At 37.3% G+C, this 71,364-nt stretch overlaps 1 protein-coding gene across 2 annotated transcripts; it reads left to right on the forward strand.

The window, feature by feature from the left end:
- The first annotated feature begins 39,306 nt into the window (after window positions 1-39,306).
- LOC135216847 (NPC intracellular cholesterol transporter 1 homolog 1b-like) lies at window positions 39,307-56,726 on the forward strand. Of its 2 annotated transcripts, none has more exons than XM_064252356.1 (3): window positions 39,307-39,461; window positions 50,133-52,810; window positions 53,499-56,726. In XM_064252356.1, the coding sequence occupies exons 2-3, from the start codon at window positions 50,171-50,173 to the stop codon at window positions 53,892-53,894; spliced, it is 3,036 nt and encodes a 1,011-aa protein (XP_064108426.1). In that variant the 5' UTR covers window positions 39,307-39,461; window positions 50,133-50,170; the 3' UTR covers window positions 53,895-56,726. The 2 variants fall into 2 exon arrangements, with proteins under 2 accessions (XP_064108426.1, XP_064108427.1); XM_064252357.1 differs by lacking the exon at window positions 39,307-39,461 and adding an exon at window positions 39,479-39,615.
- Window positions 56,727-71,364: the final 14,638 nt, after the last annotated feature.

A 71,364-nucleotide genomic window follows, 5' to 3' on the forward strand; every position in this document is an offset into this window, starting at 1 on the left:
AGGCTAAAAATTAAAACTTTCAACTCAACGATGATTTAAATCTGATAACAGAAGTGACGATATTCACTTTAATAGGACAATTTTGCTTTCTTACCGAAACCTACTCTCTCTCTCTCTCTCTCTCTCTCTCTCTCTCTCTCTCTCTCTCTCTCGCACACACACACACAATAAAAACACATACCAAAACACAATTTATAATTCTATGGTGTAAATCGCACATTCATTCACAATTTTATATATATATATATATATATATATATATATATATATATATATATATATATATATATATATATATATATATCTAAATATATATATATATAATATATATATATATATATATATATATATTAAGAAACTTTAGCATACTTTAATACGTCAGTGCACCAAGAATGTAAAAATAAAAATTCACGGATAAAAACCTTCTTGTCACAGCGATTTCAAAATGCCTTTGCAATGACTGCAACCACGTCAGTAACAGCGTGCCGGAAACAAGAGCTTTTTCTCCTCTTTTTCGGTCAACTCAGAATCTGTTACGTACAACACCCGTTATATAACGTGCTGCATTCATGCCACAGTAACAGTTATCGTGCGTTCCGGTAATGTGACATAACCAGAAGAGTGAATATTGATGCACGGTGGTTAGTTACGTGGTGCCGAAATCGACGTCCGGTTACTAGACCGATGACGCTGGAATGCACCCAACCCCTGATACGAGGAGTTTTTAGTTATTCTTCTTCTTCTTCTTCTTCTTCTTCTTCTTCTTCTTTTCGTGCAAAGGACTCTGGTGGACATATTCTTCGTCGATGCCTATATATAGATCATCTCTGTTACGCTTCCTAAAGCAGAGATAATTAAAGAAAATACCTTTCGCTACGTAAGAATCAGAAGATTAAAGGAGATACATTTAAAAGCGTAAGGCATCATTTTATTCAAGTTTCTTTTACTTGTATCGTTATGTATGTGTACACAATTACCTCTGTTGATAAATCATTCAGCTTTTATTTGTTATACTTCATAGTTTTTTTTTCCCTCCTGTTGAAGTTTGATTAGAAAGTTAAAAATTTTTGGGTGTGTTCTGTACGAATGTAGGTATGTTTTAAATAATAATAATAATAATAATAATAATAATAATAATAATAATAATAATAATATATTATTATTATTATTATTATTATTATTATTATTATTATTATTATTATTATTATTATTATATTTTATTCTTTTTTATCCTAGCTGTCAGATCTACGCCGACAATAAAAAGTACAAAATACGCAACCCTCTCAGTAAAAAAAAAAATAATAATAATAAAATAATATAATATATAATAATAATAATAATAAATTATATATCATATTATTATTATTATTATTCTTTATTATTATATTATTAATTATTATTATTATTATTATTATTATTATTATTATTACAAGATAATGTGAGTCCAGAATTCATTCATATTCCTTGCGTGATTGCATATTGAATTCCCTAGCAAAAATAATAATAATAATAATAATAATAATAATAATAATAATAATAATAATAATAATAACAATAATAATGATAATAATAATATCACTTAGCAGAAAATTCCTTCTTTGCTGACCCAACCCAATAGAAATAACGCCAGGGCTACCCTTCCCCTACCACGCGAAGGCGCAAGTTTTCAGACATGAGAGAGAGAGATCTCGTGTTACGCTCAGGGCTGTTACGTAAGGATTTCACTTCACAAGGCAAGACAGACAGACACACATTCACGTTCCTCACTGCATAATTCCGTGACTGACTCACATTTGCACCGCTGGCCGGATCGTTGAGCCTTTGTTGCCAAGACTAGCGAGAGTGTGTGTGTGTGTTTGTAGTAGTAGTATGTATGTATGCATATTATTATATATATATATATATATATATATATATATAAATATATAAAGTTATAAAAGGCCCATTAAAACACTCTGGTTTAAAGCTAATGACTATATTTTGGTGAAATGACTGCCACCTTTATCAAGTAGTGAATGACGGAAGAAGTTACGTGGGTCTATATATATATATATATATATATATATATTATATATATATATCATATATATACTATATATATATATATATATATATATATATATATATAATATATATATATATGTTTGTATGTATAACTGAATCACGAAGGAAAAATAAACAACGGAGTTTCTGCTGAATAAAGGACGTTCAGTCGGAAGATCTTGCAGAACTCCGTTGTTTATTTTTCCTTCGTGGCTTATACTTTTATTTATATATGTATATATATATATATATATATATATATATATATATATATATATATATATATATACTATATATATATATAATATATATATATATATATATATATATATATATATATATATATATATATTATTAGGTTACTAAAAATGGAAGAATACTCCTAAGGACACAACATAAAAGTCCGTAGATATACAAAACAAGCTTCCGTATCACAATCATATGTCAAAAAGGGGAGAAAGAGAGATTATAGAGAGAAATGAATAACATCAACAAATAGGAATATTGTCAAACATTACTTGCAATGTCAGTCAGAAAAGCTGCCCTTGAAATCAATGTTAGTCATAGACTTTAATACGTCAGTAAGTGAACAAATCCAATGTCATTCTTTGAGCGTTCAAATACTGTGAATCATTTTTATTGTTTGACTAACCAGTTCTGATAAACTTTGAGCTTTTTTTTTTCAATTGATTCTCCGAGTAATCAAATAAGATTTTGAAATAGTGTTTTCATCGTTAAGATCTACTGAAATCATTTATTTGAATAAAGTATGAATTATGTCTCCGAATGCTTAAAATCATCTTCGGACTTTTTTCGGTGAAGAATATTTTTAAGAGGAATGAGGAAATCCGCATGGTTCGGTTAGGCAGAGTTTGTAGTGGGGTGAAAGTGAATAAAAAGGTTATCAAAGAAAGACTTAGCAAAGAGCTATGATTATCAATAAAAGAACTCTTTAACAATGATAGAAAAACCACCTGCATCTGTTAAAAGCGATTGTGTTTCTACCCCATCAATAATTCCAGGCAAATCTTAATACAGTCATGAAAACAATGATATCGAAGAAATTTCAACGAGAATAAAATATAGAAAGAAAAATAGTAAAAAATATTGAGGGAAAAATTGTAGGAATGCGACCAAAAAAATGAAAAAACCTTGACGAAAATTACCATTCGTTTCTAGCGTGAAAACCGATCTCAAAATGCAGTAGGAGGAAAGCATCAAAGGAGGGAATTGTAGACAACGAAATTGGTCGACTTCGGCAATATGAAATTGTCAACAGTCGCCGAGTGTTACCTTCGCTTATTCCAGTCACTAGATTATACGCCACCTCACGATTTAGGTCAAGAGACCAGGAAGCGAAGCCACTTTCTGTTTCTGGGAATCTTCGGCTCATGACAGCTTGGCGTTTCACGGTTGAAGTCGTCAGTGGGAAGAGAATGGTGAATGCAATTGATTTCACGTTATTAGAACTTTTGCTGGATCAAATGACGATTTCAATTTAGCTGATATGTTTGAGTAAGGTTGGTGATTAACCAAATTCTGTGTGTATGCACGGGCGTACGTGCATACACATAGACGTATGTATGTATGTATGTATGTATGTATGTATATATATATATATATATATATATATATATATATATATATATATATATATATATATATAAGTGTGTGTGTATGTATATATTTGTGTGTATAACATTAAAACATTTTCTAGGAAGTGGGAGAGGAAGGGGAAGAAATAAACTGATATGTTAGAATTAAGCAGTAGCCACTGATCTCAGAAACACGTCATTATGGGAGTAGAGTTAGGAAAGTAGGCTATTTATAGCTTTACTATGGAAATGGTTTAATTTCCAGGGGAGAAAATAGTAAATAAAGTTAGATTGAAGATTTGCACCTGGACTGATTGGAGATATGCTTTCTGAAAGGCACCAGTCAATGACAAATCTTAGTGGAGGTGTGGGAAAATACGAGATTGGCCTTAAGGCGAAAACTTCATACCAACAAGAACAAAATTCTTTCCCTGTTTCTTCAGGTTAAAATAAAAAAGGGGGGAAATTGTATGATTTAAAATAAAACGAAACTGAAGCACACGTACGTAATGCCGAGAGCGGCAACACTCCTTTTGTTTATTTAATAGTACTCGTTTGGAAGAGTAGACGATATATGATACTGCCGCATTGCGTGGCTTGTTATGAAAGAACTTTTAAGTCACCGAACTACAACCACAAGAAAAAAAAAGTCATTATATATCTCGTGGTCTTATCCGAAGCTCTGAGATTTCGTATTGTCTCTCGTGATTAGGATATGATTTTCGACCACAATTCGGTTACCGAAAGCAGTCCAACCTGATCAGTTCCGCATATTTTGAGCGAGATATTTAGGCAGTTTTAAGCAGGAATTATTCATATGCTTTAAGTTTCGGGTTTGTGTCTCTTCTCACCCAAAGTCTTTCAAGGTTTCGTGTCATTTCTCACCCGAAATCTTTATGGGTTCGTGTCATTTCCCACCCTAAAACCCTTAGGGTTTCGTCATTTCCCACCCAAAACCCTCGAGGTATCGTGTCATTTCTCACCCAAACCCCTCAAGATATCGCGTCATTTCCGACCCAAAACCCTTATGAGTTCGTGTCATTTTCCGCCCTAAAACCCTAAGGGTTTTGTGTCATTTCCCACCTAAAACCCTTAAGGGTTCGTGTCATCTCCCATCCTAAACCCTTAGAACTGCAAAACTGACGTTTGATCTGCATCAGACAAATCACCACCCAAGTTATCATCTCTAGACATTTGAAAGTGATAAGATTATAAATACAAGAATATATCAATCGCAGCCACATCGGGATACTGGAATTGATTTTCACTGAGATCAGATCGGGTTGCATCCCTGAACATTCTTCTCTCGTGAAATATGTGTGGCTGACTGTTCACCGAATATCTCACGTACATGTTAGATTTACCACCTAGTCCAATATGTAATACGAGGCCTTTTGACCCTCGCCTCTCTGAGAGTTTCGTCTCATTCTTATTCTACAAACCGTATATTTGAAGTGAGTGGTATGTTGATGGCCATTTACTCTTACGATACGTGCTAGTCTTTTGTTTTGTTTATTTTTCCCAGGGCACCTTATAAAAGGTGCATGCGCATGTAGTCTTACTTCTGAATGCTGATGGGTACATGAATACCTTGGATGAATATTGTAAGTGGCTTTTTTATCATTATTTTTCAAGGACGCCGCTTAAAAGGCACTTACGCAAGTAGTCTTAAATGTGAATATCGACAGGTGCATTAACACCACGGATAAACCTTTCAAGCATCTTGCTAGCCAGTTACTTAAGGACAACTACTGTCGTTGATGAATGTTTTATTTATTCTCAATAGATTTTGGCTCTTTGTTTTATCTCTCTCACAACCAGTTTAGATCCTGTTGCCTCGCTTCTATTGGTCCTAAACCTGTGATGCCCACACCCTCTGTTTTTTTTTTTTTTTTTTTTTTTTTTTTTTTTACCGAGGGCTACACGTGTCGACGAAGATAGCAGTCTACGCTAGAATTATGCAGTGCTACCTGGGACCTTTTTCCTTTTGCATGAGATGCCCGAAAACTAAGATTCCAGTATTTGGCCTTTTTTCAAAGCTGTTGCAAAACGTGCAAAAACGTCTATGAGAATGCGTGTAAAGGTAAGCACACACAAGCCGTTGGTCCCGTTGCTGAATAACCACTGGTTCCATGCAACGTCAAAACACCATACAAACAAACCAGTTGGGGTAGGTTGGTTTGGAATAGAGATAAGTTGGTCTTCTGTTAAAGGTGGCCCTCAAGTGTTAAATGCAGTGTTGAAGGATGAAATAATCTGGTTGAAGATTGGAAGTCAGCCTAGTCTACAGAATCTGTCTTAAATTATTCTTCCTTCATTCAACAAAAATATGTTTGTTAATCTGGTTGAAGATTGGAATTCAGCCTGGTCTACAGAATCTGTCTTAGCTTATCCTTCCTTCATTCCACCCATATGTTTTTATGATTTATTTGCTAGAAAATTCTTTTCTTTTGTTTTGTTGAAAACTTAGAATGACGAAATCTGCAGACTTATGTCTTTTCTATTCAGGAGGTCTTCGTCTTTTGTTTTCATTCTGCAATGTAATGAATCGCAGGGCGTCAAGCAAACGGCCATGTCTGAATCATCTCTGAATCCCCTTTCTCGCCTCACGAACGTTTTTCAGCGCTTACTATTTATGCTACTTTTCCATTGAGTTAAAAGACAAGTGGCAATCCCATTCGCAGTTGGTCACTTAACACTTAACATCTTTGTTCGTGAATAATCCCTGGCTGTCACAGTCCTATCTTGCTCCTCCTTTCCCTAGGGATAATAAACTCCAATCGTTCAGAAATTAAGCAAAAATTATCGGAATCCCCCTAATGAACACTGCCATTAGGGAAATTAATTCACATCTCTATATATAAGCCAAGTACGGGAGATTCTATAAACAAAATACGTTACCAGGGAGATATCTTGAGAGAACAAGTTAAATCCCATGTTCTTGCATTTTAATAACAACAAATATTTCAATATTTATTAAGCGAAACAACGAAGGACAGTTTTCTATTTAAGCGAGAAATACAAATTACACCGAAAAATGTTATTCGACCAGACACCGCCCCTACGGTATCAAGTTATCAAGGAGATAACGGTATCCCGAAGCTATAGAAAGATGATGATCTGAATTACAGAAAAGTGGAAACATGACGGGCAATAAGCCAATGAAATACGAGAGGCGATCTCTCAATTGGAAAGAAAGGCGTCGTGAGTACAAAGGCTTTTGTGTTCGTTGATTCAAAAGGTGCCAAGGCGGTTCAGCATTGCCCTCCGGGGACAAAAGGCAGTGCCATAATTGCGGCACTCACTTACGTACACCAAAAGAATCTGACCCTGAGTTCAAACCTTCATATCGTTTTACGCGGGAGGGAAAATGGGGAACAGGAGAAAGCAAAAGACAATAAACAATGACAGATAATGAAATAAAGGAAAACGAGAGAACTTTAAAGGATGCCTCGATCTAGAAACGTAGAAGGGTTAAAAGACGAGAGAGAGAGAGAGAGAGAGAGAGAGAGAGAGAGAGAGAGAGAGAGAGAGAGAGTGCGTAAAAAAGTTGGACTCTTCACTTGGATGAGATGGGGGCACTTTTCGACATTTTTCAACGAATATAAGAGTTATAATAGTAGGTAAGTGAGAGACCGTTTGCATATTGTACCATAAAAGGACGTAATGTGAGTTCAAAGCAGTAATTGCATATGTTGTTAATTCTCATTTTTATTTGTTTGTACATATTCATTTCCCTATTTTCCCGAAAGCCAATGTCTTTAGAAAATAGGAAAGCGGGAAAAAATCATTGACAAACATCATATAAAGAATGTTGAGGGCTTGAGATAAGTTCCACTCGTATGACACTTTTTGTTTAACCCAAGGTCCATAAAGATCAACCTTGGTTTAACCAATATTCCACTTAATCATATGAAATCAGCTGACAAAAAATAAAATCTTGGTGTGAAAACCATTGCATCTATAGTCCAGCGTAGACTTTTCTACAAGACGTAAGGTAACACATTTCATATGATAATAATAATAATAATAATAATAATAATAATAATATATAATAATAATAATAATCATAATAATAATAATAAGATAATAAAATAATAAATAATCAACCCATCTTGATCGTTCATGGACGACATCAAGCTGTATGGTAAGAGCATCAAGGAAATAGATACCGTAATCCAGACTGTAAGGATTGTATCTGGGGACATCAGGATGGAGTTTGGAATAGAAAAATGCGCCTTAGTCAACATACAAAAAGGCAAAGTAACGAGAACTGAAGGGATAAAGCTACCAGATGGGAGCAACATCAAACACATAGATGAGACAGGATACAAATACCTGGGAATAATGGAAGGAGGAGATATAAAACACCAAGAGATGAAGGACACGATCAGGAAAGAATATATGCAGAGACTCAAGGCGATACTCAAGTCAAAACTCAACGCCGGAAATATGATAAAACCCATAAACACATGGACAGTGCCAGTAATCAGATACAGCGCAGGAATAGTGGAATGGACGAAGGCAGAACTCCGCAGCATAGATCAGAAAACCAGGAAACATATGACAATACACAAAGCACTACACCCAAGAGCAAATACGGACAGACTATACATAACACGAAAGGAAGGAGGGAGAGGACTACTAAATATAGAGGACTGCGTCAACATCGAAAACAGAGCACTGGGGCAATATCTGAAAACCAGTGAAGACGAGTGGCTAAAGAGTGCATGGGAAGAAGGACTAATAAAAGTAGACGAAGACCCAGAAATATACAGAGACAGGAGAAAGACAGACAGAAAAGAGGACTGGCACAACAAACCAATGCACGGACAACACATGAGACAGACTAAAGAACTAGCCAGCGATGACAATTGGCAATGGCTACAGAGGGGAGAGCTAAAGAAGGAAACTGAAGGAATGATAACAGCAGCACAAGATCAGGCCCTAAGAACCAGATATGTTCATAGAACGATAGACGGAAATAACATCTCTCCCATATGTAGGAAGTGCAATACGAAAAATGAAACCATAAACCACATAGCAAGTGAATGCCCGGCACTTGCACAGAACCAGTACAAAAAGAGACATGATTCCGTGGCAAAAGCCCTCCACTGGAGCCTGTGCAAGAAACATCAGCTACCTTGCAGTAATAAGTGGTACGAGCACCAACCTGAAGGAGTGATAGAAAACGATCAGGCAAAGATCCTCTGGGATTATGGTATCAGAACGGATAGGGTGATACGTGCAAACAGACCAGACGTGACGTTGATTGACAAAGTCAAGAAGAAAGTATCACTCATTGATGTCGCAATACCATGGGACACCAGAGTTGAAGAGAAAGAGAGGGAAAAAATGGATAAGTATCAAGATCTGAAAATAGAAATAAGAAGGATATGGGATATGCCAGTGGAAATCGTACCCATAATCATAGGAGTACTAGGCACGATCCCAAGATCCCTGAAAAGGAATCTAGAAAAACTAGAGGCTGAAGTAGCTCCAGGACTCATGCAGAAGAGTGTGATCCTAGAAACGGCACACATAGTAAGAAAAGTGATGGACTCCTAAGGAGGCAGGATGCAACCCGGAACCCCACACTATAAATACCACCCAGTCGAATTGGAGGACTGTGATAGAGCAAAAAAAAAAAAATAATAATAATAATAATAATAATAACAATAATAATGATGATGATGTGCATATGGAAATATTTTTTTCTCCTTACGTGGAGATAAAAATGAAAGACATCAAATGATGTGTCCTTCCTTTGTCCTGTTGTCAGTCGGTGTATTTGAGCGTGAATTCTTGCACTGTATTTGCCGAAGCATGATAATACTGCTGCGTGCTCTAAAAGACGAATCCGAAGGCTGTGCAAGAGTATATTAATCAGCAGTACATACAATAGCTGTTTACAACTCACATACACATGCATGGTGTAAATATCATGAAAATGGAATAGTTTTGCCTCTCAGTACCATGTAATGACATTGCTGACAAAAAACAGAGGATATTAAATATACAAGTTATAAATATTAAAAAAATATGCAGGTCTTACATTGTATTGTTCTTCTCTTCATCTCCATTATTTGATTCCCAGAGTAATAAACCAACACCTTATTCGCTTCTAGTTGTACTATCAAAAATGTAACTGCTGATTCTCTGTTACTCTCTTAGCCATTTAATAAGTTAACATGGCATGCCTTCTACTTACTGGCATGTCAGATCTCTCTGCATAATTTTGGCAGTTACGCCGGAAAGGGGTAGTGCCGTCAGCGCACCTCACACGGTGCACTGTAGGCATTACGTAAGGTTTAAGCAGCGTTCCTTCTGGCCCCTAGCTGCAACTGCCATTTTTATTCCCATTGCTACTCCTCCATTCATATTCTCTTTCGCCCATCTGGCTTTCAACCTTTTCCTAACAATTGTTTCATCTTTGCTCTCAATGTTAATTGACCTTATAGGTTCAAACACTTGGCCTATGGTTTAGATTTTATATTCCACTCCATTCCTCCAGATACGTAACCCTCTTGATTAGAACTTCTCTGAATTCCTCTGAATACATTCATCTTCAAGCCAGTTATTCCCAATAGATGTCACCCCTCTCATCTTTCACGCCCACTTGGAAGTCTCGGTCATTTTGCGTCAATCAAGAAAATTGGAACTTTATTATATATGAATATACTATTAAGAAATAAAATTCAAAATGTGTAATCTGTACAATTCACCATGTTAATAAAATGTAATATCCGTGGTTAGCTAGCTAACTGCCCTCACTTTTCTTTCACCTATCTTACCTATCATCTAAACAAAAATTTAAAAAAAAAAATAAAAAAAAAACATCAACAAAAACAACAACAACAACAACACCCATCCAGCAAAACTGTCAACCGGTCCTAATTTTTCCTCCTCTGATAATTCTGTCCTGAAGACTAAAACCAGAAAAGATATCAAAGTCATTTTGAAAGACAAATTGTTAAACCATTTCACCAAGGATATTTGTAACATTGAAAGCAGTGTATTCTAGATGAAAATGTATGTAGTTCTAGATTTGTTGTAATCTTTTGTAAATGATTTATTGAATAAAAACTTAAAGGAAAAAAAAAGGTCTGTAGGCTTCTTAAATTCATCTACTGCCTTTCTTTTCTGTTAGTCTGTCGGTTATCGCTATTCATTTTCAACCACTTTAGCAACGAGGATATTATAACTTTAGTTATTTATAGTTTTTATGACTTAACATTCTCTCTCTAACGTTTTTATCATCGAATGTATTCATTACTTTCAGTTATCACTGGTGCTCGTGACCTCACATTCTCTGTTACATAGTGACAATGTAATCTTGTCGTCAGAAGGATTTTGTAGTGGCCATTAGCTATTCTCTCTCTCTCTCTCTCTCTCTCTCTCTCTCTCTCTCTCTCTCTCTCTCTCTCTCTTGAAAAACCTATTTTCTTGTAAAGACGAAGATCTAGTGACCATTTTCTCATGCAATCATAAAGGCTGTGAATAACCGCCACGGGATGTTGACAGGAGATAATGGCAAGTCCAACATGAGTCAGTTCGGTCATATGAGAGGGACACGTAACACTCCCTTTGTCACCTACTACAGGATGTTACTCTCTCCCTCTCTCTCTTTCTCTCTCTCTCTCTCACACACACACACATACACACTGGTACACAGTAATTTAGTGTGCACAGGATTTACAACAACGCTTTCTTCTGACGTTTTATTTATTTCTAAAATCTTTCAAAGGAAATCTCTCTCTCTCTCTCTCTCTCTCTCTCTCTCTCTCTCTATATATATATATATATATATATATATATATATATATATAATATATATATATATATATACATATATATATATCACTCACACACTGGTACACAGTAATTTGGTGCACACAGGATTTACAACAGCACTTTTTACTGTCGTTTTATTTATTATTTCTAAAATCTTTCAAAGGAAAGTCTCTCTCTCTCTCTCTCTCTCTCTCTCTCTCTCTCTCTCTCTCTCTCTCTCTCTCTCACACACACACACTCATACACATACACGCACACTAACACATTAACGCAAAGTAATGGTACACATAGGGCTTACAAAAACTTTTTTTTTTATGACGAATCATTCTATTACTTTCAAAACAAAATTCTCTGTGCTCATGTGATCTTGTATATTTCTGCTAGTCACTCACGGATATAAATAGAACAAATGCTGTAGTCTCGTGTAATCATTTTGCATATGTACCTACTTGTTACTTTATCAGCAGTCTAAGAATATAGCTCTGAGATCACTTCTATCGAGGAATTCTTTGTTAACTGATTCTAAAATTACGCAGATTGGAATTTTTATCATTTAAACCTTTCTAGCTTTTCCATTGGAGCCTTAAAAACATATAATTTAAACTTTTTAGGCGTCTTCAAGGTGTCTTTCGAAGTAATAGGATATAATGAAGATAGATAATCTTTGTATTTATTCAGATTTTCACTTTAAGTCCCTGACAGTACCACTGAGAGGTGAGGATGAGACTAGGGAAAGCTGTCTTTGTGATTCGTTTTGCAAAATACGCCTTGATCAAGAAAAACAGGGCAGTGACATTTGACCTTTACCATTCTATGCACAAATTCACCAAAGCAAGCTCCTGGTCTTCGCAAAATCAGCAACAAAGGACAGCGCAAAAGGAAGCCGAAGACTGACTATCAAGATAAACAAGCGTTTCGCCGACGACTCGCGCTGGGTTTTACACTTTGCTGAAAAGCTGTGCAAACATTCCATCGATCGAGTGAACGCATTGCACACACAGAGCTTCTTTCTGTAAAGTTCGGATTATGTAACAGTAAATGAAGGGCTTATGCCAGGCCAAAGCTACGCGAAATAAAGCGGGCGTTTTTGAAGTACCGATTACGTAACTTGAACCTCTTGACTTGCAAATAGATTTCAGCCAAATGAAGAGGAAGCGAACAACCAGTCGTTTTGCATTCTGAGTCAGAAACAAAAACTAGTCGGAACTTAGTAATATATTCAGGAATGCTTTTAAAGCCTGATTTACGAAATATAGGTACGTTAATACGAAAAGGTCTGGTCTGGTACACAGACAGCTAAAACGGAAAACTTGAGAGTTTTTTTTTTTTCTTTTTTCCGTCCAACCAGGTGTGGTATGGATGTATTCTTGTAGCTTGAAGTCTTTATCTTTCTTTACTGACCGAAGTTACAGTGATGCCATTTACCAGTTTCTTTTGTATTGTTTTGTATGTGAATAACAGCATATTTTTCTTTTTGAATTTTCCCAAAAAGTAGTTTATATATACATATATATAGATATATATATATATATATATATATATATATATATATATATATATATATATATATATATACCTTTTGAAAAACTCAAAAAGAAAAATTTCTGTTATTCACGTACAGAACAATACAAAAGAGATATATAAATGACATGGTTGTAACTTCAGTCAATATTTGTATGTATGTATAATATATATATATATATATATATATATATATATATATATATATATATATATATATATATATATACATATATATATATATATATATATATATATATATATATATATACCGTCTTCCGTGCATTATAACTAGTCAGAAACTCATCACATACAAGTCACAAACAGATTGCAAACGAGTCAGCGACCGTGAATGGATATCGAATCTTAGCCAAATACTAGAGAATTTTATAAAGCACTGGTTAAGGCTACCATTAATCACTGACTTATGCTTCACCTTTTTGTGATGTGTGGGCGATAAGTGTACAGGCGTGTGTTTATGACTCGTTTTACTGCAACGTAGACGAACCCTAATAGCCACAAGAATCTTTCATTTCGAATGGAGGGGCGATCCTGCCACGGGCGCCAGAATCTCTTCATTTGTTTCTTCTCTTCATCCGGGTCGTAGGCGTTGTAGTAACATATACATAAATTCTATATATATATATATATATATATATATATATATATATATATATATGATATATATATATTTATTTAAAAATATACATATATTCATATGTGTATACATATACGATATACATAAATATATATATGTATATGCTCATATATACATGTATATGTACATATGAATTTTTATCACATCACCGTGATTCAAATATTCAACCATCAAGCTAGAAATGTTTTTTAGAATCCAATTCTCGCTACCTCGGAATTAATATATTTTCATATATGAAAACACATTTATTCCGAGGTAAAGCGAATTGGATATTAAAGGACATTTGTAGCTTAATGAATGTGTATATATATATATATAGTATATATATATATATATATAATACACATATATATATATATATATACAACCAAGGGGCAGGCAGGTGACGACCAAGGAATACATCAAATCAGGTGTTGACTGAAGGAAACAGGCCAATCTACATAGTTTTTTATTCCAACGTTTCGTAATAACATTTATTACATCTTCTGGGAATCTGTCAATTAATTAAATAATAATATTATAAACAATCTTAAATTTACTAAAAAAATTAAAAAAATTGTAAAAAGACTAAAATTTACTAAATATACAATTACAGAAAATTATTATTTAAAAGCTGGAACCGCCAACCAACCTTAAGTTAAGAGAGAGAAAGACTGAATGATAGGAGACAACAAAAAAGGAGACACGTTAACTAAGGTACAGTTGGATGGAGGAGGTTTGGGTATTCAACTGGGGAACCAGCTGCTTAATGAGTAATGACTCTAAAATGGGTAATTCTTTGGGGTTTGGTGTTTGCCCTATAATGCAAAAAATCGTCTCTTTCGATATGTGTTTTGCAGATTTTTGCATGGTTCCTGATATTTGAATGTTCAGGGTTGGAGAGCCTACTTCCTGTTCGGAAGCTTATTCCACGATGAGAATCGATTCTGACCTTCAGTAACCTCTTCGTAGATCCCACGTATGTAGTATATAAATATACTTGCCCAAAGTGTAACTCTGGGACTTACGTGGGATCTACGAAGAGGTTACTGAAGGTCAGAATCGATTCTCATCGTGGAATAAGCTTCCGAACAGGAAGTAGGCTCTCCAACCCTGAACATTCAAATATCAGGAACCATGCAAAAATCTGCAAAACACATATCGACAGAGACGATTTTTTGCATTATAGGGCAAACACCAAACCCCCAAGAATTACCCATTTTAGAGTCATTACTCATTAAGCAGCTGGTTCCCCAGTTGAATACCCAAACCTCCTCCATCCAACTGTACCTTAGTTAACGTGTCTCCTTTTTTGTTGTCTCCTATCATTCAGTCTTTCTCTCTCTTAACTTAAGGTTGGTTGGCGGTTCCAGCTTTTAAATAATAATTTTCTGTAATTGTATATTTTAGTAAATTTTAGTCTTTTTACAATTTTTTTAATTTTTTAGTAAATTTAAGATTGTTTTATAATATTATTATTTTAATAATTGACAGATTCCCAGAAGATGTAATAAATTTGTTATTACGAAACGTTGGAATAAAAAACTATGTAGATTGGCCTGTTCCTTCAGTCAACACCTGATTTGATATATATATATATATATATATATATATATATATATATATATATATATATATATATACTTAATATATATAAATGTGTATGTGTGTACGTCGGTGTGTGTGTACGTGTACACACTATATATAGGCGTTGGTAAGAATGGCCTTTAATTCCCAGGTAGTTAGATGGAGATCCTATCAGCTGACTAAAAAGTAACTTTAAAAACCTTGCGAAAAATAATTCTATGCGGTTTTGTGAATGTTACATGATATATATAAGAAAATTTCAATTATGACAAACTCATTTCCGCAAACAACGAAGTTTTTTTATTGCCTTCGCAAAAAAACAGTACATGCCATAAATTAATAATTATACATTTCACTTCCTTAGAATATTATAATAGCCCTTATAAACTGAAATGAATTAATCGTACAAATGCAGTATGACAATTGCACATAAGAAGGATCATATTTGATAAATATTGCCTCAGTGGCGTGGTCGGTATGATGTTGGCGTGCCACCTCGGTGGCCGCGAGTTTGATTCTCGGGCATTCCATGGAGGCGTAAGAGATGTGTATTTCTGGTGATAGAAGTTCACTCTCGACGTGGTTCGGAAGTCATGTACAGCCGTTGGTCCCGTTGCTGAATAACCATTGGTTTCGGGCAACGTAAAAACACCATACAAACAAACAAACAAACAAACATCTGATGAAGAATAGAAAATACAAAAATCATCTTCAGAATGAATGCAAAGCAAAACAAAAGAAGTCAGACTCAACTTCTCCTAGCCATAAAATTTCGTCTGAGGTGGAATGGACGTCGCAAAAACGAGTTTCATGCAGCGCTTAACGCCCAGTGACTTTTATTACTATTATTATTGTAGCTCTTCGCATACCCAGGCTATAGTTGTTGCTTAGCACAAGGAAACTACCTGGAAGAGACTTGGCATTTGTTCGTCTTCATGATCTTTCTCTCGTCTGCTTATCTATCTATCTAGCTATCTGTCTATATGTCTATCTATCTCTGTATCTACCTATCTCCCTGTCTATCTATCTATCTATCTTTCTGTCTGTCTGTCTGTCTGGCCATGCAACATATAATATATTTCTTTATTTGTCTATATCATTTTTCGTATCACCGTATCCTATCTCTCATTTTCTGTGCAATTTTTACAGTTATTTCCATATTAAAAAAATATCATTAGGATTCATTAGGCGAAAGGTTTCTTGTGCTTTAACCAGATATATATATATATATATATATAATATATATATATATATATATATATATATATATCTGGTTAAAGCACAAGAAACCTTTCGCCTAATGAATCCTAATGATATTTTTTTAATATGGAAATAACTGTAAAAATTGCACAGAAAATGAGAGATAGGATACGGTGTGTATATATATATATATATATAATATATATATATCTATATATATATATTTACATATATATATATATAATATATATATATATATATATATATATATACCCATATCCTGAATGACAACTGTTACGTTCAATCAGGAAGTATATGGATTCCATTTCAACAGTGAGCATTATGTATTATCAATGGTCAATTTCTAGTTAAATAACAGGTCAAATACTAAAAACATTATAAGAAATTTTGGCACAAATAACATGGGATTAAAGGATAAGCACCGCTAAAATATATTAAAAATCATGGTGAGAGAAATTCTCTTTGAGGTTTATTATTATTATTATTATTATTATTATTATTATTATTATTATTATTATTATTATTATATTATTATTTATTATTATTATTATTATTATTATTATTATTATTATTATTATTAGTCCCTCGTTGGCCGAGTGGATTCGCACTCGACTACCGATCCGGCGGTCCGAAGTTCGATCCTCGGCACGGCCAACGTGGAACCAGAGGAATTTATTTCTGGTGATAGAAATTCATTCCTCGATACAATGTGGTTCGGATCCCACAATAAGCTGTAGGTCCCGTTGCTAGGTAACCAATTGGTTCCTAGCTACGTAAAAATATCTAATCCTTCGGGCCAGCCCTAGGAGAGCTGTTAATCAGCTCAGTGGTCTGGTAAAACTAAGATATACCTATTATTATTATTATTATTATTATTATTATTATTATTATTATTATTATTATTATTTGTCTATCACAGTAATCCTCTTCAACTGGGTGGTTTTTATAATGTGGGGTTCCGGCTTGCATCCTGCCTCCTTAGGAGTCCATCACCTTTCTCACTGTGTGCGCAGTAACTAGTAGCACACATTTCTGCATGAGTCCTGGACCTACTTCAGCATCCAGTTTTTCCAGGTTCCATTTCAGGAATCTTGGGATCGTGCCTGGCATATCCCATATCTTCCTTATTCCTATTTTCATAGCTTATTATTAATATTATTATTATTATTATTATTATTATTATTATTATTATTGTTGTTGTTGTTGTTCAGAAAATTAACCCTATTCATGTGGAACAGTCCCACAGAGAGCTTCCAGTTGCAAGATTTAACAGAATGTTAAAAAACGAAAAATGAATTAACATACTAATAAATAAGCAGATAAAAATTTAAGCAAATCAATATATAAGTGAATGGCATTCAAGATTGGCTAGTTTTGCATGATTACTAAACAATGAATATTGGTACTGTGCATTTCATATTAGGGCATTCTGCTCTGTGAAACTTGCTCTGCAGATCAATTAATTTCAAGTGTTGATCCAATAGATACTAATAACAGTAATTATAGAAGCAGTCTGCTCTGTGAAACTTGCTCTGCAGATCAATTATTTTTAAGAGTTGATCCACATAGATACTAATAAAACTTGCCTTGCAGATTAATTATCTTTAAGTGTTGATCCACATAGATACTAATAACAATAATTATAGAAGAAGTCTGCTCTATGAAACTTGCTTTGCAGATTAATTATTTTTAAGTGTTGATCCACATAGATAATAATAAAACTTGCCTCGCAGATTAATTATTTTTAAGTGTTGATCCTTATAGATACTAATAATAGTAATTATAGAAGTCTGATCTATGAAACTTGCTCTGCAGATCAATTATTTTTAAGAGTTGATCCACATAGATACTAATAAAACTTGCCTTGCAGATTAATTATCTTTAAGTGTTGATCCACATAGATACTAATAACAATAATTATAGAAGAAGTCTGCTCTTTGAAACTTGCTTTGCAGATTAGTTATTTTTAAGCGTTGATCCTTATAGATACTAATAATAGTAATTATAGAAGTCTGCTCTATAAAACTTGTTTTGCAGATTAATTATTCCTAAGTGTTGATCCATATAGATAATAAAAATAGTCATTATAGATGCAGCCTTGCTATAAGTCACAAGAGTTAAGGTAGGAGAGGGGAAAAAGATAGGAAATTACCAAGACCAAAAGAGGATGGCTGGATCGTGTGAATTAGTCTTATATTGAGTTTAGTAATAATAATAATAAAAAATAATAATAATAATAATAATAATAATAATAATCATAATAATAATAATAATAAGAATAATAATAAAATAATAATAATAATAAGGAAGGAAATAATAAGAATAAAAGGCCGGAAATATGATAAAAGCCTACATGGGCAGTGCCAGTAATCAGATACAGCGCAGGAATAGTGGAATGGACGAAGGCAGAACTTCGCAGCATAGATCAGAAAACCAGGAAACAAATGACAATACACAAAGCACTACACCCAAGAGCAAATACGGACAGACTATACATAACACGAAAGGAAGGAGGGAGAGGACTACTAAGTATAGAGGACTGCGTCAACATCGAAAACAGAGCACTGGGGCAATATCTGAAAACCAGTGAAGACGAGTGGCTAAAGAGTGCATGGGAAGAAGGACTAATAAAAGTAGACGAAGACCCAGAAATATACAGAGACAGGAGAAAGACAGAAAGAACAGAGGACTGGCACAATAAACCAATGCACGGACAATACATGAGACAGACTAAAGAACTAGCCAGCGATGACAATTGGCAATGGCTACAGAGGGGAGAGCTAAAGAAGGAAACTGAAGGAATGATAACAGCGGCACAAGATCAGGCCCTAAGAACCAGATATGTTCAAAGTATGATAGACGGAAATAACATCTCTCCCATATGTAGGAAGTGCAATACGAAAAATGAAACCATAAACCACATAGCAAGTGAATGCCCGGCACTTGCACAGAACCAGTACAAAAAGAGGCATGATTCCGTGGCAAAAGCCCTCCACTGGAGCCTGTGCAAGAAACATCAGCTACCTTGCAGTAATAAGTGGTACGAGCACCAACCTGAGGGAGTGATAGAAAACGATCAGGCAAAGATCCTCTGGGACTATGGTATCAGAACGGATAGGGTGATACGTGCAAACAGACCAGACGTGACGTTGATTGACAAAGTCAAGAAGAAAGTATCACTCATTGATGTCGCAATACCATGGGACACCAGAGTTGAAGAGAAAGAGAGGGAAAAAATGGATAAGTATCAAGATCTGAAAATAGAAATAAGAAGGATATGGGATATGCCAGTGGAAATCGTACCCATAATCATAGGAGCACTAGGCACGATCCCAAGATCCCTGAAAAGGAATCTAGAAAAACTAGAGGCTGAAGTAGCTCCAGGACTCATGCAGAAGAGTGTGATCCTAGAAACGGCACACATAGTAAGAAGAGTGATGGACTCCTAAGGAGGCAGGATGCAACCCGGAACCCCACACTATAAATACCACCCAGTCGAATTGGAGGACTGTGATAGAGCAAAAAAAAAAAAAAAAAAAAAAAAAAATAATAATAATAATAATAATAATAATAATATTTCGGAAGGAGACCCTCTCGTAGACATGTTTTGTTAAAAATAACTGCTGCTTCAGCACTATTAATCTTATAAAGAGTCTTCTCTATCTTTCTGATGACGGCTTTCTCGTTGTTGCTTAGACTGGCGAGCAACGCACCAAAGGGCATGGTAAAATTCGGTTGAGTCATTTGATTTATTATTGCTTATACAATTCTCTCTCTCTCTCTCTCTCTCTCTCTCTCTCTAACGCGACGTTTCCTCCTGATCGACAGGACATTATCAAGCGATAACTGCTGAGGGACTGAATTCCAGTGTTGTTGTTGTTGTTTTTGATTTAGCTGACCCGATATGAGACCCCCTAACATCCCAGAAGACTCCTTAAGAACCCTGCTGGATATCTGTACGAAGAGAGCCCCTTTCACCACCCACCGAGGACAGATGTACCGCCAGAAGGACGGCGTAGCGATGGGGTCCCCCTTAGGAGTCCTCTTCGCTAACTTCTACATGGGAGAAGTGGAAGAAAGGGTCTTCTCGCAACACAGATGTCCCCGCACATACGCACGCTACATCGATGACATCTTCGTGCAAGCCGACTGCGAGGATGAGGTAGAAGCCCTTCGGCAGCAGTTCCTGCAGAACAGCGCACTCAACTTCACTGTCGAGTACAGCAGCAACGATCGGCTCCCCTTCCTCGACGTCCTTGTCACGAAGACGAATCAGAAGTTGGCGACGACCGTTTACACCAAAGCTACGAACCTCGGACTTTGTCTGAATGGTGATAGCGAGTGTCCTGCGCGGTTCAAGACCACCACCGTCAGGGCCTTCGTCAGGAGGGCCCTCTCGCACTGTTCGACGTGGCAGGACACACACCTCGAACTCGACCGAGCATCCCAGATGCTAATTAACAATGGGTACTCGAACAAACTCGTAAACCGAGAAACTCGAGCCGCCCTTGACAAGTGGTACATGACGGAGGAAGAGAGAAGGAACATTCCGCCCCCGGAGGATATCAAACTTTTCTATAAAGCCTTCATGCACCACCAATACAAGGAAGAAGAAGCAGCCATGAAGAAAATAATAGAGGAACACGTCCGCCCCATGGAGGAAGGAAAGAGAGTGTCCCTCATTATTTACTACAAGAATCGGCGTACGAAAGACCTCCTGATGAAGAACAACCCCTCCCCACCGGCAGGAGACCCCCTGAAGCAGTCCAACGTCGTCTACCGATACGTATGCCCCGCCCAAGGATGCCCTGGGATTTACATCGGCATGACGACGATGCGCCTGTCAAAAAGGATTTCCTGCCACGCCCAGGAGGGCGCCATTAGGCAGCACGCCCTTGCAGTACACCGCAGAAACATCACGAGAGACGACATCGTCAGGAATACTAAGATCATCGGGAGAGCACCTGACCCACGACGTCTGCGTCTCCTAGAAGCGCTGCTCATCCTCGAAGAAAAGCCTCCCCTCAATACCACCCAAGAAGCGTTCCTGATACCGACGTGTGTGAGGAGGACCACACCCCTCTCCCCTAACGAAAGTACCAGCGCGCATGGAACGAACACCGGACATGAGAATAATACCAGGGGTGACGTCACGCAGGTAGAAGCCAATCAAGAGGCTCCCGGTGATACCCCCTACCTGAGAAGGTCTGCAAGACTAGTCAACGCCCGCCGTATGAGTCACCTTCCCGGGAACCAATAAAAACTCGACCTACCGGAGAAGTGCTCTGACCGTACTGGAGAGCTCGCAACACCACGATAAAAGGAGAAGGACTCGCCACTGGAATGCCCCCACTCTGATAAGGCTGACAGAGGCTCAGAAAGAATCACTGGAGGTCATTCAAAACAATGCAATGAGACTCATGCTAGGAGCACCTACATGGACAAGACTGTGCAACCTCAGGCTTGAAACTAACCTGCCAAAGCTAGAGGATAGGATTGCACAGCGAAATGTAAGCACAATGGCCAAGATGTTCCTCTCAGAAAGAGACTCCATCTCTAAGAAAAGAGCAAGAGAGGAACTTGCCAAACACCCACAGATTCAAACCTCGAGTTCCTATGGTAAGGACCAAAGTGACAACATCAAAAGTCTAGGCATGGCAGAAACACTGCTGCAACTAGGTCCAGACACAACACAGGGCACACAACAACTACCACCCTGGAAGAAGGACACTACAATATACAAATACACAAGCCTGCCAAGAGCAAAAGAGGACTGCACAGGAGAAGAGCTAAGAGCGGCAGCCTATGAAGCAATCAGAAACACTGAGACCATAGGGGCACAAACATACTACACTGATGGCACTGTAGATCCTGAGAATCAAACTACGGGAGCTGCAGTATATTCAAGAAACTTCACAGCCTGCTGGAGGACCTCCAACCACGCCTCCACTATGCAGACAGAGTTAACAGCAATAAGACAGGCACTGCTGTACTCACTGGAGAATGAAGTAGGGCCTGTAATCATCCACACAGACTCAAAGTCCTCAATGCAAGCCCTGCAACAACAGAAAATTAAAGAAAATAAGGCACTGCTGGCTGGAATTAAAACACTGCTACACCAGCACAGCGAAAGAGGAAGACCTGTCACCTTAAACTGGATACCCAGTCACATAGGAATTCCAGGCAATGAGAGGGCTGATGAGCTAGCCAAAAGTACAAAACACATTGACAGAGTGCAAGTACATATACAACCTGCACTGCAACAAGTCAAAAATGCAATGAAACCACTCTGCAAAGAAAAATTGATAAATGACCATCGTGAGTGGGTAGAAAAGAACTCACCGTCTGCCAGATGGTATAAGAAATCGACTGGTCTAGTGCCTCCTCCCATAGACAGGCACACACCAAGAAAACTTGCTGTGATCATCCACAGACTCAGGCTAGGATATAAAGCCTGCTGGGAAATTGTGGAAAACAGTGTCAGACCATGTGAACACTGTCAAGAAGAAACACAGCAACCACTCCTTCACTACCTGCTGGAATGCAGAGAAACAGCACAGCTAAGAGGTGCAGCACAAAATGCAATACCTGCACAAGATGCTGAGCATGCAGCTGCCACAGTCACAAAGACAATCATTGAAAACTTAGAAGAGCATGCCCAGGTGCTCTACAACCTACCTCCACCAAGGTAATCAAACTAATAAAATCAATCACCCTCATCACATCCCCTCATTGTAAGGCTCTATCCACATCATCCACTATCATTCTTTTAAAAAAACTTTACCTACAACTAAATCCTCCCGCAGGGACCCAAGGGAGTAAAGGGTTGGACAACCCCACCTGCACCGCTTCTCCGATTTTCGAAAGCCTTACACTCATTCAAACTTCTTCTAATATGACATGATGGCCCTCTCTTACTGACACCATCATCCTTCCCCTGTCCACTCCTATCTCTACAACTAAAGATATTTCCAATTTCAAAAAAAACTAACCATGTACCTAAAGAATCTTTTCAGATCACCTACGGGCCGAACAAGGGAAAGGCCCGTGCCAACAAGAAGTGTTGGCTTAATACTACAACAACAACAACCACTGGAATTCAGTCCCTCAGCAGTTATCGCTTGATAATGTCCTGTCGATCAGGAGGAAACGTCGCGTTAGAGAGAGATGAGAGAGATGAGAGAGAGAGAGACGAAGAGAGAGAAAGAGGAGAGAAGAGAGAGAGAGAGAATTGTATAAGCAATAATAAATCAAATGACTCAACCGAATTTTACCATGCCCTTTGGTGCGTTGCTCGCCAGTCTAAGCAACAACGAGAAAGCCGTCATCAGAAAGATAGAGAAGACTCTTTATAAGATTAATAGTGCTGAAGCAGCAGTTATTTTTAACAATAATAATAATAATAATAATAATAATAATAAGGTAGTTGTTGTTGTTGTTATTATTATTATTATTATTATTATTATTATTATTATTATTATTATTATTATTATTATTATTAACCTACAGCCTTAAACAATTCACGTGGTCGCCGAGAGTTGCTTTTCACATAAATACTCAATCTAAATCCGTAACACTAAATCCAGTCTTTAGTGAATTGAAACTTTATTTTTAACAAAGAAAACTCTGCACACCTTATAATGCGAAAGCTGTTATTTATCTCGGAAATATAACGTTGGGATGGAGAACTATTTTAATTTCTCGCTATCTATTGTATTATTATTATTATTATTATTATTATTATTATTACTATTATTATTATGATTTCAGTAGATGAAACCTGTACACATGGAACAAGTATACAGGGGCCAATGGTTCCAGATTCAAGTTTCCGAAGAATGTTGGTTTCAACCTCCCACCGCAGACCCCACACTGCAGCAGTAACTGATCATGGTGCAAAGCCAGTGATTTTTCATCCCCCTGAGGAAGACGCGAACCCGCGACATCTTGTCGAAGAACAGGAGGCCTCGAAAGACCTGGACAGACAGACAGACGTCTGTGAAGATCACAACAGATTACACGAAACCACAAAGAGGCAGAAATACGTGACCTTTGGAATGGACTACGTTACAATGGGCGCTTGTTTTTTTTTTTTTTTTTTATTGGAGCTGTCTGACGTTCTTAGTTTTACAGCTTTTTATCATATATATATATATATATATATATATATATATATATATATATATATTATATATATTATATATATATATATAGATACATGTACATATATATATATATATATATATATATATATATATATATATATATATATTATATATATATATATATATGTGTGTGTGTTTGTATATTATATATATATATATATATATATATATATATATATATGATATATACATATACATATACACATATATAATTATATACATATATAATATGTATATAGAAATAGAAAACTATGTGGACTACATCTGCAGTTTTTCTTCATAACTGAGACAATATAAAATTTCACATTGTCTCTTACTCATATAAAGATAATTCGCTTACCATTTTTTTTCCTGAAATAAAATGTATAGTTTTCATCACTACTTGACAAAACACAGCTTTGGTCTACCATATGAGACCTGACTACATGTTTCCTTTGATATACTGATATACATCGTTCGTTAACTGAAAGATAAAGCTAAAGCATTAAATAAAATCGAAAAGAATAGTGTTGGCATCAGCGTAGCAGGAAGTCACTCGGTGTGCAAAAGTAGCACGAGCTGTGATCCTCGACAATTTAAAATATCTACGACTCAAACCTCGTAGTAGAGGAAACTTGACAAATTAGCAACTATATTTTTTGCAGCTTTCCCCAAGAATGTAGGTATTATTAACGAGAAAACTTATTGCTTAGCATTAGCATGTGTCACAGTTTTTGCTTTTAAACTTTTGTTTCTTTCATTTGTATCCATGTTAGCAGACAGTTCTCTAACAAAAGACCTCAGAAACATTACCCGTAGGCCTAAAAGATATATTGGTACAGACACCAGTGCTTATGGTAATAGCAAAAAAAAAAAAATAAAATAACTATTTCTAAAATAAAACAAATTGTTTACTTTTAAACAGTAATTTTCTTCTCGCAAAATCTTACAGAATTCTAAAGAGGAACAGATCTCACGACAGAAATATATAAATGATGCAGAAGATGAAACCTGTTCAAAGGGAACAAGACCAGAGGAACCATTGACTTGAAATTCGTGCTCCAAAAGAATATGGTGTTCATTAGGAAGAAGTAAGACGAGGTAAAGGGTAATGCAGAAAGAAGAGACCCCACTTATTAGAAATAATAATAATTAACAAATCAACACACATGAAAATGTATAAAAATGCGAGGAGTATACTAATAGTATTGGGGCAGTAATGGATTACACCTTCGCTTGAACTTTTGAAGTTCCAGTTGCACGACTTCCTCTGGAAGGCTGTTCCATAGTCCAGCGGTGTGAGGAATAAAGGACCTCTGGAACTGAGAAGTCCGACGGCGAGGTAAAAGAGAAGATGTTGAAAGATAATCCGAGTGTTATTCCAACTAACTTGGAATGGCTAACTACCCTTTAATCAGAAACCTGATTCAGCTGTTAACCAAAAACTTCTTCCATGGGAGACGAAGAGAGAAAGTTCAGGGGGTATGATACCCACCTGGACCGTGATGCTGCCTATCCACGTGCACGGTTCCACGTGTTGCTGCGTACGGGACCTTAGCAGCAGCTATACAGGCGGAGGTCATGCAGAGTCACGTGTTCCTTACACACCCAGACACGTTTCTTTTATGGTCACCTAATCCGTATTTTATTACTTGATTAGCGTTTCCTATTTCCTTTTACCTTCTGTTGCTTCTTTCACATAAACTCCATATTCTTTGGAAGCCTGAGTTTGAGTCAAAGGTCCCTATAGGCTTTTTGCATATGAAAAGGGTTGATCTTCTGAATAATAATAATAATAATAATAATAATAATAATAATAATAATAATAATAATAATAATAATAATAATAATAATAATAATAATAATATGCAGGGAGCAGACCTTCTTTGATACAAGTTTTGTTGAAAATAATGGCGGATTTTAATCTTATACAGGGTCTTTTCAATTCTTCTAGGATATTTGGCAAAATCCTTTCATCAAAAATATTTTATTATATCTATTTATTCTACTCAACAACCTAGCTGAGTCAGAAAAACTAATTGGCAGAAGAATTGAAAAGACCCTGTATAAGGTTAATTCGTTAAAATCCGCAATATTTTCAACAAAATAATAATAATAATAACAATAATAATATGTCACAGTTTTGCTTTTATACGTCTAAATCCTCTTTCAATTTTAGCTAACCAACTGATGATTTCCCGAGAAAAAAAAAATCAAGAAACATATACAGCAGCGAGAAACATTACACCTATAAGCCTAACACAGCACATTAACTGAGTTTCACTTTATCTGTTCACGTATAGGTTTTATACCTCGAAGTAATAATAAAACGTCAGTAAAGGTGGCTGCAGAAATAAGGACTTCGGAATTTTGAAAGAGCAAAGGGTTTTCCTGAAAATTGGATGGGGGGGAAATAACCGACTCTCCATAGGCTGCCGTTGCTTCCTTAAATCATAATTGAATTGTAAGTATTCTTTCCGATGATATGGACAATAGTCCTCGTAAAGCTTGAGGATTTTAAGAGTGCCTCTTAAAATATATGAAGATTTAAACTTGAGAAAAAGGGCATTATCTTACCCTAATCTTTCTTCATAGTTTTCAGTAATAATGATAATGACAATGAGCGTTCGCTGTAACTCTCCTTCCGCTGCATCTTCTTCTTCTTCTTCTTCTTCTTCTTCATCAATATCACTAAAACTAAATCAATTAATCATTCTTCTTGTGCATTATCTCTGTCATCTCTTGCTTCTATTCGTCTTTTCCCTGTAATGCAAAACATACATAAGCAAGCAGACTTCTTTGCTGAAAGAGATACGCTAACACATAACAAGACTAACGCTGGAAATTAACAACGTCAATAACAGTAACTACGACGATAAAGACTCGTCGAAACGCAAGAAGGGAAATACCAACAATAACACTAGCAATAACAATAACAGTAAAGACAATAACAGCGGCAACAAAAGCCCATGAAAATTCAGAAACTCGAGTGACAATTCTGACAAAGCTCCGGATGTTCTGTAATCCGCCATGCATTACGGCGATCACGTTCCATTAATAATACCAGGTTTAAACACTCGAATGCTTCACATCAGCCCTGATCATTCAGGATGACTGGCAGCCCGTTCCATTAGGAATATAGTTATGACACGGTTAAACGATTATTTTTAGCGCGGAGGACCAATAGACGACGGTGATCTAAAGTCTCTTTGTAGCGTTGGTCTAATGGAAAGTTGAAAAGCGAAGCTCAGCCCTGAGTTTCCCGCCTGGACGAATTCAGAGCTAAACTGGCCTTTTCCATGAAAGAAAGAAACCAGAGCTTATCAAGGGTGACTTTTGAAAGAAAGCACTGCTTGGGCTGTCATGTTTGCTTTGAATGTAAACAAACTGACAAAGAGGGGCTAATATAAGAAGGCAGGGAGTAAGAGCAACCGCTGAAATTAGACTTTTTGCGTCATATACATTTATCGTTCGTTTAAATATTATTCCTTTTCACGTTAGTGCTGATCCGCTTTTATTTTCGATATAGCACTGGACAGGAACACAGGGCCGACCTTCCTGTCTACCTCCAAATTAAATTATGCGCGTGCATGCATATGTGTGTTAAATAACTTCCTACATACGCACGCACTACGCATAACATTGACAAATCCACGTAAAAGGACACATCAGCGGGAGTTTCAAAGCAAGACGTCCTGTATTTTACGGGCTCTAATCTTGCTACATTTTTCTTGGTTAGGTCTGGTGTTCGTATTATCCAATGTAGCTAGTTATAATAACAATTTCTAAGCAAACTTCACTACTTTGAAAGTTATATAATGGCTGTTCCTTTGCAACTTTTCAGAGAAGTTTATATCGAAAACCTTGAAAGAGAGAGAGAGAGAGAGAGAGAGAGAGAGAGAGAGAGAGAGAGAGAGACCTAAAGGAAAGGTATAGACCGATTACTCTTGCCAAGTAGACTTTGAGCCTCAGCGCTGTAGAATCTGGCAAAGGGCAGCGCTAACACTGCAGTCATTTGGAAATCTTGATTGCAGCAAATTAAGGACACAAAGTCGAACATTCTCACGTCGTTTCAATGATATAAATATCATTTTTAATCCGTGACCAATGCATAAGAAGGCGCTTGACACAGAAGCCTTTGTGATACGATCAAATGACGTAAGTGACTTTGACTGCGCACAGTCTTTCATGGACACATTGCAGGAAGAAATTAAAATTAAGAAACGAATAATTAGTGAGTGTGTTAAGACCCATCCAATCCAACCACTTCCGCGACAAGATTCGAACCAGTAATTTGTTTATCAGAATGATGTAACGTTATCCACTTGACACACACACACACACACACACACACACACATATATATATATATATATAATATATATATAATATATATATAATATATATATATATATATATATATATATATATATATATATATATATATATATCCTCTTAACTTCCCAATTTACTTACAAATCCTAAACCAAGTGGATAATTTCCATCTTTCTGACATCCAAAGTGAGGGTTCGAGTATTCCCACGAAAGTGGGAGATATGGATGGGTCTTAACACACCCACTGATTTATTCGTTTCTTAACTTTATATATATATATATATATATATATATATATATATATATATATATATATATATGTATATATGTGTATGTTTGTGTGTGTGTGTGTGTGTGTGTGTGTATTTATGGATCAACCTTTCCAATGGATCCTGGGACTCTGACCATATAGACAATATCTTCTTTAAGGCAACAATGAAGCGGATTAAGAAAATTAGCAGAACCAACGCCGGCTTCACGGTCACCCCAGGCATCACTTAAGGGCTTATCTCATTACCGCCAAAAGCACTGTTTCTGTATTTTTACAGATTATCCAGTTACGGACTGCTTCAGGAGCAAGAGCCCGTGCCAGCACAAGGCTGGCTTAATCTTAAACAACAGCTTTAAACCAGAGTGTTTTAATGGGCCTTTTATACTTGAGACGTATCCTTTTTAAACAGAAGAATTTATTTACATATATTCATGTGTGTGGGTGTGTTTGTAGAAAAGAATATCAAAATTTGTCAACGAATATTGAGTACTGATAGGAAAATCATTCAAGCAAGAATCCAAAAGATCATGAAAATTTGCCATGATAAGATATCAAAGATTAGGGTGTGCAGCAATAAAGCAGTATTACAGCTGAGGTAAGTGGATATGATGTTTAGTTTGTTGCATGTTATTATAATGTATGTGAATATATGTAATAGTATTCATAAGATAGTTCAAATGGATATAAAACTAAATTGAAATGATGCCTTACCTTGATTAGAACAAACCCAGTTTTGGTGAGATTCTCTAAATTATGGTTTACCCAACTGGGTACCAACCTTCTTAAAGTACAGATTCAGTCTCATAATATGACCTACGTATTTACTGATTAAGACCCGCTTGATTTGGGGATTTTCTACGTTTCACCATCTATTACGGTATTCCAGATTTCCCAGCCTTCCCCTGATCATCTTTATGCCTACGCACGTCTTCGGAACTGGAAATGAATAGGGGGGTTACTAAGGTTGCAACAAATATTCGGGATGATGACAGAGGTGCCCTAATGAATCTTGTCCTCCCTTTGTAGCTGATAAAGATATTTTGACCTGGAGATTTTTTTTTTTCTGCATCAGCTTAAACTCTTACTCCATCTTTCGATACTATTGTTTCAGTTACCTTTAAGAGGACATTTCACTCTTCTTTTTTTTATTTCATTTTATTTTATTTTAAATTTTTCCTCCATCTTATGGTACTTTTATTTCATTCCCCTTCAAGAAGAAACCCTACTCTGTCTTTAAACGTGTGTGGTTTGTGCCTCATGCTCTTTTGAAACGTGCGCTTGTGATGTGTAATGTATCAACACAATAATAGCATCAAGGTCCCAAGGCTTCATTGGATAATTGTCCAGAAACCAAATGCTTTACTGTAAACTGCATCGGCTTAAAACTTGCAAATAAACTGATATAATTCGTTGAAGAGTGTGCGTGTGAGAGAGAGAGAGAGAGAGAGAGAGAGAGAGAGAGAGAGAGAGAGACAGAGAGAGAATATTCATAAAAAAATGGCTTTTCATAAAAGTATAAGTTGTAGAGCCAAAGATGTTCTCTTTTAAACATTGTGTGACTTGAGGTGTGTGGAACGTGCGTGCGTGCGTTTGTGTGTTTATACGATGATAATATTCATAAATGGCTAAAAGTAAAAGTAGTAAGTTGTAGAGCCGAAGCCAAGAATGGAACGAAATTAAATTAAATGGAGAAGGAAAGGTGATCAGGCCAGGCTACGAGACACGGCGACCTTATTGCGCTCGTTAGCAGAAAATCGGCACAATAATCCCATCAAGGTTACAAGGCTCAACTGGATAGTGCAGGAACTAAGTGCTTTACTGCAAACTGCATCGACTTAAAATCTGCATATAAGCTGATGTAATTCGTTGAAGTTTATCTTTTTCGTCTATATTGTTACTCACGTCAATCTTTTTCATTAGATCGTCAAATTTGGGATTCTGACTATTTGACTCAAATAATTATGACGGCCAAATGTTCAAGGTTTTGAGTCTACAGAAAAAAACAAACGTCCGGTCTAAAAAAAGATTCGTACACTTCTCTAAATATATTTCAAACGTGATTTGCATATCATACTCGCCCATCGATTTCTAATCATACGCCGTCTTGAACAGTGACACATCTCGCTTGAAATGGAGAATAATGTAACTCGTGTAAATTCCGGTGTCCTACATTTTCCGAAAAGCGGTTAAACTTGAAGTGACGTGATTTTTCCCATTCGGTGGCTTCCACGTCTGAGCTGAATTGGAAAGACTATCAGGGAAGAATTACTCCTTGAAAAAGGAGAGAGAAATTCGTGCAACTGCAATAAGTAAAAGTGACTATGAAAAAAATAGTACAAAATTTTACTGGATTTGACTGAATACTTCAATTTGGAAACAGTAATCCACGACACAATAGCCTTGTTCACTGGCCTAGTTTATTTTATTAAAAGCGATGGCAGGCAGATTTGTAGATTTTAGTTTTCTGTAAAAGAAAACTATTCAGATGGCTTTGTCTGTGCGTCCGCACTTTTTCTGTCCGCCCTCAGATCTTAAAAATTCGAATCGTCAAACATACCAGATTGCAGCTCTCTAGCATCACTTGATTTTTTTAAAGGTTAAAGTTAGCCATAACCGTGCGTCTGGCAACGCAACAACACAGGCCACCTAGACCGGCTGAGAGTTACATGAGCCGCGGCTCATACAAGACCACCGAAAGATAGATCTGTTTTCTGTGGTCTTGATTATACTGTTCAGAAAACTCGATTGCGCCGAAGAAACTCCGGAGTATTTTTCACTCGTTTATTCTTATTACTAATACTAATATTTCAGAAGAAAGAACATTCATATGACGCATGCTAAACATAACCATCAACCTGTTAGTGCAGTCTATGGGGAAAATTAAGAAAGAGACTGAAGGTGACTAAAGAAATTGTTTTTTATAAGAGAGAGAGAGAGAGAGAGAGAGAGAGAGAGAGAGAGAGAGAGAGAGAGAGACTAAACACAAAGACACTGCAACATAAGTCTATGTGCACACGAAGCAGACGTGCGAATAGGAACAGCCATTAAATTTGAGATGATTCGCTCAATGCCTCTAAGTGCAGGCAGTTATTCCTATAAATAATAGTTCGCCTCAAACAAAAAATATCATCTCTCAAGGAATAATATCAAACCTTTGTCAAACCCAGATGAAGTTAATACCCCATTAAAAACTGTGAAGCAGGCATGAATTTGAGTGTAGTAGCCGACTGATAGCGTTTCTTTCTTCGCTTCTTCGACTCTCGTCGGCGCACGTGACTTTAATATAAACTCTTGAGAACCCTCTTAAGTTGCCCTCAGGCAGCTCATGTCCCTTGACCGAGCTTAACCTCTCGATACCGAAGCAGATACCGTGACAATATGTAAACATAATATCCGCGTCAACTTTTATGGGTCTTTCAGCGTTGCTTTTGGTTGTTGCTTGAGGTACGGACTGCTCACAAGAGTATCACTTAGGCCTAGGTCTGGCAAAAGGCTAGATTGTTCTCATGGAAACAATTTTATTCGTAACTTTAATGGAACAAATCATTTGTTACGAGCTATAAGATGTTTGTTTTTTTCAGGTGGTTTCCCTTTCAAGGTGCTAAGTAATTTTCCTTTCAACCAAGACAACTTTCTTGACCAGTTGTTATTATTATTATTGCCAATATTGAGGCAGTATTTGTTAGCTTTCTTTCAAGCCGACTAATTTGATTGATTTATGGTTACTAAAACTGGCGTCACTACGTCTAGGATATTGACGATGGCAGACATGAAAAGTTTGGTAAGGCTTTTAATGGGAGTGACTTAAAGACGAAAATAAAACTGAGTAACAAGTAGCCTAGACATAAGAACAGAATCCCAGGAAAAGTAAGTGAAATAAGATCTTAAACGCACACCCTCTGAAAACTGCTTTCTTCCTCAGTTTCTCCATTATTATTATTATTATTATTATTATTATTATTATTATTATTATTATTATTATTATTATTATTATTATTATTATTGTTGTTGTTGTTGTTGTTGTTGTTGTTGTTGTTGTTGTTGTTGTTGTTTCAGTAGATGAAACGTGTTCACATGAAACAAGAACACAGGGGCTACTGACTTGAAATTCAAGCCTCCAAAGAATGTTGGTTTCAGCCTCCTACCGCAGATCCCACACTGCACCAATAACCGATAAAAATACAGAGCCAGTGGTTTTTCGTCGCCCTGGGGGAGACGTGAACCCGCGACATCTGAATGGCATTCCACGATACTAACCACTATACCAGAAGACCAAATATATTACGAATCAGTAACATGAACAAGGAGAGTATTTTAATATCACGTTGCAGGAGGGAGGACGATTCGCGTAACACCATTTCACGCTGGAGTGCACAGTGTTTTTACAGTTTCTTACTAAGTGGAGATGTGTGTATTTTCTACTTAGGCCTACTCCATTGACTTTCGGCTTTCACTGTGGTCTACACCTGCTTGCATCAGACTACTACAGTTTGTTGCAAGTCTTATGAACACTCGCTTTTATTCCTACAAGGAATGGGTGTTAGCTCAACCAGCGTAACCCCCAATTCTATCCAGGAATGGAAAAGGAAAAAAGATATTTTTCGTGTCTTCACGTAGCATGCGTCACCAAACCAAGGATTGCCATTATGTCCTGCATGGTACCCGCCTTTCACTGGCGTCTTTTTAACAAGAATTTCAGCAACGAACCAGCGTCCAAGAACACTCGGTGCTAAGAGATGACTCTAGATGACATTCCAATCGCCTGTAGTGGATCTGAAATAGATGTTGTGGGAGAAAGATCTTTACGTTCAATTAAACTCTCTCTCTCTCTCTCTCTCTCTCTCTCTCTCTCTCTCTCTCTCTCTCTCTCTCTCTCTCTCTCTCTCTCTCTCTCTCTCTCTCTCTCTCCATGTACCTCCTTTCTCAAAACGGGGATTGATGGAAGTTCTATGTGTAAGATCGTAATCGTTGCATTGACAATCTCACTTTAATGGGCGTTACGTCTGTCCGTCCGTCTGTCATTCAATCACGGCCAAACAGCTGGTCCGATGGGCATGAAACTTGGCAGGGTTATAGTGGGAACTCCTAAGATGGTTTATAATGGGGTTTCATCCTACCTCATCCCCCTACTCCGAAGGGTGGGGGTGAGAAGGGATTCCCTGAAACGGAGCTGATTCTGCCCGTGAAACGGGGCTGTTTATGCCCGTAGACTTTGTTACTTTACGATTTTATCATACATAATTTCTGTATACATACGTTTGTTAATAATAATAATAATAATAATAATAATAATAATAATAATAATAATAATAATAATTAAAAATACTCATAGCATAATGAGTCTTGAAATAGAAAAACAAATCCACAGTTATGTAAATATACATTTGCATATTTAACAATGATACTGTACAGATAACTTTCTATAAGCTGTTCAGTTCCCCTTTTCAATCTCATTTACGCTAAGTCAGGAATGTTTACAACTTATGCGTGAGGGCAAAATCTTGCAAGCGTCCCGAGTAAGCTGGAGGTTGGATCATGCCTTGTTTATTTTATTTACATTTCATAGTCAAAACTTTTAGTTTCTATTAGAGATAGTTAGAGAGTTCTAGTCGTCTGAATATGACACTGGCCAGGTCACGGACCAATTTGAAGGTATTTCATTTTTTTTTTTTTTTTTAGCAATTTTATTTCTGGGTATCTTAGAGACCTGTAATTACTTCCATGGATTCTTTTCTACATTGTCTCATTTCCCTGAGAGTTATAGGTCAATTTAATGACCATGACAATTTTCCATCATTTTTCTCCAATTATTTTAAACTTGGCAGATTAAGTATTATTTCCTCCGAACATTTAACAAGGAATCAGAGGAAGTTATTTCTGGTGATAGAAATTCATTTCTGAATGTGGTTCGGATCCCACAATCAGCTGTAGGTCCCGTTGCTAAGTAACCAGTTGGTTCGTAGCCACGTAAAAGTATCTAATCCTTTAGGCCAGCCCTAGGAGAGATGTTAATCAGCTCAGTGGTCTGGTAAAACTAAGATATACCTAACTCCTCCGAACATTTAGCTTACTTTGACTTGTTTTTCAACGTCACAGATCAATATAATGCCTAGAATTTAATTTTTTTCTTGATCTCAGAATCTTTGATAGTTACAGGTTTGTGGTTATTAGTAGAATGTTTGTCCGGACGTATAATAATGTATTGAAGTTGGAATCAGGGTGGAATAGTATCACTTGGAACTTGGGGTATTCGGTTCCAAGTCTTAGTTTCTTATATATATATATATATATATATATATATATATATATATATATATATATATATTATATATATATATATATTACGTATCATTCAATTATTCCTCCAAAGCCATATATTCAGAAAGCACCTCTTATTTCCTTTTATTTTTGCAACCAACATTTATTTCAATCTACGACGTTTAAAAGCTTTTAATAAATCAAATAAGGGCAGTGATCCCTTAACAGCAAATCGATTATACAACACCGGTGTCGAATGGAACAGACACTGTATATCAATTAAAAGACATTTACAACAAGATTAAACTAGAGTACCAACTTTCCTATCGATGAGGAAGGCGATAAGAACCTTTCAAGAGGATCTGTTAACAAATGGTCTACTTGACACCCTGATATGAGGAAAGGCAGCGCAATCAGCGGTGACAGGTTACACTTACTTGTGAATTCAAACGAATGCTTTCATTTGTAAAATAGTTAGTTCACTCTTCAAAAGCGTGTTTCATCGTTTTAAGCAAAATTCTTTTCCTGTTCCCTCAGTATAATGATTGGCTCAACCTGTTTTTATACAAGATATTTGCATATGGCCCATTATTCAACTGTATGTTATCACAAACTAACAAGGGAAAAGTGCTGTAGGCTATTATCCAATTGTATGTCGTTACAAGCCAAAAGAAAAAAAAAAAAAAAAAACAGCTGAGAAGGAACCGTTGAGATATTGGATGTTCGTTTCATGACCAAAATACGATAAGCTCGAGGTATTACGTTGAATTATGAAACTATACCAGTGCTTTCCTCATGTATGAGACCACAACCTTTAGATAGAAATTTATAATATATGTATCTTGCAAACAACGAGGTACCTTGTATGGCTATATAGCCTGTAAATATGGCCTCATACCCCGCTTTGTTACAATTTAGGGTCCAAAAGACATGGAAAAAATATAAGAATTCATAGGACCTGAAGTACAAAGTGAAACTATAAAACTAGAATAAAACAAGGCGTGATCTGACCCCCAACTTACTTGGGCGCTTGTAAGATTTTCCCCTTACGCATAAGTTGTACACATTAGAATCCTAACTTTTAACGTAAACTAAAATGTGCCAAAATCTACGGTTAAATAAAACGTTGTTTCACTAACGAAAATTAAAATAAATACGCTATATTTATTTTATTAGAAATCATTTTCCTGTACTGTTTAACATGCCCATTATTTATTTTTTTACATTTTCATTCTAATGAATAAATCATAAATATCATATCCTTAAATTCCTGTATTTTTAACTCATTGCAAAACACATTTTTCTGATCTCTTTAGGCTCTTCCATAGACCTTTCCTACCCCCCAAAAAAGAGCAACGGCAACAACAACAACAGCAACAAACATAATAAAATGGCTGCAGTGGAGAAACGAACAAGTAAATTAATGTTTTATTTATTAATGTCCCGTTTATGTACACCCCACACTGTTATCACTAAAAGAAACAGGCTTAGCGGTTGAAAGCACTACGGCTGCTCTATGAGCAAGAGCCCGTGCCGGCATAAGGCCAGCTTAATCTTAAACAACAACAAACAGCGTTTGAAATGAAAATAAGTGAAACGTTATGAGGCAACTATGAATGACTGATCTTTATAGCTGTCTGTCATAAAGATTTTGATCATGCCGAAAAAGACCTTGCGGAACCCTGCGGGAAAAACCCAATTGAGAGACATTCCTTTAGGCTACTTCGGCACCGCCTCTTAAAATCAGTCAATTATTAAGGTTGGAAATACAGAAGAAAGTTGAAAATCCACCCACTGAAAGTGAAGGCCTGGATTCTAATATTTTTTCTTGCAACGAGAGTACTACACACATACACACACACACACACATATGTATATATATATATATATATTATATATATATATATATATATATATATATATATGAATAACTTGATCACGAAGTATATAAAACGTGATGCTATGTATAAATAAAGGTTTGTTTTGCCACAAAGGAAAAAATGAAAAAAGCGAGATAGCCAAGTACTTTCGGTCCTATTCGGACCCTTTACTGAGGCAAAGGGTCCGAATAGGGCCGAAAGTACTTGGCTATCTCGTTTTTTTCATTTTTTCCTTCGTGGCAAAAAAATTTATATATATAATATATATATATATATATATATATATATATATTATATATATATATGTGTGTGTGTGTGTGTGTGTGTGTGTGTGTGTGTGTGTCTGTGTGTGTGTATTCTTGCAAGACAAAATATACCCCTAACATAAACAAAGTGTCTCTTCTCGAACGCTGATATCCCCAGCTGAAAAGGATACGGAAGAACGTCGGTATGACGAAAACTGTCCTATATTTAGAACAGGTTCCATCGAGCTTATCGTGACGCCCTCATACCCGAAAGATAGATCAGGTTACCGTATTGCTATGGCTTCTGCAAAATGACTGCTGTGAAGTTATGTAACGGGAAAGTTTGCAGCTGTTTTGTTATGAAATGGGTTTCTTAAGAAAATGAATGTCTACATTTTATCTTTACATTGTCATTTATTGGCATTAGAGCAAAACGACCAGTTTCGCATAGAGCATAGGCCTATGTTTCGTATACTTAGGCGTGATGTTTAAAAGTACCAGACTGCAAGAAGCTTATTTATGAATCAAATATGTAGACCAATTATTCTGCACGTATCGCTAATCCTGCTTTCACTGGTGCAACAGTCACTAGATAGTAACGTGTCCAGTCTTTTCTAGAATATGAAAATATCTCCTCTGGATTTAGCTTCTTGTGGTAGGTTAATGCAATATCCCGCTGTCGGAAAAACTTACGTAAAGGTTTCAGAGGCATTTTTTATAAATAAAAAGTAATTAATTATTTTGCAACTTAAACGTTAATACTCAGTGTTGCATTTAGAAATAGATAAAACCTTTTGATTTTATTGGCAAATTTGTTCCATTTCCTCTGATTATTGATAGACGATAATGGTCTATATTATTCTTGGTTTTTTCTTCGATTTTCAGGTAATTTGTTTCTAATTTTTACCCTTTCCGTAAAAATGTTAAAAAATTTATAATTTGCGTGATAATCAACGCTTGGGATGCTGGTATTGATAGATAAAACACGCTGCAACCAAAAGATATTTTATAAAATAAGACATCGATTCTTTGTTTTCCTTAGGAACTTTGGTGATTTTTTTCTGAAGGAAAAGTGTCTGAAAACGAATAGTATCAAAATGTATGACGAAGATCTGAACTGCCAGGATTAACGGTGAAATGTAAATCATTCAAGAGAGTACAAGACATCTTCATTTGATTTGTAATGCTCTCATGGGAATGCATGGAGTCCGTTTACTACAACTGTTTCGAACATCAGTTTTTTTCTTTACTTCGTTTTTTAGAGCTTACGTTTGCAATCATTCCAGCGTATATTTGATAACAAAACCGTTTCCTTGTTCATCTGTGATTTACGAACGAATGGGATTAGCGTTTTAGCGAAACCCGGTAACCGTTAACTGATTAGTTTAGCACTCATTCGAAAAAAGTAACCAACGAGTTACTCTTCTAAGTAAATCCCATAATATCTTAAAAGCATAAAGGTCTCAGGGCCAATTTATGAATAAGAATTAATTTTTAATTACGTTGCAAGAGGCGATGTCAACTTCCGTGCCCCATAGGTGTTCGCTATCGCCGTTTTTCAAAACCCAATCAGCAAATGTTGTCCTTCCCTGGCGACGGAAATTAATGAATAAAGAGTATTGTTTTTTTTATGCAAGAGGTGATGATGCCGTCCTTGATGGCCAATAGGTGTTCGTTGTTGCCACTCCTAAAAGCCAATCAGCGACTGTTGTTGTTCCTCCTCCCCGGCTTCCTCTCAGCAGCAGCAACAGCAGCATCATCAGCCCTCAGCTCCTATACGCCAAAGAAAGAAAACGAGCCTCAGTGTTATGGAAACAGTGGACCGAGTAAACATCGAATATTTTTACCTCCGCTCAGTGTGACAGCTAACTGGTGGACTGACTTAGTGTCAGATCAAGTCGCTTTAGGAAAACGATATCTGTGAAAAGAAGTGAGTATCGTATTCCGACGCGAGAATTAAACCGAATTCACGTAAACCGTGAAATAAGGAGAATTTAGGGAGTTTGTGTACAAGCAGAGCAGATTTCTGGCGAAGGCGAGCTGCAGCAGCTCCTTCTGGATCGCTTCTCGGGGGACTTAGCTAGGTAGTATATATATTATAGACTTAATATTTTGGTAGGTCTGTCGTTCAAGGTATCAGGGAAATCAAGAAAATCACTGCTTAAACATTTGTTTAGTTTTAATGAACGCATGGATCTGTCACTGGATTAATGTGTGGCACCGGAGAAGGCATCCCTGGTTGACCTTTCTTGAAAAAGCTTTATCCCACTGTCGGTTCATTGCTAAGGGGTCAAGGTCGAGGTCTAGGCCTATTTCATGTTTAGTTTACAGGATATAATCATATTCTTCATTTCAATGGATTACTTTATCAGGAGAGAAGGCATTCAAGAAATTACACAGTCCAGGTTGACCTTTCTTGACATGGTTTAGTAGTACCTACTAGGTAGGTAGTCCGCTGTCGGTTCATTGCTACCTACTCAGGGGGTCAAGGTCGGATGGGCTTAGGCGAAGGCCTATTTGTACTGATAGTCTTACAGGAAAAGTAAACGGATTAGGGTCATGTTACTGGTATTATCCTGTAACCCAAGGAAGCTCATGGCCCAAGCTACCTTGAATAACCTTCTATGTTAGGTTTAAGGTCGTCTAACCTAGTTTGCTGTTGCTGTTTAGGGAAGCTTATGGACCTTTGGTGATTAGGCTTTTTAATTGTTTTCAAATTGTTCTTTTCACATATGAGAGAAGGATATGAACATACAAACAAATTTTCAAATCTAAACTTAAGATTTAGCATTAGGTAATGCTAAATCATAATTTCATATTTGTTTTGTGTTTGTTAAGAAGTTTGCTTTCACATTTGTTTTATGTTTGTTAAGAAGTTTGCTTTCATGTTTGCTTTAACCTATGTTTTGGTGTTAACATATTCAGTTGCCCTATGGAAACTTGCAGTGCTTGTTCTATGTGAACATTTGCACATCTACTAAGCAGCATCCTGCATTAGGCCTATTAGGCAATTGTCTTTTATAGGCTTATCTGGTATACCTATTGTAAAAAAAAAAAAGGAACAGAAATCTGTTTTAGTTGGGTGAATACACAACCTACTCTAAGGTGCTTTTGGTTTGTATAGTACAATAATTTGAACATCAGACAATCAGTGTCTCGTCATATTCCCCAGACGTATTTTGTTTCTCGTTGGTGATTCTGGCATCGTCCATAATGCTTTTATATTTCTTTTTATTGTTATATTTAATACTACTTGAGTTTACCTGATCCTGACTGATGCAGAAGCTATTGAATTGGGTAGTTAATGGTAATAGATAAGTACCTAACTTTCTGTAAATATTTAAATGAATAAATATATCAAGTATATTTGAAAGTAAACATTTTAATAAAAGGTGTTCTCGAGTGTAATCCTATCCTCAGTCAAGGAAATCCTACCCATGGAACCATGACTGGAAAACTGTGGTATTTAGACTATGGCAGTATGAAAGGCCTGAGAAAATGGATTACTATATTGTCACCTCATGACCTGAGGTCATTAAATGAGATGGCCTCAAACAGTGGTGCCGGTATTCGAATCGGTGAAGCAAAATAAAATTGAGTGGAGGTTATGCTTAATATCCCCAACTACCCAAGAAACATATCAAACATTTGAAAAAATATATGAAGGTCTTCTTGGTATGACCGTAATCCCATGTTCTTGTAGGGTCAGCTGTTCGAGTGTTCCTTCTCCCCAGAATTCTCTTTTGGACATTTGTATGTTCTACACCCCAGACATTTTCTCTCTTTATGATGCCATTCCATAAAATTTTCTACCTACCTACACTCCACAGCCATATCATAGGCTTGCTTATCCAAAGCATTGTCAGTCCTGCAAATCACTTGGCCATACTACCTCATCTTACTTTTTCTGGCTTTATGTTATTCCACAAACACCCACTCGCTTAAATGAATACTGGTAAGGGAAATGTCTGAATAATTAGGGTGCTCTAACCTAACTAAAGATAAGAAAGTGCTGTTCATGTTGAATGTAACACAATGATGTTTCAAGAAATATACTGTCTCTTTAGTTATGCCAGAAGTTCAATATTTAAAAATTTCATGAACTATTGTCCAAATGTGTAGGGTGTAGAGTCATTTGAGTGCCAGTAGTGTATGAAATAATTACAATTCATGGTGTATGAAAAATATATGATTTCTTATGTATAACTGAATCACGAAAGTTTGGAACGTGATAAATCCATAAATAATTTCCTATAAAAAGTTTTAGTACTTTGATATTTTTAAGTTAATGTATTTATGCTTAGTGATTCATAAGGACAGAGTGCAGTGTCAGTACATGGTGCAAGCAGAATATATTGGCTACTGATTTATTCAAACCATCAGCTGTCCAGTTCTTATAGGCTTATGCCAAAAATACTACACATCCATCTACTAATGAAGTGTTCAGTTTAGTACAGGTAGTTAATTACATTGTGGTTAATTTTCACCTTGACCTTCACAACAAAGCTGATCTAAACTTTCTTAACCATGAATAATGAAGTAGTCAAGCTGAATAGTTAATTTAGCATTGAAAGACAAGTTAACTCCTAAACACTAATTAGACCATTAGATAGGAAATGTTTGTTGCTTGTCAGATCTTGTTGTAGATAGGCAAGTAATATAAAATGAGTGTTTCACATGTCTGCTTGTTGTATCCATGCCACTGTTACTTTTTGCAGCTGTCAGCCTATTTCATTTAGGCTATGGTTGTTCATTCTTCTCTTTCTAATTTATGCTGTGATTTGGTGAATAGTCCAATGGAAAATATGTAGCCTTGTTAAAAGATATGGAGTTTTATATCAAGGTCTCAAGCAAGTAAAGATGTATGAAAATGCAAGTTGTGGCATCACGTTATGGAATTCCTGCTATATTAACCCTTAGAATTTCAAATCTCGCGGCACACGCGACAGGTAGGTTAGGTGGTCTACCTTACCCGCCGCTGGGTGGCGGATGTACGAACCACTCCCGTAGCTTGTCAGATTTTTCTCTGTCGCGGGAACGATAACAACTGTTGTCGGTTCCTCTCGATAGTTTTTCGATTCTCGCTTGCCTGGAGTTAATTTGGACTTCTTTTGGTGACGTATTCGCTTTGTTTGGCTTGGCATACGCTGATTGTGGACCGGTTTGATTTTGATTTGGATTTTCTTTAACGATGTCTGACCTAGATTCAGTAGTTAAAACTTCGGTTTTGTTTAGGGTTTGCGTGAATGAAGGATGTAAAGTGAGGTTGCCGAAAGCTTCGGTAGACCCCCACACGGTTTGCATGAAATGCAGGGGGAATGAATGTTCTTTTGCTAACCCTTGTAGTGAATGTAAGGGATTGAATGAAGAAGAATATAAGGCTCTCTCTTCTTATGTTAGGAAGTTGGAACGTGATAGAGTGCGTAAGGCTTCCTCTAGAAGTTCTAGCAGATCTAGAATGAGTGAGTTGGATGTGGATCCTAATAGTACTAACGTACAATTAGAACCTTCTTCCCAAGTTTGCAGCCCCGGCTCCCCGCACCGAAGCCGAAGATTCGCCTTCGGAGGCGGCAGCTCTGAAAGCCACGATTCGTTCTATGGATCAGAAGATTCGTCAGTTGGAAGGTAAGGAGAGTGTTAGTGATCAGTGCAGTGTCCCCAGTTGTTGTGGAGGGTGCGTCTGACCGGCCGGGCTCCTTAGTGCCTCTAGGCCTAGACCTCTTCCAGACTCCCAGTTCCAGTGGAGTAGGAAAGTCGAAAGCCGCAGGAGGGCTAGGGAGAGCCCCACCGGTCAGGCGTCCCCTCGGCAGATCCTGAAGTACGCTTCCAGGCTGCCTCGGATCGCTACAAGAAGGAGCTCCTACGCCAATGCTCTCCTCTCGTGTCTCCTCTCCGAAGAGAGGTTGGAACTCCCCGGATGCGTCGCGCCCGTTGAAGAGGGCTTGGAAGGCTCCCTGCAGTCCTTTGGCTTCTAGTCCGGAGGTTTTTCCCGGAAGAATCGTCGGGGGAGGCGAAGAAACCCAAGAAATCCTGTGATCGTTCTTCTTCTCGCGCTCCGCGCCTCGCGCCTGCTTCCGAGGAAAGAACAACAAGATTCTCCTACGAGAGTACTCGCGGGACTTCAAGCTCAGATCACGGTGCTAGCAGACTCTCTAGCAGTTAGATCACGTAGGAAGAAGGACGTTTCTCTTCCGATCAAGAGATCTAGGCGCCGCTCTTCAGAGGATCGTTCTCCTTCATATGGGGAGGTTTCGTATGAGGTTGGGGGCTCGCGTGAGCGCCCTCGCTCGCGTGAGCGCCCTCGCTCGCCTGGCTCTCTTTCGATTTCAAGGCGCCAAACATCGGTTAGGACGCTCTATGGAGAAAGAAGTTTTTTCTCCAGATTGGATTCCCGCTTCCGGTAAGCGCACTGCACCTGCTCATCACGCTATTTCTTCAACTCCCTCGCGTGAGACTTCTCCTCAGCAGCCTCAAGATTCTAGAAGGCGCCCTTATACAAGTAGGCGTTCTTCTTCAGATGTCACTCTCCTCGAGTGTCGGATCGTGACTTCTCTCCTGTCAGGCATCTAGACTCTGGTAGGAGTCGTGTGCATGATAGACGCCTACTGTAGCCGCTCCCGCAGGGTAGGCGCCAGAGCCTACTGCACATAGATCTCCTAGTAGGCGCTCGTCTCTTTTAAGGCGTCATACTCCTGATTATTATCCTAGGGGTCAGACACAAAGGTCTTTCAAAGAGCCCTTCTCCGTTGTAAGGCGCTCTGCCCGCTTCTAGGCGCACTTCTCCTGACCGTTTGTCTCTTGGGTAGGCACCAGGAATCCCGGAAGCGCCCTTCTCCAAGTAGGCGCTCGTTAGTTTTGAAGCGCCCTTCTCCTGAATGTTACCCTCTTGTTAGACGTCAAGAGTCTCGCAAGCAGCCTTCTCCTAGTAGGCGCATTTCGCCTTCCAGTCGAACTTCCGTTGATCGTACGCAACTGGACAGGTATGGAGAGCCGCGCAAGCGCTCTGCTCTCGATAGGCGCTCTTCTCCTGGCAGCCGCTCGCCTCAGGATAGGCGCATAGAGTATAGTAGGCGCTCGCCTCCTCGTAAGCGCCCTGTGGATAATTTCCGAGGATTCTCGGAGTAGGAGCCCTACCTCTCCTTCGGCTGAGATTCCGTATACCTCGAAGAGGGAGTCTCATCGTAGACATCCCAGATCTTCTCATCGTTCTCAGTGGATGTGAACTCTTCTAAGAGAGGGCGTTCTCCAACCTCTCGCTCAACTCCTACTAGGATCCCTTCGTCACCTAAGGATCTTCCGCGCTCGCCTCGACAAGACGTCCTAGAAGGTTCGGATGAGGAAACCGAACACTTCTGCTGCTGTCTCTTCTTACAAGAAGCTTACAGAGCTACTTTTACAAGTTTTTGGGGATTCCCTTACTCCTACGGCTCCTCCTTCTCCTCACTCACTTTTTTCAACGGCGAAGACAACGAGGAGTTCTTCTTGTGTGAGGATGAAGCCAACTCTTTCAATGAAGAAGGCACTGAGGATTTGGTTCCTGGATGGCTTCCAAAGAAGAAGCGGGGAAAACGATGTTCGCTTTTCCTCCTTCGAAGTTATCAGGACGCGTGGTTTCTGGTACGAAACAGGAGAGCCCTTAGGATTGGGTCTACCGTCTTCGGCTGATTCGGTTTTTTCGGCGCTGGTAGATTCGACAAGGAGAACTGCCCTTAACTCTGCTAAGACGACTTGGGCAATGAATGAATTGGATCATATGCTCAAAGGTATGTTTAGAGTGCTAGAAGTATTTAACTTCCTTGATGGTCGTTGGGATCCTAGCCAAGAAAATTGAAGTGCCAGAGTCAATTTCGCCAGAAGATCTTATGTGTGTTTTGTCTTGTATGGACAAGTCGGTAAGAGACGGAGCGAGTGAAATCGCCTCCCTTTATGGGGCCGGGATCGTGAAGAAGAGGTCGGTTTATTGTTCCTTCTTAACGAAGTCGGTCTCCCATGCTCAGAGGTCTTCTTTGCTGTTTGCTCCTCTGTCTACTCAGTTGTTCCCGAAACATCGAGTGCAGGACATTTCGAGGTCACTTTCGGCCAAAGCCACCCAGGACCTTTTGGCACAGTCGGCAAGAAAACCTCGCCCTTCCTTCCCTACCAAGGCTAAGAAGGAAAAGGCAAGTGTTCGAGAAACCCTTATTTCGAGGGGCATCTTCATCAAGAACCTCTAGCGTTTTTAGAGGTCGTAGACCTTCAAGAAGGGGTAAGACTTTCGCCAAGTCTGTTAAAGCCCCAAATAACTTGCAAGTCCTTCAAACAACGGTGGGCGCCAGACTCTTAGAGTTTGCAGAAGTCTGGGCCCAAAAAGGGGCAGATCCTTGGACCCTGTCTATTTTGAGGAGAGGTTACCTCATCCCTTTCGTCGAAAGACCTCCCTTGACGACCATCCCAAGGGAACTGACGGCTAGGTACAGAGACCCCATCATGAATCAAGCTCTCCATCTAGCAGTGGATCAGATGCTGGAGAAGGGGGCGATCGAACTAGTGACAGACCATCTTTCATCGGGCTTCTACAACCGCCTTTTCCTAGTTCAGAAGTCCTCAGGGGGATGGAGACCGGTGTTGGATGTAAGCGCCCTGAACTTCTTCGTAGAAAAGAAGAAGTTCACGATGGAAACGCCTTCTTCAGTGCTGGCAGCACTTCGTCCAGGGGACTGGATGGTTTCCTTGGATTTACAGGACGCTTACTTCCACGTACCGATCCATCCTTCCTCGAGGAAGTTTCTCAGATTCATGATGGGGGGGAAAATTTTTCAGTTCAGGGCTCTGTGTTTCGGCCTCTCGACGGCCCCCTCAAGTGTTCACGGGGATTTTGAGGAATGTGGCTCAATGGCTTCATTTGAAAGGGTGAGGATATCCATGTACCTCGACGATTGGCTAATAAGGGCCAATTCAGAAGATCGTTTGAAGGACTTACAAGTAACCTTAGAATTGACGAAGGCTTTGGGACTTCTCGTCAATTTCAAGAAGTCGTCACTAATTCCCGAGCAAGAGTGTGTGTATCTCGGGATACAGATGAACTCTCTGAGTTTTCGGGCTTTTCCCTCTCAGGAAAGGATAGCCCGAGGATTCGAGAGAGTAACAACCTTCTTAGGGAAAGAAGTATGCACAGTGAGGGAGTGGATGAGTCTGCTGGGGACGCTCTCCTCGCTGGAGCAATTCGTTTCCCTAGGAAGGTTGCACCTGAGACCGCTACAATTCTTTTCTTCGTCGGAATTGGAGTCGTCGTTCTCAGGATTTGACGTTCTCCCTGTCGTTATCCAGGACATCAAGAAACATCTCTTATGGTGGACAGATCCCAACCTCTTTGCGAAGGGACTGTCTCTTCAATCCCAGACCCCCAACCTGGTGTTGTTCTCCGACGCGTCGGACACGGGGTGGGGGCAACTCTGGGAACCAGCGAAGTGTCAGGTACCTGGGTGGGGGACCAGGTAGCCTGGCACATCAACAGAAAGGAGTTGATGGCTGTGGTTGGCTCTGAAGGCTTTCGAGCCCAAAGTCAGAAGATCGGTAGTGCAGGTCAACGCGGACAACACTACAGCTCTGGCATATATCAGGAAACAGGGGGGGAGGGGGGGACGCATTCCTTCTCCCTGTACGAGACAGCAAGAGACCTTCTTCTGTGGGCAGAAGAAAGAGGAATCAAGCTTCTCACCAGGTTCGTGCAGGGAGAAGGAATGTAAGAGCAGATCTCCTCAGCAGGAAAGATCAGGTCCTTCCCACAGAGTGGACCCTTCATCTGGATGTATGCCAGAGCCTGTGGAAGTTATGGGGCAGGCCACACATAGACCTCTTTGCCACGTCAAAGAAACAAGAGGCGGGATCCTTACTGCTCTCCGATATCGGATCCAGAGGCATTAGCAATAGATGCTCTTCTTCTAGACTGGAACGGACTCGACGTCTACGCGTTTCCCCCCTTCAAGATCCTGGGGCTAACCATCAAGAAGTTCGTAGAGTCCGATTCAACAAGATGACCTTAATCGCTCCCTTTTGGCCGGCCCAAGAATGGTTCACAGAGGTACTGGAATGGTTGGTGGACCTTCCAAGATCGCTCCCGCTAAGGAGCGATCTACTCAGACAACCCCACTTCGACAGGTACCACAAAAATCTCCTCGCTCTCAGTCTGACTGGCTTCAGACTGTCCAAAGTTTGGTCAGAGCGAAAGGCTTTTCAGCAACAGCTGCTAAAGCAATCGCAAGAGCGAGGAGACCTTCCACCTTGCGTGTATACCAGTCAAAGTGGATGTCTTCAGACGTTGGTGCAAGAGGAAGAACATTTCCTCTTCCAGTACCTCTGTGACCCAAATTGCGGATTTCCTTATTTTCCTCAAAGAAGAATGTCATCTGCTTGTGTCAACTATTAAGGGATACCGCAGTATGTTGGCGGCGGTATTTCGGCATAGAGGCTTAAAGATATCCGATGATAAGGATTTGCACGATCTTATTAGATCATTTGAAACCATTAAGCGTCCTCATGTAGTACCAAACTGGAATCTAGACGTAGTTCTACAATTCCTTGGATCGTCTAGATTCGAACCTCCTGCTTAGCCTCTTTCAAGGATCTGACGAAGAAGGCCATCTTCCTTTTGGCCCTAGCTACAGCTAAGAGAGTGAGTGAGCTCCAAGCTATCGAGGGCAATGTAGGGTTTAAGGAAGATTCTATGGTGTGTTCGTTTCTTCCAAATTTCCTTGCAAAGAATGAAAAACCCATCACGGCCTTGTCCCAGGAGCTTTGAAGTTCGTAGTTATCTTTTCTAGTAGGGGAAGAGCCTGAAAGAACTCTTTGCCCTATGAGAATTATGAAGTATTTCCTTAAGAGGAAGGAACAACTTAAGGCTAATCAAGATGTGCTTTGGTGCTCTGTAAAGGACCCCACTCGGCCCATGTCGAAGAATGCTCTTTCCTTTTTTCTGAGAAGCCTTATTACAGAGGCACATGTTGCTTGTAAGGAAGAACATTTTAAAATACTGAAAGTGAAAGCTCACGAGGTGAGAGCCATCGCAACTTCGCTTGCATTCAGAAAAAATATGTCTGTGCGGAACTTGATGGAGGCGACTTTTTGGAGATGCCAATCGGTTTTCGCAAACCACTACCTACGTGATGTAAAAATCACATATGATAAATGCTTCGCCTTGGGTCCTTTCGTATCGGCGGATTCGGTGCTGGGGCAGGGAGCTGAAACTTATCCTGTGTAAATTTTTTATATGTTACCCTATATTTTATATTGTTGTGTTTTGGTGGTCTGAAAGAGGTTGCAGGAGGCACCTCTTTTTGTCGTAATATTAACCCTTTGTATTTTGGTTAGGTGGTCTGGTGGGTTTTGGCTCCTTGCAGAGGTAGTGGTAAGGATCTGTTAGGTAAGCGGACAAGGTCCCTCTAACAGTATCCGACTTGGATTCTACCACAATAGGGGATCACATATCCCAGTGGTAGATCCGAGAGTCTTTCAGCATCAGGTCACGTCCTAGCTGTAGCTCTCCAGGCAATGCAGACTCAGAGACAGTATCTATGAAGTCTTCATCCTGAAAAGGTGAGAACCAAGGTTGTTATATCCTACAACATTAGTTGTTTCCCGTCTTACCTGTATTATTTAGCTGTCTCTTACCCTCCACCAAGGGTGCCAATCAGCTAAGTATATATCTGTCAGGGAAGTTCATGTACAAAAATGATATTGTTAAACTACAATAAAGTTTTGTACATACTTACCTGGCAGATATATACGATTAATGGCCCACCCAGCCTCCCCTCAGGAGACAGGTGGAAGAGAAAAATCTGACAAGCTACGGGAGTGGTTCGTACATCCGCCACCCAGCGGCGGGTAAGGTAGACCACCTAACCTACCTGTCGCGTGTGCCGCGAGATTTGAAATTCTGTCGGGAACGTCGGAGACTATAGCTAAGTATATATCTGCCAGGTAAGTATGTACAAAACTTTATTGTAGTTTAACAATATCATTTTTCATAAAATCTCATCTTGCTTCGTCAAAAATATTTTGAATGGAATAGAATTTTGTGTATTTTACAAGTAACTATAGTACGTACCATGACACTTTGAAGTGCACAGGAGTGTTGCCATAGTCTTTGTACGTAGTACAATGTTCCCCCGTATTCATGTGGGATGTGTACCAGAACCCCCCCCCCAAACCCCCCCCCCCCCTGCGAATAGTTGGAACCCTACAGAAATGCTAAAAACAGCCTATTTTGTCAGTTAAAACTCAAGAATAACCCACAACAAAATTTTATACTTGGTTTTTTAATAGTTTCATCACAAAAAGTGCATTTTATGATGAAATTGATGAAAACAAAAAACTAGGAATTTCTGGATATTTCTCATAGAAAAATACTGCAAGTAAGTGAATTTTCCGCGAATAATGGGGAAAAATGTTCCTGAGAGAAATGCGTGAGTCTACGAATACGGGGGTCCACTGTATTTTATTTGATGAGAGCATTTTTGGAACTTAATATACTTGTGTGTGAACATTTTGTCTGTTTTGCCATATTTCAACAATTACTTTATTGTATTGAGTTACCACTTTAGTTACGTCTTCTTCTTTTTTTCAGGGACCTTGTGATATGCCCGACTTACTGTGAACAACAGGATGGCAGCAGCTAAGACAAAATCTCGTAATATATTGGGAAAGCTAAGCTTTGGCATTGTCACTGGTTTAGAAAATGCATTTCATACATATGGAGCAGCCATATCTAAAAGGCCATTTGCCTTTATTATTGCCTGTTTGGCATTGACTGGATTGTGTTCAATAGGTCTGATTAATTTTACAGTAGAGGAGCGTCCATTTAAGCTATGGATTCCACAAGATTCAGATTTTATGAGGGTAATGGCCTGGCAGAAAGAAAACTTTCCAGCAGAGTACAGATTGCATGTTGCTATTTATGAGGCTGATAATGTTCTGGACAAAAGTGTCATTTTAGAAATGCTGCGAATCCATGAGGCAGTTGCCAGTGCTTCTACGGCAGCAGCTTCATGGAGTGATGTGTGCGCCAAGATGCCAACGATAACTAACAACTATTTTAGTCGCAGAAGGAGGAGTGTGTCTCAAGAAATTGCTTCAGGGTTTTACTCTGAGCCAGTTGCAGTTCCCAGAGCAAAGCGAGAAAATGAAGAGACTGACTGGAGTACTGTGCTGGACAGAGAAACTTATTGTGGCTTTTATGACAAAATTGATCAAGAATGTATGGAGCATAGTATTTTAGAGCTATGGGGTTATGATAGGACTTACATTGAAGACCTTACTCCTGAAGAAATAATTAATGATGTTAACTTGGAAGAAAAAAGTGCTGTCTTCGGTTTTCCAACAAATTTCACCGAGTTTTTGGGGGACATTGTACGTGATGAGAAGGGAAGAATTATTAAAGCTGGTGCTTCAAGACAGATGTGGATAACACACATTAATCTTACAGCTATTGATGCTGGTGAATTTGTTGATGACACAGGAACTGGTATGGAGGTAGATAAACTCAGCTTTGATTGGGAGAAGGAACTTATCAAGGCAGTTTTGGATGAAAAAGAGCGACCCAAGGGTATAAATCTTTTTTTGATGGCATCCTCTAGTTTTGGAATGATTAGCCAAGCAACTATTATGGGGGATGTTCAGTACCTTGCATTAGGTTTTGGTGTCATGTTCATGTATGTCCAAGTTATGCTTGGAAAGTTCAACTTAGTCGAGCAGCGACCTGTATTGTCTTTGATGGGGTTATCATGTGTTGGAATGTCCATTTTCACTTCATATGGAATATGTTCGGCATTTGGTGTTCCATTTGGTCCTGTGAACAATATTTTACCATTTTTACTCCTTGGACTTGGCATTGATGATATGTTTGTAATTATGCAAGCTTGGAGTAATCTCAATCCATCAGAGAAAAAGGAGAAGTTGGGGGAACGTATTGGACTTGCTCTCAAACATGCAGGTGTATCAATCACTGTTACATCAGTCACAGATTTTGCAGCCTTTGCCATAGGAAGTGGTACTGTTCTACCAGCCCTGCGATCCTTTTGTCTGTATGCTGCTGTAGGAATCGCAGCTGTTTATGCATTCCAGGCAACATTCTTTGTTGCTTGGTTTGCTCTTGATCAGCAACGTTTAGAAGATAAACGCCATGGTTTTGTGTGGTTCTGGAAACCCAAGAATTGGACTCCCAACCAATGTAGTCAAAAGGATTTGTGTCAGACATTTTTCCATGATGTATATGCAAAATATCTCTTTAAATTGCCCTCAAAAATCACTGTAATCCTCATAACAATAGCTATTTTAGCAGTATCAGGATGGGGCTTGAGCAATTTGAGGCAAGAATTTAATCCAATATGGTTTTTGCCACAGAGTTCTTACCTGTTCAAATTTTTCATGAAGCAAGAGCAGTATTACCCTACTGCTGGAGAAATGGGGACAATTTATTTTGGAAGGATGAATTATTTTGAGGAGATGCCCAAAATTGAGGAACTTGTAAATCGCTTGGAAGCAAGCGATACCATTAGTGAGGTCGATAGCTGGTTTGCAAAATACAAGGCTTACTGGGAAAAACAGGCCATTCAGGTTCCTGAAACGGATGAGAATGAAGAAGAATTTTTTGACAAACTTAGCATTTTCTTACACTCCCCAAGTGGGTCAAGACATCGCATCAGAAACTTCCGGTTTGATGGCATTATAAATTGTACTGATCCTGCTCCCCCCATTTTGGCCTCCAGTATAGAATACAGACATCGACCATTTTCCGGAGCAAAAGAGCAGATTGAGGCTATGGATAACCTTAAAGCACTAATAAAGGAAATTGGCTTTGCTGGGGAAGTTAATGCTTGGGCAAGAATATATAGTGGATGGGAAACTGATAAGATCATTGAGAAAGAATTGTATACAAATATGGGTCTGGCTATGTTGGTTGTGTTTCTAGTGACTCTTATGCTTATTGCAAATTTGTACATGAGTTTAATGGTTTTGCTTTGCGTTGTCATGACTCTTGTTGATGTAGGGGCACTGATGCATTGGTGGGGTCTTACTATTGACACTGTGTCCTGTATAGACATTGTTCTTGCTATAGGGTTGTGTGTAGATTATGCTGCCCACATTGGTCATACATTCATGAAAAAAGAAGGTTCAAGAGATGACCGTGCAAGACTGACAGTTGCAACCATTGGTCCAGCTGTATTAAATGGTGGATTCAGCACTTTTCTGGCTTTCATCTTTCTGGCTAATTCTGATTCCCATGTCTTCATCACTTTCTTCAAGGTGAGCACTGTTTTATGTGTATTGTAGTTTATAAGTAAAAAATTCTTGGATGGTCTAAATAACAAAGAATAGCTAGTTGGTAGGTCTGTACTACTTCAGGATATTGCAGTGGTTTATATGAAATGTTGGACAGATTTTGCATAATTCCTACCAGTTGCCTATACTATACAGTAATTATGAATGTGAGTAGGAAAGTTGTGAATGAGTTGATCGTTACAAAGCGTATGATTGATTTCCAGGTACTATTGTGTTTCTTCCAATGTGAATTTGGTTTGTGGTACCTAGTACTTGTCTTTATGCTTTCATATGAAGTGTTCCTAGATCAGTTCTAGAAACCTTGATTTAAACTAACAATAATGCTCACTTCAGACACTGCATAGTAACACATTTAGTAAATGTTAACCATTTTGAAAGCCCTTTTGTGTTATGATACAGGTAGGAAGATCTCACATTTCATTTTAAATTTTGTAGAATATTAATAAGCATTTTTTGCATCTTAAAAAGATTTCCTATTTAATTTTTTAATAACCTGTTTAGTGTATGAGCAGTACTTTACTGTGCATTCATAGTTGAAGAACATAGAAATAAGAAACATGTACGTATGTGGTAATAAATTTAAACGTTTTATGCATTATATGCATCTTGTGATATGCTGATCCATGTTTTCATCCAGCATTTTTCTTTGCAGATTTTCTTTGGTGTCGTCTTGTACGGGTTGTTTCACGGGCTTGTTTTCTTGCCTGTGCTTCTTTCAATGGTTGGTCCAGCATCTTATTCAAGCATTGTAGATTCTCCCACGAGGGAAAGAGGAGAGATGGATCCTAATACTCAGGCTCCAGGATCTGATGTAGAAGGGAAAGTTGCTTTCAGAAGCCCTGACGAAAAGATGGCTTCTGCTGAGCCAACAGAAACGGATAGTCTGACCCCTGTTAAAAATATTGACGCAAATGGCTGCATGGAAAATGGTAAGAGTAAATTGAAAGGAGCCAACTTAAATAATATTAGTGACAGTGAAGGATCTGAAACAGTAGCAGTTTTATTAGATCCCGTTAATGAAAAAAATAATGAGAATACCAAGTTGTAGTGCTTCATATTTATTCCTATGGGAATAAACCATCCCCTTGTATTTAGGAGTACTACTCCTCAGCATGAGCCGGAATCAGTCACTTACTTGCCAGTCAGTTGAGATATCCTCCTCCCTAAGAACTGAGTCATCTACATAGAAGGTGGTGGTTTGTATTGCCATTGGAAATTACAGATTTTTAAAGTAATTTGCATTTATCCTAAATATACAAACCAGAGCATTTAATCATATCCTTGCTTAGTTCCTATTGCCAAAAAAATGTGCATGGTGACATCAAGTGAGCAAGGATTTCCCCCAGCTCACCCACCTACCACCAGTTAACTATTTTCTTACCAAGTTCAGTGAATGATTCCAAGTCATGCTGATGAATACTCCTACATGAAAGGCTTTGGTTTAAATGCCTTGGTAAAATACAAATTATCCTCAAAATTTGTGATTTCTCCATTGGTTGCTTGTAGTTTTTAAACATTTGGTCGTAATCTCATTTTCTGTCTGTACATAGTTACTCCAACATTTTATATTGAACTTGTGTTACTTAATTGAAATCTTTTAGCCAAAGAATTTTTCTAAGCCTAATTCTTCATATCTGGATTGTAGATCTTTACTGAATAGTATAACTGAATTATTTTCTTTTCATGTATATACTGTATATGCATGTTCATAAATATTGTATCAGGGAGGCTTTATTTATTAATTTAATTAGGCTTAATATTGTTCACAAATATTTCACTAATAAGGCAGACTACTAAGCTTCCATTAAAACTGTAAAAGTTTTGGGGTTTCTCAAGGATACAGGAGGAAAAAAAGTTTTCTATCAATTTTATTGTACTTAGTTATGTATAGTTAGTATCTCATTTCTCAAATCAGGAGTACCTTTCTTCAGGTAATAGTACTGCAGAACCTCAGCCTTTCCCAGTAAAACTTTATATCCTCATCTCATACAGATTTTTCATAAGAAATGTTTGTCCACTTTCAAGAATCTCATTACATACCATTTCACATAGAGGACACTTTCCTCAAGGTCTCATTTTCAAATATTTTTTTAATTTTTGGCACAATGTGCAATAATTTTAGTTATATGGATGTTAGTAGTACTAGCACAATACATAGTTGTAGATGTTTAAAAAGACTGTCAAGTTTTGATTCTCTCTCTCTCTCTCTCTCTCTCTCTCTCTCTCTCTCTCTCTCTCTCTCTCTCTCTCTCTCTCTCTCTCTCTCTCTCTTGGATGTCTGTAGAATAGTTTCTTCGGTACTTTGTTGTTTGTTTTCTTGGTGCTGTAAGTAAGATAGAGGGAGAGATTAGCCAGTAGTTGCAAAATTAGTGAATACATACCTCCCTTTTTTTATGTGACATTGGTTGGGACTAGTATTGAGAATTCAGTTGAGTTTATTAGTATAATAAGGTAATACATCACTTGTTATTGAATGACTTATTTTCTGTTTGTTTTGCATTTTCTGTCCATAAAAGTGTAACTTTTGGCACATGAATGCTTCAGGACTTAGCATGTTCACATTACATATTTTGAATGAAATTAGTAAAATATTAAGGTGCTTTAGCTGTGTATTTCTTTGTTACCAATATCATGATTAAAGTAATTACCTGACACTTCAATATATCTGCTATGATCAACATGTAACTTTTTAAATTACTGAAACCCCTCAACCCATCAGATACCGTACGGGGTGTAGCCCATGTTCAGTAAAAAAAAAATTTGTGTAGCGTACACTTGAATGAACATTTGCAATGCATATCTACATCTAATAGTTATTACTCTTATTTTAAAACCTAAATATTTCACTTACCATTTGGTTTAAAAGTTTTATCCAAAAATTCATCACAGTAAAGTTAGCTTAACTAAAAAAATCTTGATAAAACAGCTGAGAAGTAAAGAACTCAAGTTGAGGTGTTACTGCATTAAAGTAGTAATTGTGTTCCTTTGTTGGTTCTTCCCTTTACTTTAGCTATTACATAGTAAATTCATTAAGACACACGTAGAGAAAAGTTTTTGTAAATATTTGCAAGTGTCCATTCTGCCAGAGAATGTGATGTTTTTGTTGATAGTTTTTGCTTGATTATTAGACATGCACAGTATTGTGGGAGTTCCATGATGAGTTGAGGCTATATCATACACTAATTTGAGTTGTACGTGATCAATGTGAATTTCAGTTTCAATTCAGACTTGGTACAGTTTTACAGTACTAGTATGTAAAAGTGAGAAGAACTAGTTAAGGCCATCTTCTGCCTTTGATATTGCAGCCATTGCTCATAGGGTCATTTGGACATACAGCAATCCTGTCGCTAGAATTTTTGTTTCCTGAACTGTTTGGTGCTATTATTATTGGCATAGGTATAATCTTCATAAGGATACTTCCAAATGTAATCTTACCTTTTCAATTAATTTTGAATGGCTTATATGGAATATTATTACTGCATGTAAAAATGTTCTTACCTGAATTCTTTTAATTTTTGTATTGTACAAGAATATATTTATATTACTAGTCATGTACTTAGCAAAGGAGCATCAACACATAGTTGATGATGTTTTAATGGAAGTTATTTCCATCTGTAACGTTTTTGACTGAATATGTACAAAACATTTATAATGTATGTCTATAATGTTGCATGGTTTATAGGGACTTTTTGTGTATCCTGATCTTCTGTATTTTAGTAATTTTTGGTGCTATAAATGGTGTGTGTATGTGTGGTCATGCAGATTTGTTTTTGGAAACAGTATCCCTTTAAATATAGATTTTTTTGTGTAGTATTTTTAGTTGTGAGGTTTTTTTCTGTATTTTGAATTGTATACATTATCAATTAAAAATTATTTCTTATATTTTTGTTTGGTATGACTTAGCATGCAAGTTGATGAACGTACTCCTTTTTAAGTTTCCATATCCATTGTAGTTTGAGTTGGAAAAGTAGTATTTATTATCCTTTTCTTTTTTCCTTTTAGAGATTTATTAAGTTTTATTTGAAGAACCTATACAAACCCATCAGTTGCAGTTAGCTCACATTCATGGTCTTGAATGCCCCCAAACTCAACAGGCATATGTTTACTGGATATAAATAAGGATAGTCTGTACGTACATACCTTACCTGGATACGCAGGCAAGTACCAGCCACCTCCTTCACAGTTCTTGTAATCTGGATATGAGGTAATGAGAATAAGGCATTGGAGATAGGAACTCGGATCATGTAGTAAAAAGATGTAGTTTGTTCCATAGTAATCTCATCACTCGTAATTAGCCCAGATTGCAATTTAAGTGGAAGACTGAAAATCTTAGTCCCTCAGGTCATGATATCTGCAGAGCATATATCATGACTCCATTAAGGTTACACATAAAAGTGAAAAATCTGAAGTCCATTTTCTTGTAAGGTTCTGGTTTATTGGAAACATCAGGGCATAGATGGATGTCACCCTAAAAAAGAAAACTACATCTCTTGAATGACATGCGTTGAAGGCTGGAATGTAAAGGTTAAAAAGAAGGTAAAGGCTCCCAGCATCTTACCTCAAAGGTAATTCAGCCTTATGAAAGTCAGATTTTTCGAGTTAGTGGTTTGGTAAGACTGCCTTATAATGATAGTGCTCAAAGTTAAAACTTATAGTACTGACCCTGTTAAGTATAAGTTTAACCATTTGTGCTTATCATTTCTCATTCAAAATTATAGATGCATTCATATTGTTTAAAAAGAACTAAAGTAGAGTATTGTAGGGCAAAATCTAATCCTCTATCACTTTCCCCTGGCTCTTGTTGCTCTTGTCTTGCAGACTTTGCTTTAGTTGATACTAAATGTTACAGTCAACCTCCTCTTCGCGGACTCGTCTATTCGTGGATTTTTCTGTGGACCATATATACCCATTATACACAGAAAATCTACCTATTCACAGTATTTTTCACAAAGAAATATTCACAAATTACTATATTTTCGTACCTGCACTTTTTTTGATAAAACTATTAAAATACTCAGGTTTAAGCATTTTTAGAGGTTTTTGTGTTTTCACTATCAAAATAGGCACTCAGAATTTTTAGATGGATTTTAAGTATTCACGGATTTTAGCTATTTGCAGGGGGTCTGGTACCCCCGAGCATACAGAGGGGTCTACTATATTCCTTGATATCTACTGCTGCTGCTGACTTATAAAGATGGATAGTCTAGAGTTGTCAATTGTAAGGTCCTCAGCACTATGCAGGTAGTGATGAAAGGCTCATGATGGACAGAGAAGATCACCATCATTGTTGCCTGAAACTGAGAACAGGAAGGGAAGTAGGGAAGATTTTATGGTCCTGACTGCGACAGGTATTTATGTGGTTTTTGGCCATTTGGTATTTTTGTGATTTTTTACATGTAAATTGCCTAATTCGTTCCAAGTCCTACAAAAACACCACAGTAAATTTTATAATAAAGCTAAATTGACCAATAAACAATGAAATACAACAATTTGGACCATTCAGTACCTAACCTAATCTTTATTGTAGTACATACCTGTAAATAAAGTGTATTAGTGTACATGGTACAAGAAATACTTTACGTACATGTACGTACAATTGTAGTAAAATGTGGAACCTTACCTTTCGAGTGAGGCAATCTCCGAAAGTCACGACAGAGGAGGAGGACAAATGGCAGAAAACAGGAACACTGAACTTTATGAAACACATTAAAAAATGGCAGAAAACATTAACACTAAACTTTACGAAACACATTAACAAATGGCAGAAAACATTAACACTTCTTGATTATCTCCGTCTTTGTTCTCCATAGAAAGCATCCTCTTCTTTCCGTGAACTTCAGCAACATTCTTGGGACCCATGGCTAATAACGTAAGTAATTAAGTTCACACACAACACGATAAAGTAACTTACAGTACAACGAAAGCGAAATCACTAATATGAATTTTCGTTAACAAACGAAATACGTATATGTGAACGAACTAATTCCAGTGTTTACGATAATGCTGCTGCAAAAAATGGTCAAGGAACGCCTTTACATACTCAAGTACATATTATTCAATTCATAATTTCATATTTTGCTCTTTGAACAACTATGGCATTGAATGAAACTGCCCACACGACATGTGGAACAGGCTTCCATTTATTCAGTTCCTAATGTCAATCCAATCCACACTGAATTTTAAGAGAAATAAAACCACCTGATTGAGAATACAAACTGAATTTGTTGACCTGTGACCTTTTTTTACTTAATTTCTTATTGACTACTTTTATGGTTATTATTAACTCACTGTATTTGGTAGATATTTTCTAAATGTGTACCAAATTTAAAGCACTTAATAATGTCACTGTTATTTACTTTAACAGTCATGATACAGTTGTTGACATTTCTCCTGAGGATTTACAATGAATTTAGCTCTCCAAATTGTTAGGATAATCATATAATAAATGCAAGTATTTAAAGAAATTGGAATGAGGTACTATCTCAATGATCACTCGATGCTGAGAGACTTAATACTACTCAATAAAATTACTACTCAATCCTGTATGATGTCATGCTCAAGTTATAAGTAAACAATGTTTTGTGCATTGTTCAGTGTTCCTTCCAACTAAGTAAAGCTGACTTCTGAGGGAATTTTCCCAAACTAGGCTCTGTTGTATTGATGACCAAAGCAATATAATCGTAACCAGTTTTGCTAAAAGAAATACTCGTAGATCAAACAGTTGAATGCTAAGGCCAAGTTTAGTGCTTTTATATATTTCTTCTAAAAGAGCACATTTCTGGTCTGCTGGCAAAGTTATTTTGGAATGTGAGAAGGAATTTCTCTATGATTGAATTATGATTTATAATTTGATCTCAGCTAGAGCAGCATATAAATCATTGCTTAAAAGTGATATTATTTGTATTTAAGAAATATATGTTCCTTATTTACTGTTAAGACCCAGAAATAGAAAACTGTCAAACTTACTGCATTGTGCGAGTTTAATTATTGTATTACTTCTTTCACAGCCAGCCTTATTGGAAACCAAGTGGCATGCATGCATGTATCTAGTTTATGAGGTGTTTGTAACCAATTCCCATCCATGTCTTGAAATCAAAATACTGTAGATGTATATTGAAATTTCATGTTTTCCAGATGAAGTTTTAAAACTTCAAAAGCCCCTGTGGTTCATCTGGAAATTTTACCCTCCTGATTTATATACCCTGAATTATGAATCAAAGAGCTTAATATTATGGCTTTTAGTTGGAGTTCCTGTAGTCTACTGTACAGTGTATGTATAGTATTCTAAATTTCCTTATCCTTCATAAGGATGATACAGGTATAACATTTTGGTAAGGATGTGAGATGTTACGGGTCATAAGCGGAAGAGTCTCTTAAGATAATTTTACCTTGAATTAGTGTAGAGTAATTATAGTAGAGATCTAAGCTTATTCCTCATTTTATTGAATGGATTGTAATTTGTAATTGTTTTAATTATTGCAAGTCTAATAACGGCAATTATAAACTTTTGACATAGCAAGGACACTTTTTTTTCTTGGTATTTTGTCAGACTTCAGACCATTCTGTATCACCATTGGTAATATTTTCAGTTTCTACTCTTATGATTAAGGAATTGCCATTAGCATAACTGTATTTTATTTAATATCAAAGTGATATGTATTGCTCTAAAGAAATGTTCTTTCATACTTGCCCCTGTGTTGAGTACTTGTGATCTAATTTATGGTGAATGAAATAATAACTTATGTAAGGCTGTACAGATACAGTTGTCCCTATGTATATGATTGACTTTGCTCCATCTAGACCAGTCATAAAGTATCCCAAGCCACATTTCTTATGGATTACTTTCTATGAAATTGTGTGACTGTCTTTTCTTTATCAGGACCAGTCTTAGAATATTCCAAGCTATATAATTTTCTTATGTATAAAATAGGTTTATGTTCTAATTGAGCATTACTCACCCCACCAGTTCAGTGTATATCAATAGATTTTAACTGCTAATGTGGTGGAATACTTACTGTAAAATTTAATTAGAACATAGGAGTACGTATTGCAGAATCAGTAAAAGCATTTAATATTCACCATATACTAGTAATTCATGCCCAAGTTAGATGAAGTTGTAAATGATTTCCTCCTTCCCTTTAGGTGCAATTAATCTTCATTGCACCTTAATGATGGGGGACTGGAAGACTACATTTATGGGTGACCCAGACTTGGAGAAAGTGAGCAGATGAATTTCCTCAGGATAATGACAGACATGGAGGGGATAGAGTAGGAGAGAGACCTTGTGGCAGTGTTGAAGGTCATGAAGAGTCAGAATGTGAAGAAAAAAAGTCAGTGAGTGAGAAATGATGGCGAGAAGCAGCAGGTTTGAAGAGGGATGAAACAATTGCCTAGAAGGCATGTTGCTTTGTTGCTTCCAATGTCTTTTCATAAAGCCATCGATCCACAACAGAGCAGATTGTATTTATTGCTCCTCAAAGTATTGTGACTGAACTCTTTCATAAAGTAATGGCAGACATCCTTGAACCTTGGCAGGTTGATCAAAGGTACAGTACTTGAAATCTAACACCATGAAATTTCCTCGCTCTCATCTGTATAAACCTGAGGTTTTATTGTATACTCCTGCTTAATTGCTATCAAGTCCTCACCAGGTCTTTGTCCATATTGTCAAACTTGAGCTCATGGGACAACTTCTGAATGTTTGTGCAAGTACCTTTCCTATAAGAGAAACCTGAGAAATTTTAGACCCATTCAGTTCATGTTTTTCCCGAAACAGCACTCTACTTAGGAGGTTAGACCTCATCTCAAACATTAACAATGAAGTTAAATGCCTCTTTTCAGAAGTAGTTCCTCCTCCTCCATAATTATTTGACTATCTTGTGAAGACTAACCTTGAAAAACAGCAAAGAGATGATTCCTTGGTTTGTAAGTTGGATGAGAGATGTTATGAAATGCAAAACTGCAATTCAGTACTGTGACAATCATCCAGCATGATGGGATAACTTGACACATTATCTACAAGAAGGAATAACCTATTCAGAATGCTATTTTTTCATATTCACTGCTCAAGGACTTCTAAAGCATGGCCAACCACATAGCTATAGTTGATGGTTGTCATCCCTCATGTCTTCAAGTTTGACTCTAGATTCCTTGAAGCTGCTCCTCAATAAATACCTTTTGCCCATAGAATTTCTGAATAAGTTGAAAAGAGAACTAGCTTCAAATCCTTCGTACTGGCCGGGTTCCTGCCTACTTTCCTGAGTGACATCTTCCAGAAGAGGCCTATCTATTTCATGCTCAATACGTATAGTAATTACTTGGCCATGTAACCACTGTCATGAATCTGTTGCTTTTAGGATCATTATGCCAGCCATGACATGCAGTAAATGTTCCCTTGTAATCTGGTCCCCCATCTGTTATTCTTGAAATTTATAAAGAAAGGTAAGACTTACACCATTATCATCCAGATGAATGCTTTCTTCTCCTGTTCATGTGGTTGACCCAGATGAATAGGAGCTTCTCCATCTCTTCTGTGTCTGGGTTGTATGACAATACAGTTCTGTATTTTCCAGTCTCAAAGATGTTCCTGCCTCCATGGCACTTCAGTTTTGATTTAACAAAACTTTTATGGATTTTGGTGAGTGCACTGCATGAATTCAAATGACTCCATGGATATAAGTACTGTGTGTCTGGTATAACTTATTGATTATTGTAATTTTTTTGCATTCATTTATTTTCGAAATATGTTGTTTTATGTTTTACAAGTTCATTGATTTTAATATGAACTGAAAAACTTGAACAGATTTCAAGTGAACATGTACAGTATAAACTGCCCCTGTGTTTCATCAGAATTTTTTTTAACCAACAGTTTCTAAGCTGGCCTTATTTTTTAAGTATTGGACTTGTAGGCATGCATACAACAATATTTTCCTATCTCTGATACAGGGAAACTAAACACCACAGTAGGAGTTATTAGAATTACAGATTAACATTTTATTGCAGTTACTGTTTGTAAAACGTCACTCAAGCATAATACGTATCTAAAATAGCAGAAAATAGAGAGTACCAGAAACATGATGACCATAGTTTTGCTATTGTAAGAATTGCTGATACTTAGTGAAATGATTCTTGATGACTATGTACATAAAATCTTTTATTATAAGACTGAAGGTTTTTTAGCTATGAAAAATACAAATAGATTAAAAATTTCTCATTTTTTTATGGTACTTTTGTTTATTTACTATTTTAACGATTCATTCAGGATCATTTACATAGGTTGTGATTAATTTTTAGCAAATATAACCTTCCTTTGGGGCTAGGGTAGTCCTATGAGAAATGCAACCTTCAGCCTCTGGATGCACAGAATATTTTCAAGACTTATTTCAGAAAATAAGTATGGTATTTGAAGCTAGGAATGACTGTAGCAATCTGTTGAGCAAATAAAAATGCGACACTATCCCTTTGCAAGAACAGCATCCTCCTTCTGAAGGATGATAGGTAACTGTTCATTTGGCAAGTCAGAGTGTCTTGACATTATTCCCACCTTGTCCTTCATTGCTATTCAACATGTTTTCTAGCTTCACTTAAAATCCAAGCTTTTTTAAGGGTTGGAAACTTCTCCAAACCTGTACTATACTTGGAAGACATGTTTAAGATGTTCACAACACTTCAAATAGTACCTGGATTTAATCAGCTATATTAATTTGTTTCTAAAATACAATAGAAGTGTTCAAAATTTATTTGAAGGTTTACATCAGATTGAATTATCTGAAGCATGCAGAAATGACTCACTGTTGCATTAAAATTGATCAGTGTGAAATCAAGAAAGGTCTGAGCACTACAAAGTTAATGTATTCTTGTCATAATCACTTGACACCCAGTCATGCAAGTGATGTCTACACAGAAGTCTTTCTGATGGTGTTGTCTGCCTTTGTTACCTTCTAAATATGTACATGTTTTTTTCAAGGCTTTGGTCATCGATGATAATTATTGTTTAGCAAATTCATGATCTTATCAAAAGTAATTTAATTAATTGATGGAGCAAATACCATGTAAATGAAAAACCTTATACCAAATAGTCCTATACTTAGGGTCAGCAGTATAAATTTACTGTGCTATTGATTTGCGAAGACATTGTATATTCGTGTATGGTTTGTCTCCTCTGGGGTGGAATAGATTTAGATTACTGCATATGCTATTGTACATTACTTTTGAAAGCAGGATTCTTCTCATAAGCCTTACTAGCATTTTAATACATATATTTTCACTGCCATGTTCACTATCTTCACAGACTATTTGTTCATATTTTGAAAAAGTTCTTTTGGTTATATTAACACAGAAAACATTATTTGCAACTGTTTTTTCCATGTTCTATCCATCAAATACCAGAAATTAATTACGCTTCACAATACGTAATGCTACGTATTTTATTTTTTTTTTATTTTTGTAATTGCTGAACTGGGTGTTGCTTGCCAGATGTACCTCTCAAAATAGATTAATGTAGCAATTTATATTGCTAGCTCAAGACATTGTTATCTGTTGAATAAGGTAGAATTGTTAGTAGTGGTTCTTATCTGCAATAGTTTGAGAATTTTTGACAACCATAGATTTTAAGATCCTAAAGAATTGTCAGACAGAGTTTCTTGAGATGAAAAGTGCATGTCTATTTCAGTGTATGTCATGTGGTTGTTGCTTATCAAATTATGCTACCATGATAAGCATACATACGTTAAAAGGTTTTTCTATGATATTTAGTGTCAAACAAACAATGTTTTCACTGAATGCACAATATTTTGCTATTTATAAGTATATAACAACTTGCTAAACATCTTTAACAATTGCTAGTATATATAGGAAGCAATGTGCAAGCTCCTATCAATTTCATTTGTGCTCTAGATGCTTTTAGTTAGTGTACCATCAGTATATGGTACAGCCTACCTCTCAGAACTATGTAACTAAGACTTTTCCCCTACTTTATATGCTTATTTCATATGCTTTATTCCTTTTAATTACCGAAAATAGTACAGAGAAGTTTAAATGGAGGAAGCATTGGTATGTACCTCAATAATCCAGTTAATGATGAGAAAGAAGTGCCAAACTTTTATGCTGATAGACCTATGCTGCCTGTGAGCTTAAGTTCTACCTGGTATTTCAGATTTTGATCAAGAAAACATCTCAGATGGTTCTGTCTTTACCAGTAGTATTGCTGCTATTTGCAAGTAGTCAGCAACCACCCTTTTTCAAATATGTAAAGTGTGCCAAATAACTGATATTAATTTAAGACTTCCTAGCTTCCTGCTATTCCTTTAGTTGCAGACTTATTTTTTCCTGAAGGAAAATAAGTTGTTTTCTGACTAGTGCATTAAGGGAACAGGTCAAGGTTGTGTTACATCTATGACCTCTTCGTTTACAACAAATTTCCTGAAAAGCAGGCTCAAAGAAAGACTAACTTGTGCTAAGTCCTGTTACAAAATTCAGAGGAAAGGATTTTTTGGGATAAATTTCGAACAAAAATATCTAAAGTAAAGCAGCTGTCTTACAGTCCACTAGAACAAATACAGTACCCAGTGAACTGTGTTTATTTTATTTAGAGACCTTTGGTAGAAAAGAGTTTTAGGTTCCTACCATGAGGACTAAATAAGCAGTCTTAACACAACCTTCAGTTAGATTTGTCTTCCTTTTTACATAGAAAATTGCAGAACATCAGTGAAATGATGCAGAGTATCCATGTCTTAGCCATACTAGTTTGAATCCTAGAAGATATGCAAAGGCATTTTTGTGTAGATCATTGTAAAGGCCTTCTGAAGAGAACCTTCTTTCTGATTGTTCACTTAGGTTACCACATGGACACCACTCAGTCCAAAACCAATCCAAGATTCCCTGTGAAGTTTTAAGATCCCAGGTCTTGGAACAACCTTATATAGAACCTTTGCAAAAGTTAACAAGACTGAGGAAAATTATTCTGACTAGATAAAATGGGCTTTCCAAGATGGCACTTGGTTTCACTATTGGGAGGTTTGATATCAAGAAAACCTTTGCAGCAATGGGAGCATCCCCCATGATACTGAAGGTCAGGGCATACCAGAGAAATGTTCCATTTGCCGAAACAGTACTAAAATCATTTTAATACTCTTGCTATTTGAGTGGTCCTAAGGAAGTCAGTATTAGCATACCTTAACTTTCTTCCTCTTTGAGCCTTTTTCTTGGCTCCTTCCTTAACCTCATTTAGATTATTTTACATAATTACCTAATCTTTTTTTACATAATTGGCAAAACTTTTAAGTTGTTGCTTATGTTATTTTCTAGTTGCCTTATTTTTGTAAAGTTCAGCAGATTGTAAGTTCAGCAGATAGTAGGCTTGTGCTAAGTTATCCAAGACCAATTTCCCAAAATGGAATGTATACTCAAGACATATTGGACATAAAAAATCATTCATTTTCAAGGGAAAGTCATCCTTACCACCACCAGACCCTCAGCGACGTGGTTGGTATGGTATTAGCGTCCCACCTCGATGGTCGCGGGTTCGATTCCCTGCCATTCCACTGAGGAGTGAGAGATGTGTATTTCTGGTGATAGAAGTTCACACTCGACATGGTTCGGAAGTCACGTAAAGCCGTTGGTCTCGTTGCTGAATAACCACTGGTTCCATGCAACGTAAAAGCACCTTACAAACAAACAAACAAAAACAAAAACCCTTACCACCTGACTTTGTTACATTTATCCTTTGGTTTACAAGTTGCAGTCTACAAACCAATCCATATGCTCACTAGAGAATGAAAGTCAGGTGGACTGATACTACATGCCAAAAATGCATCCAGATATGTCATATGGTTGTCTTATTTTTATAGCAGCTTGTAAATTCTTGAGGCAACTGAATTAATTTTGTAAATTAAACAAGGATGGTTATTAAAGCTCCCATCTACTCACTGCAAAGACAATTAAGAGTGCATTATGAATTGAATAATTTATTTTCAAAATAGCTGCCAGATCTCCTTTTTGTCTGTATCAGACAATGGTTTGCCTTTCTTATTTCTTGACTATATCCACTTCACCAGTCAGTGGACAAGTTAACTTGAAAGGTAATAGATTTCCAGGAATAAATGAGAGTTAGCATCTGAAGTTGGCAGTCAACTAGTGTTAGATCTTTCACATTTATTTCCCCTTTTGTCTGAATTTTTACTGTCAGGACATGCAACTGAGACCGTCCCATGCATTGTTTCTTCTTGCATGATAGAATGTATGGTTGTGTTGATAAGGTAATAATATTTCTAGTTTTATTTTATATATGATGTAGATTACAGGGCTATTTTTCATAAAACTTGATTGAAAGTTGTAATTCAAGCTAATATAGATTAGTCTTGGTTATTCTATTTTAAATGTCATGAGGTTTCCTTGGGTGTTTTAGACAGTTTACCAGTGGAATATGTTTAAGTAATAAATGTGAGAACACAATGTTATTCTCTTTTATTGTCAGACATTAACAATTGATACAGCTGCCACACCCTCAAGATAACATTAAAATGGAAAAATTGTTCTTGTGTCCTTTTCCTCTTTTGTAATTTTTGTTGCATTGCATTTTAATTATTACAGTATATGTATATAAATGAGTTAGGCAAGACAGCTAAGGCTTTTTCTGAAATGTGAAAATTGGAGCATTCAGGGATTTTGTCATGTAAGCTTTTCATTAAATGTCCCTGAGTGAAATTAGTATGAATAATTTGAAGAAGAGATGAAATTACAATAATTTAATGCAGTGGATGTCTTTGTTTGAAGAATGCCACAACCCAGTGATCAGTTTGGTCTGCATTAATGTACAGACACTTTGGAGATCATAATACAGGCGGTCCCCGGGTTACGACGGGTCGGGCTTACGACGTTCCGAGGTTACGACGCTTTTTCTTAAATATTCATTGAAAAATCCGCTTGTTCCGAGGTTACGACGCTTGTTCCGAGGTTACGACGCTGACACTTCCGACGCTCTGAGTTAACGACGCTTTTAAAACACGCATACTATGATAAGAATCCTTTATAGTTTAGCACAGTATATTAATAAAAATAAGTTTTTGGTTAGATTACAACAAAAATTTTCAGGTTATGATGATTTTCGACACTTTTTAAGTTGTATTTTTTACATTTTTTTAGTGACGCCTCATATGCGGAACTAGTTTCCGAGCGAATTAATACACTAGCTTGGGATGCGCAGTTTATAACAGTCCAAAAGTGCAAATAATGAAAAAATCATTGCTTGTTTCTAGTATACATAATTAACAAAACTAAGTTTCTGGTTAGATTACAACGCAAATTCCAAGGTTACGACGGTTTTTTATGCCTTTTAACGATACCTCATACGCAGAACTAGTTTCTGAGCGGAGGGCGCATAAATTAATTTACGCTATTAAACTGTATGGTAACTATAGTCAAGGATAAGGAATGCATTCTCAAACAGTATACATATCCTTTAATACAAAACAGCAAAATATCATTGAAACATTATTTCACTTAAAGAATCCATTTATACTCTACTTAGACTTGGATATAAAAACCATAGTTTCTCTCTCTCTCTCTCTTTGTATTTTCCGACGAAAATAGTCACTAATTAGTGTATTTTGATGTTTATTTTCATGACTAAATACATTTTTATAATACGAAAATGATTTACTAATTTTCAAATATTAATTTTGATTAATACTGTATTAGTAAGTTTAATAAGTTTAAATGATATCACATAATAAAAATAATAATTCTCTCTCTCTCTCTCTCTCTCTCTCTCTCTCTCTCTCTCTCTCTCTCTCTCTCTCTACTACAAAGATGTATGTTTTTTTGTATGATAAATAAATGATTTACTATTTTCAAATATTAATATTAATTTATACAGCAATAATATCAATTCATTAAAGAAAATACCATAGTGAATTAGTAAGATTTTAGCTTATATTTAAAAAATTATGGAAGAATGAAGGAAATCCCAGTCTTCTTCCAGTAACCTTTTCTCAGATCCAGGTACTAAAACTGTCAGATATATCAAGTTCTGTGACAGCCAGGAGGGGGAAGAGCTGCAGTGTTGCAATCACATGTTCATGAAATTTCCCCCCCCTCTCTCTCTCTCTCTCTCTCTCTCTCTCTCTCTCTCTCTCTCTCTCTCTCTCTCTCTCTCTCTCATTTACTGAGACTCAAGATTTTTTATGTACTTGTACTATTTGTTTTTAATACTTTCAAATAATAATAATAATAATAACTGTAATTACAAAATTCATATGTGATAGTATTTTAAAGAAATACAATACGTACTAATCTATCAATGTCACTTTTAATTAAGGTTAAATCTCTCTCTCTCTCTCTCTCTCTCTCTCTCTCTCTCTCTCTCTCTCTCTCTCTCTCTCTCTCTCTCTCTTTTGCCACACAAGATAATAATGTGTCATAGTGGTAACTCCCTCCCTCTCTTTCGCTGGAAGCGTTATAAGTATTTTTTGAGAGAATAGAGAGATAAACACTCTCTCTCTCTCTCTCTCTCTCTCTTTTACCGAGATGAAAGAATTTTTATGGTACTAGTATGTAAAATGTTTATTGATAATTTCAGTTATTTGATAATAATAATAATAATAAAACTTTAAATACAAAATTCATAATGGTCGTATTTTAAAGAGATGAAAATGACCTTTCCATTTCACTTGTAAGGATAATTCCTCTTTCTTACTGAGATGAGAGAATTTTTATGGTAGATGCACGTGTTTATTATATTTTCAAATAATAATAATAATACAAGTAGTAATAATACGATAACTAATTTCAAAAGAAAATTCTTCCCTTCGTCTTTTTCTGTATCAATTTCCCTACCTCATAACTCCAGTGACACTCGGAGCTTAACAATGCCATACAATGGTCAACGAATTTAATGGTTTTATGTAATCTCTCTCTTTCTCTCTCTCTCTCTTGTATTTTAATGAAAATATACAGTAATTTGTGAATACACAGTGTTGCACATGAAAAAAAGTAAATTAGTGATAATTTTAAAGATATGGCCCTAAGAAAAATTGCAAATTAGTGAAATTTTCCCTGTGGACATGTTTTCAAGAACGTCGTTCCGGCTTACGACGATTTTCGGGTTACGACGCGTCTTAAGAACGGAACCCCCGTCGTAACCTGGGGACTGCCTGTAATCACTGAGAGGGATCTGGTCATGGTACATATCTGCATCTTAGGCTGCATTATCAAAATTTTTGCTTCCTTTCATGTCCACATGGGCAAGTAAGTGCTGAATTTAATGTACATACCCTAGCTCTGCTACAAAAGCATGAGGTGATATGGCCGCAAATCTTACATCTGCTTAGCAAGTTGGTGATTCATAAATGTGACATGTACAGTAGTCTAACACTGATACAATAACAGCTGTGATGCTGATACAATAACACTGATATAATACAATAACAGCTGTGATGCTGATATCATCAGCTACAATGCTGATGATATATCAGCACCACAGGTTATATGAGATAGTTCTATGATTAGTAGCAACTTTGCATTTGCTGCTTTTATGAGGTATATATGAACTTTATAGTTCAGGCGTGTCAAGTATGTGTTCTTCCCTATGTGAGAAATGTATGGACTGGGTTTCTCCTCGCTGGTAAAGGTTTAGGATTATGGGGTCCTCTCTTTTGCCATTTTCTATAACCGTACTACAATCCAAACCTACTTCTTGCAAGTTCCACCGAAGAAAATTTGCCATTCTTTGTCTGACAGTGTTCCCTCAAGGGTAGATGTTCTACCCAAGAGACAAAAGAAGAAAAGGCTGTTAGTTCCTATAGAGATACAATTCATTACCTTTTATAGTAGCTAGGAGATGGCCTTCAGTGCAAGCTGGGATTGTCATTGATCTTGATAACAAGGTAACTTTAACTGTTGATAAAGGTAGATGAGTGAGGAAATTACCCTCACTCACTTTCTATCACTAGCCACTTCAGCCGTTATGCAGTGTGGACTTGCTTCCATGTTCTCCCTGTGTGTTGGTTGAATTGGTTGATTACCTTGTCACTTTTGTTGCTTTTCATTTGCACTGGATTCTTTTTTGTATTGTGTACTCTATATAGTTTTATGTGTCACTTGGTCTTGTTTTTCTTTCTTTATGGTGTGAAGGACTTGAGCCTCCACAAGATCAATCCCTGCCCCACTTATCCAGGATTTACAAGCTCCTTCTCCTCATCACTTCTCGAGCTCCTACAGCAAACTCCAAGACCTTGGTGAAACAGCTGCAGTTAGTGTGGGGGTTCTCCATCAGCTAAATAAAGTCATCCAATATTCCAAGATCCTTGTAGCTTGGGGGTAGCTGTGCATCAGAACTGTTGCTTTCTTCATATTCTGGAGCATCCTCCTCTATCTCACCAGCAGCTACTGCAGCAGCTATCTCACTGTCAGACATCATCTGGAGGCCCCTGCAAGCTAGTTACGAAAGTTGTCAGCGCCTCAGCCGCGTGGTTGGCATGGTATTAGCGTCCCACCTCGGTGGTCGCGGGTTCGATTCTCGG

This window comes from Macrobrachium nipponense, chromosome 6, assembly GCF_015104395.2.
Source record: "Macrobrachium nipponense isolate FS-2020 chromosome 6, ASM1510439v2, whole genome shotgun sequence".
Lineage (NCBI taxonomy): Eukaryota > Metazoa > Arthropoda > Malacostraca > Decapoda > Palaemonidae > Macrobrachium > Macrobrachium nipponense.

Excerpts from the sequence above, each read along its gene's own strand:
- LOC135216847 (XM_064252356.1), top strand. The coding sequence starts at position 50,171 with ATGGCAGCAGCTAAGACAAAATCTCGTAATATATTGGGAAAGCTAAGC. Across the intron at positions 52,811-53,498 it reads TCTTCATCACTTTCTTCAAG|ATTTTCTTTGGTGTCGTCTT; the intron begins GTGAGCACTGTT and ends TTTTCTTTGCAG.